Source organism: Rhineura floridana, chromosome 8 (assembly GCF_030035675.1).
Source record: "Rhineura floridana isolate rRhiFlo1 chromosome 8, rRhiFlo1.hap2, whole genome shotgun sequence".
NCBI classification, from domain to species: domain Eukaryota; kingdom Metazoa; phylum Chordata; class Lepidosauria; order Squamata; family Rhineuridae; genus Rhineura; species Rhineura floridana.
The window spans coordinates 89186483-89258571 of record NC_084487.1 but is presented as its reverse complement, the minus strand read 5'-3'; the positions used below and the strand labels follow the sequence as shown (position 1 = coordinate 89258571).

Here is a 72089-nt window from a genome sequence, read left to right as displayed (position 1 = left end):
TGGGACTGGCTTAGATAAATGGCCCTTAGCACTGCATCTTATTTGTAGTGATGTATTACTATAGAGACCCTGAATTAAAGCCAGGAGGCGTCTGTCCATGTCGAGGTAATTTAATTTTGACCAGAGACGGGGGCGAGATATGGAATCAAATGCAGCTTTTAGATCTATGAATGCTGCATAAAGGATTCCATTTTTTCTAGCTGCATATTTGTCGATTAGGTGATGCAATACCAAAATATGATCAAAAATTGATCGTTTGGTACGAAATCCTGCTTGTTCAATAGCTAATATCTTATTTTGTTTGAGCCATTCATTTAGTTTTATATGGAGATGAGCTGCGTACAGTTTACTGATTATATTTATCAGACTGATCGGTCTGTAGTTGGCCGGGTCATTGGCAGGTCCTTTTTTATAAATAGGAACGATTGTAGCAAGTCCCCAATCTTCTGGCACTTCCAATGTTGAGTCAATGTGTGTAAATAATGAGGCAAGTACAGGCGCCCACCAGTTTGCGTTGGATTTAAAAAGTTCAGGTGGAATGTTGTCTGGTCCGGGGGCTTTATTGGGTTTCAAATTTGAAATTAGGTACATAATTTCTTGGTTACTAACCGGAGGCCATTCCTGGATGTTCTCATTTAACAAATATATCATTGGACTTGGATCTATACGATCTAAGTATAGATTGTAGAAATTTTTTTCCCAGATATGAGCTGGTACACTTACAGTATTTTGAAATTGTGATTTTGGCCAGTATGATGTGACAAGGCTCCAAAATTTACTGGAATTTTTTAATTTGGCAGCTTCAAGTAGATTCCGCCATAAGGAGTCTATTTCTTGTTGTTTTTTATTCTTAATAAGAATTTTATAGTTTTTCTTTGTTTCACAATATTCTTGCAAATCCTCACGGGACCCTGTAGTAATAGCTCTCTGGTAGATGTTTGTCATTTGTTTTTTGATTAGAACACATTGGTCATCAAACCATGGTTTAGATTTTAATCGGCCAGGAGGTGCTCGGGAAGGCGAGTTTTTGTGAATAATTGTTTGAACATTTATCATGAGTTTTTGAAAAGTAGGAAAGAAGGTATTAGGAGAAGTGGATTCCAGGAGATCATTTTTTATTTTAAGAATGGGTAAGGAATTTAACATATTATATATCTCAATGCTAAGCTTAGGTAACCATTTAACCCTGATTGAACGAAATTCTATATCATTATTGGTGAATGTTTTATGAGATAAATGAAGATCTTTTAGGTCAAAATTAATTTCTGTTATCACAGGTAAATGGTCACTTTCTGGTCGGTGTTCGATATGAAATTTATTTATCAATGAAAAAAGATCTATTGAAACAAATACCAAATCAATGAGGGATGATCCGTTTGTCGCATGGTAAGTAAATCCCCCTGGGATGTCACCGGGGGTTCGCCCATTCAGCAAAATCAGATTTGCTTCGTTGCACATCTTTATCAATGAAAGTCCAGTATAGTTTATTCCACTGTCTGTTGAACAGCGAACAGGAATATTTAAAATCTCTGATGGCAATAAGGATAGTTGGTGATATTTTTGGTATAAAGTCTTATCTGAAGGGCCAATTTGGGCGTTGAAATCGCCTTGTAAAATCAAATATTTTTCTGGGTTCTCCATCATCAATTTCGAAATGAAAATCTCCAGCTGGGTAATTCTTTCGTTAGCTGTATTGTTATTTCGAGCAGGTGGTAAATATGTATTAATAAGTATCACTGAGAATTTTGTAAAATCCAGGGTAAGAGCGATAGCAAGATCTTGTAACTTCCCAGAGATTGTGGTCTTAACCTTCAAAGAATTAGATATAAATGTGCAGATCCCACCTTTGGGTCTGCCTCCCTTTTCACTAGGTGTTGCGTGTAAGAAGAAGGAGAGAAAGCCTTCCAATGTCGGTTCATTTGTAATCCAGGTTTCTTGCAAAGTTATTATATCATAGGAAGCCAGAAAAATTTTCGTGTCTTGATTGATGGAATTACTGTTCCAACCAGCAATATTCCATGATATTATTTTTAATGGCTTCAATTTGGGATTTGGTTTTAGTCAGTTCATAATGGGGCGTGTGGATTTCTGTTTCTGTGTCATTGTTTCAGTATGTTCAATCTGTCTAATTGTAAGAGGGTCTAATTCAATTTTATTATCCTTCGAGGATCGATAGGGTAAAGAAAGAGGGGTAAGCAGTGAAGAGGTATTTGAGAGGTTAGCATCTGATAATTGTACTATATTGTAATCCAGATAGGGATTTAATCTATCCCCTGAATTAAGTTTAGCTGGAGTTTCCTGGACGTCGAGTAGAGTAGATGGTTTTCTACTATTTTCTAAAGTCTGTATTAACCTTTTCAGTCTAGTAATGGTCTCCGTCTGTTGCTCCGAAGTGAAATCTGGATATAAATCTTGGAGAAGTTTCTCTTCCGAAAGAGTATTCGATGTGTTACCTGTACTAAATAAACGGCAATCAGCTGACTCTATACTGGGAGAATTTCCACTCTTTCTTCTCTCATTCACCAATGATGGATTCAATTGAGTTCGTAAGTTCAAGTGGGTGGATGAGGAATTCAAAAGACTTTGTGGCAAGGCATGATTTTCAAAATACCTTGAAAGTCCTACAAGATAGTATTCAAATTTCTCTTTGTTGTTATATAAGAGCTTTGTAATTCTAGAGTCCTGAAAAGTAACAATTGCTTTAGCCGAGGTATAATTATGGAAATAATAATGCACTGCTGTAATTGCATTTATATCAATGAGATTAGGAGCCATACTCTGAATTATTTCCCAAAGATGAATTCTACGTTGGGTTTGTGAAAGAAATCCTTTGGGTTTGGTATAGTTTATAAAAACTAATTTACTTGGATTTAAAACCAAATTCCAATGCCTTTGTTGTGACTGTGTCGATATCTTCCCCTTGTTATCACTATGGTATAAATGTTCTTGACTAGATGTATTATAGTTCAGTTTTCCTTCTTTTTGGATTAGAATCTCTTGAGATAGATTTTGCCTCAATGTGTCAATATTGGCATCATGAGGAGGTTCTATCGTCCGAAGGGTTGTAGGTTTCTTGTTCGGCTTTGATCTCTTTTTCTTCTTTGTCTTTTTTTTTAATCGTTGTGAGGAGTCCAGTATGTTATATAACTTCCTGAAATTCATATGTGATTTCCTAGGAATTTTGAGGTTTTTCATATTTTTGCTCTTTTTGATTTGCTGATCAGATCTTGCTTTCTTAGAGATCTTATTCTTGGCATTGATCCTCCTTTTCTTAACCTTGGTTTGTGAAGCTTGGGATCTATATATCTTATTAATTTTAGGATAGTTCATCTGTAGGTCTGTTTTGGTAGTGAGCTCTGTTAATGTTGTTATTAACGAACTTAGTTCAGCAACATATGTTACTATTTGAGATAAGTATTGAATCACCAATGCAGACCATTCTGTTGTTGGTGGATTATTCTTAAACTGGTGATAGTTTTCATGACCAGAAATGCTTTTAGCCAAATTGTGTGATTCGTCAACTTTTCCTTGGTCTTTGTATAAAGCATCTACATAGTCTATAAACTCACAAACACTAAGGTCCAGGTGTTCAAAGGAGTTCCTTATTAATAACGAAGGCACTGTTGGTAGTAATGTTTCTGTACTTCTAGGAGTCGAAGATTCTATTAGTGGTTCTCTGTAGGTAGATTCTAAGGAAGGCATTGAAGTTGCAGTAGATAGATTAACTGTCAAGTCTTTAAATTGTAAAGAAGGAGGGGTTGTAGTCCCGATGAGTAGCTCAGCACATTTTAGCTCTTCAGCTAAATTAGGGCAGGATAAATCTTCTTGTCTCCCGATCAATAACTTTGTGCTACAGAGAGACACATCAAGGTCATCTTCATCAACCCCTAAATTGAGGTCAGGTGCTGTTGGTGTTACTTTCCTTCCTCCACTTTTAAATTCATTGCTCTCCCTTTTATAGAACTGCGTAATTTCAGTTTGTTTGTAGCTAGAGAGAGTCCCACGCCCAGCAGAAAACGCCGGCAGCTCAGACATGAGGGAAGCACCCTGGGCTCTGCATGCACTTCTGGTAAGCACCATTATTTATCGGCTTAATGTTCTTAGAGATCTTGTAAAAGTGAGTTAAGTTGTTTTTGAAATTAAATAAGATAGTTCTCTGCAGATATCTTAGTGTCCTTGTACTTGTAATTATAGTTCAGCGTTCCTCTCTTTCAAGGTTAGTTAGACTTTAAATTTATTTAGCAAGATAAAAGAAGAAGACTTGCCTCGGCAGTAGAGAAGAATGTCAAGAATGTCAACAGCTGGACCCTTCTGCGTTATTCTTTAGTTGTATTTAGCTGTATTAACTATATTAGTTGTAGAGCCACAGATAACACGTCTACTGCTCAGGACGCCATCTTTTTTCCTCCCCTGCCCTTCAATTTTGCTATGCAGTGCTCAACTCAAAAACTGTGTTAAGGTGTTACTATTGGTATATAAAGCCTTTAACAGCTCGGAACCAGTTTTCTTGCAGGATCACCTTACCCCATTCGAGTACTTCAATCTGCAGAACAGGCACTGTTACAGATACCACATAATACTCATTCCGCAGTTGTAAGAAACAGATATTTTAGTGTGGCAGCACCTACACTGTGGAACTCTCTGCCTATTGATATCAGGCAGGGGGCTTCATTTATCTTGTTTCAGGGCCTGCTTAAAACATTTTGTTTAGGCAAACCTATCCAGACATGTAGAAGTTATATGTGTTTTAACCTGTTTTTAGCTTATTGTTTATTTTAATTAACTTTTAAATGTTTTTAAATACTTGATTTATCTGTCTTGTATTGAGAATTTTAATGTTTGTGTAAGCTTATTTGAGATTTTGTTACAATCAAATGGTATACACTTTTTAAAAAATAAAACAAACAAATCCTGATGATACATTTATAGAGATGAATAAGATTGTGCATGGTGTGGAGAAAGTGGATAGGGAGACGTTTTCCCCCCTCTCTCATAATTGCTAGAACTCGTGGACAACTACAAAAGCTGAATGTTGGAAGATTCAGTTCTTCACACAATGCAAGGTGAAACTATGGAATTTGCTCTTACAAGATGTAGCAATAACCTCCCATTTGGATGGCTTTAAAATAAGATGAGACAATTTTATGGAGGATAAAGCTATCAATGGTAGTCACAATGGCTATTATCTACCTCCATTGTTGGAGGCAGTATACTTCTGAATGTCAGTTGCTGAGAATCCCTAGTGGGGAGAGTGCTCTTGCACTCTGGTCCTTCTTGCGAGCTTCCAACAGGCATCTGGTTGGCCACTGTGAGAACAGGATGCTGGACTACATGGCCCTTTTTTGTATAGGGGGAGGTGGGTCACGTGCCAATGTGTGTGCTAGCTATGCCTCCTCCTGGCCGTGTATTCAGTGTGTGCATGTACATAGGACTCCTCCACATGTAAGAGAAACCTGATTGTCCCAGAATTCCCCTTTGCAAAGAAGACCTGCACATCTGTATGCATGAACAGCTTGTTGACACGGACATCAAGCACACAGTTAACATAGGGGGTGACATGAAGGGCTGAGGAGAAGGAGTAACAGAGCAGGGAGAGAATAATTGACAACATCTGCCTACCTGCTTGTAAAAGTTTGATGAATGTCCTCATGCAGAAAAGGAGGTGTGGGGAAACTTTGGCCCTCTAGATGTTGCGCAACTACAACTCCCATCAGCCCTATCAAACATGGTAAATGGCTAGTGATAATGGGAGTTGTAGTTCAGCAACATCTGGAGGGCCAAAGGTTCCCCACACCTACATTTATGCTGCTCTATAAATGATGTAATTAGAGCTGAAATGAACTTGCTCCTAAAACCTGTCTTGGCATTCTTTGGATGCTCAGGTGCTTGGGTATTATCTGACTATATCTGACACCCAATGACGTGATAATTTTCAGTATTTAATAGTTGACATGCAACAGGGTTTACTATTTTAGTTATGATAGTTAATACACAATTTTATACCACAATGATTTTCAAGCTTTTGACCTTCCTGGAGCACTTTCAATATCAACATCTGCCATTTATGTAACAGAGCATTCTGGGGCATATTCTGAATGCACACTCTATCTACAAAGGCCAGCGTTCGGCCTCACTGTCACCCATTGTGAACTGAGACTGTGCCCTAGAATGCATCCAACATTCCCCTAAGGCAGTAGATAGCACATCACAGGAAGTCTTTCAGCTGTTCTCAAATAAGCCTCCTAAGGTATCCTTGTTTACCCAGACCATAACTTGAAAACCATTGGTATGTCATATTTGACAGTAATTGATGGTTGATATGGAAACATCTTTATAATATCTATAGCTTGATATAATGATATTTTCTGACTTACAACATGGAATAATAATTAACATTTGATAGTTTATAGTTTATGGGATTTTATATTTGAAGCCTCCTAAAACTACAACAACCAAGAAGTCAAAAGCATTCAAATCTCAACATTTCAGTCATAATTGTGCTTCAAAATACATCCCTCAAAAATGTCTACGGCAAAATTGGAAACATCACCAAATTGCAAGTATTTGAGGACTTTTCAGTTTAGTCCTAATACACAGTGCCTAGGAATTTGTAGTCCCCAGCAACTGTAATTATATTGTTGTTGTTGTTGTTGTTGATGATGATGATCATCATCATCATCCATCCCTTTTAACCAATATATAGGAAACAAAGTACTGTTGTTAATACTCCTGAAAGCTAACTTGAGTAGCTCTGTATGGTTAATGGATTTGCGGACTTGGTTAGTTCTATATTTCCGTGAGAAAATGTTCCCTAGTCTGCAGCAGGTTGAAGATGCTGAAGAAGACACTGTTTCTTTCAGAAAGCAGTTAGATGAAACTCACCACACATTGAGGTCAAACTGAGAAAATGTTTACAAAGCCAGCAACCCTGCTCAAAAAAGAAATATATATCAAAGGATCTTCTTGAGAAATGTTGATAGCCAGAGAGAAAATGTGGCATGGCCTTATATTCCAGCATTCTCTGGAGGCTCTGCTGTTGTCATGCCAACAAACATGCCCCCAAAAAGGGAAATGTCCTAGTCTGCCACCAACTTTGCAGCAGTTAAAGCAAGAATAATAAATCACACCTAACATTCTGCCTTTCCCCACAAGAAACACAACAAATATTCATTCCCAAATTTGAGAGTACAGATAAAATTTATGTCAGGGAGAGGGAAACTGTGGCCCTCCAGATGTTGTTGGACTCCAACTCCCATCAGCCTCGGCCAGCATCGTCAATGGTCAAGGATGATGGGAGTTGCAGTGCAACAACATTTAGAGGGTCACAGCTTTCCCATCCCTGATTTATATGTTAAATATAGAACAATAGAAAGGTAGGTAGGTAGGGCAGGAGAGAAGGAAGGGAGCTGGGGAGAGCAAGAGAGAGAGAGAGAGAGAGAGAGAGAGAGAGAGAGCAGACAGCAAGATATATATATATATATATATATGTATATGTATGTATATGAACATAATTGTGATTAACCAAACAGAGGTTTTTATTATATTAACAAAACGTTTCAGCTTCCGCCTTCATCAGCTGCCAAATTACAAATGCTGTTGCCAAGGTGGCAGTTATAGAGCTTTGAGGATGGAATGCTCAGAGGGGCTTCATTTGCAGAAGCTAAGTAGTGGTGGTACTGTCCTCCAGGTTCAGGCCATGTGGTGCCAATGTGTCCAGGGAGTAAATCCAAAAGTTCTCCCTTTTGGACATGCTGCTGGATCTGCTGGCATCTCTATCGCTGTAATGGAAAAGTCCAACAGGCTGTGACCCTCAATGTTAAAATGCTTTGCAACTGGTTGCTCCACTTTTTTGGTCAAAATTGCCGACTTGTGGTTCCTGAAGCACGTGCGTAGGTCAGTTGTGGTCTTTCCTACGTATTGGATATGACATCCTGGTCTTTTGCACTCAATGATGTAAACTATATTGCAGGACCTGCAGGTGATGTTCTGTTTGATGTAATATGTCCTGCCTGTCCTATTATTAAATATAATAGACTAGTGTCCTCACAGATAGAAAGTCTTCCGAAATGCTTGTTTTTATGTATAATTGTGGCCCTTTTCAGATAATAATTCTAGGTAGGGTTGCCAGGTTTCTGGTTTTTGCCTGGAGATTCAGGATTTTTTGGGTTCTCTCTGGGTCTTCAGATGACTCACATTAATCTCCGGACTCTCAACTTACATTTAAAAAAAAATTAAGTTTCTAGGTGGTCTGGTTAATGAGATATGCACCAAAACGTCAGCCTCCTCCCTGCAACTTAAATGAGCTCACAGCTGTCTGCTCTAACCCCACCCTTTCAGGTTTGTAGCCAATGTGAAGTCACGGTTGTGATTGACAAGGGATTTGTTGACCTACAGGCAGAAGCTAGAACTTATTGCAAGACCAGAAAACTGTTGTTTTTTCCTGCTTATCTGATAATCTCATAAATTGAGTAAGTATATAGCTTTCAGCAGCAGCAAAAGTCTTTTTCTCTTGTGTGCAGGAGTCAAACAAGTTTAAATTTTCCTGGACTGTTGAAGAGGGCAGTATTTTGAAAACCTTCCCAATATGAAGCTTTAATCCAATACTCACTTTTCTGGAAGTAAAAGCTGCAATGCTAATCCCACATACCTGGAGTAAACCCCATTGAATTCAATAGGACTTACTTTTGAGTAGACATGGTTAGGATTGTGCTGTAAATTAATGGAACTTTTGAGTGAACATAGCAAAGAATTGTGTTGTAAATCTTTCTCTTCCTCTCCAATCCTATTTTTTAAAGCAATTAAGCAGGGCTTACTTAGGTATCACTGCTTTTATTATGTAGGAAACAAATACTGATTTTGTTTTTTTAAAAAGAATGTTCTGCAATGTCCAACTGGTTTTGACAATAAACTATTATATGGACTGCATGTATTTTTACATCTCCAGCGTGTGTGTGTGTATGGAGTCTTTCAAACAACCCTGTGAAGTAGGGTTGCTGATTGGAAACCAAGGCAGCTCACAACAAGAAATAAATCCCTTTAAAATCCAATAACCATAAAAAAATATAAACAATTGCAAAACAGCTTAAAATGGCATGATTCTGAATTTTGGCTTGGGTGAGTGAAGTTCCTTATCTCTTGAGGCTGCAGTTCTGTGCACACTTCTCTGTTTGAGTAAGCCCCATTGAATACATTGGGACTTGCTTCTGAGTAAACAAGCATAGGATTGCACTATAACTATTTTTACAGGTTGTGCAATAATAAACATCTTTGACAATATAAATATTTCTTCATACTATGTCCCAATAGGTATCTGATTTCACACTATGGTTGTACATGATTATTTCCTCTACAATTTAAGTATGCCCTTCTTCCTTGGGGTGGTCATGGTTCCCTTCTGTTGTTTTCATCCTGAGGGGCAGATTAGGCTGAGAGATGGTGAGTAGCCCATGTCACTCAGTACACTTTATAGCTCATTTCCAATTTAAAAAATTAATTAAAATGATTTGCATGCAGACAAAGTTTATGAAGTAGGTCCACACAATACATTTAAAGCACATCCAGCTCTCATATAAAGAACATGACTTCCCGTAAAGTTTTCTTCTCACCGTTATAGTTCCCATCACCCTTATCAAACTACAGTTCCCATGATTCTGTGGTGTAATTCATGTGTTTCAAATGTGTATTGAATGTGCTTTAAATGTATGGTGTGGATCTGCCCTAGGTATGCTGTGCATTCATTAGTGAATTGGAAAGAACAATTTTTAAAAGATACTTTTTTAAACAGGGGAAGGGCTGCAGCTCAGTGGTAGGGCACATGCTTTCAATGCAATGGTCCAAAATTCAGTTTCTGGAAAAGACTATTGCCTGGAATCTTGTTGACTCAATGCTAGTCCATGTTATCAGTACTGAGCTAGATGATACCAAATGGCCTGTGTTGATATAAGGTAGATTCCTTTGTTCCTAAAAGTGGAAAGAGACCCAAGGGCCACAGCGATTCCAAAATTTATTTATGTATTTTGTTTACAATATCTATATACCAATTTATTATAAAACAAATCTCAAAGCAGTTTACAGAAGGAATTAAAACAATAAAATTATTGGCAAAAACAGTTAAAGACAGGTATTTAAAAACATTCAAAATAATAAAACCAACAATAAGTTAAAACAGATAAAATATACAATGGCTTCTATATGCCTGGGTATGCTTGCCTAAACAAAAATGTTTTTAGCAGGTGCTGAAAAGAGTGCAATGAAGATGTCTGCCTAACATCAATAGGCAGAGAGTTCCAAAGTGTAGGTGCTGCTACACTAAAGGACTGATTTCTTACATGAGCAGAACAAATACTATGTGGCACCCATAGCATGGAAAGCATACCTTGAACATGGCCTGGTAGTAAATCAGCAACCAGTACAGATTTCAGAGCAGAGGTATTATGTGCTGGTAGGGTCTCACTCTTGTCAGTAATCATGCCACAGCATTCTGTAATAACTGCAGCCTCTGGGTCAAATTGTGCTGCATGGGATTTCTGTGACCATGGCTGATTGGCAGCCAGGATTTGTATTGTTTTGGTTTTTGGTTAGGAATTCTGACTGGTTGTGGGATGCTGAGTGTTCTGCCTTACTCATAGGAATCTTGTTGTGGTTGGTATGGTATTGCATTTAGGAAATAATCACTGTCTTTTCTTTTTCTTTTTCTATTTGCATTTCATTGACCTTCTACCTCAATTCCTTACTTCCGTAGAAGCAACAACAGTGGTTCCATGCGCTTAGCTCGACCCCTTTAAACCTACTGATAATGCACCTTGTTGTTTGCATGCTGGTTTGTTTCTTGCCCAATAGTGGTAAAAGAGAATACACATACTGGAAAGTGTGGCTGCATTCATTGTTCCCAAGCTGCTGCCTGTGAAGGTAGACCAAATCATGTGTGTGTTCTCTCTGTCAATTATTACTCACTGGAATTGAGTTGGCTGTCAAAGTGAGTTTATAGTAGCCCACAGGATGGACAGAAAAGGATAGAGACTCTTCTTACTCTCACTCATTTCTCAAACCTCTTTCTGAAGTGAAGGGTCAAATCTTTAAAGAAGTTTGGAGCAGCCATGTTAAAAGGTAGGGGTTGCTAACCCTGTTTGGATATGGATATCTTGCTCCCTAGTCAAGCTTTACCAACAGCACAAACCAAACCATATCTACTCCGAGGTAAGTCCTATTGAGTTCTATGGGGTCTAATACCTTAGTAAGTGTGTTTAGAATTGCAGCCTTCAGGGGCATCCATCTTTACTTCCGAGAGCTCCCATCTAACATCTCCACAACACTAGACTCCTTTCTTCATACAGTGGCCTTCTGGTGACTAGCCTGGCCTGAGGGCACTTAAACCCTTCTTTCCAGAAGCAAGTAGGCTCGATTAAATGTTTCCTACCCAGACTCTATCTTTTAGCTAAGATTTCTATCTTAATTTCCACTTTTGTTTGAATTGTATGCTCCGAGCAACTGTGGTTGATACTTAATGTATCATGCTTAATGACTTCACTCGAGCCCACCCCTTTGACATCACTAGGACCTGCCCCTGAAATCTCAGGGTTTGGGAAGCTTCTGACCTGGCAACCCTAATTCTAGGGCATGTGTACATGTGCATGGTGAGGAGCAGGGTTAAATGTGTTGAGTTGTCATCGTCCCCATGCTAGATAGCAGCTTGGACACCAACCTAGATGAGGAGAGGCCAGCCAGATTGGAAGGACCAGCAAAGGAGGTCATAGAAGAATTAGACTCAGACACAGGCCCTAACACTGGGGCTGAGGCAGAATCTGAGATACCCCTGAGCTGACACGACAAGTGTTGAGCTTCAGGTCTGTGAGGAACAGACCACCACCCCATCACCAGATTGCCAGCACAGGCAATAAGCCAGGAAGGAGGTGATGGAGAAAAGATAGACAGTGTGTGGATGCCAGGCCAGGAGATTGGCCACTTAAACTCACCATTCTCCAAGGAAGGGCCTGAGAGGGATAGTTTGTGCTGAAGCATAAAAGGGCAATCTTGGACTTCAACCTTGTTGGAGCAAATTGCTCATGTGGAACTTCCCTTGATTCTGAAACTCCAACCCTAGCTGCCTGCCAGTCTACAATGGATCAGGGAACCTGGTGGGTCCCATAAGCTCCTTCTCATAGTCAGGACAGAACATCTGTGAATTGTGACAACAGATTTGGTGTGCATACAAATTTGTATGCACCAGTGCTCTGTATGCCCGGTTGGGGATAGGAGGCAGAGGCAAACAGGCTTTGTTCCTATTTTCTCCTATACACACTTTCATAGAAACAAATGAAGAGGCCTGTTGGTTGAGACCAACCGTCCACATAGTCCAGCATCCAGTTTCCTACAATGGCCAATTAAACAGCTTGGGCAAAACCCATAAGCAGGGCCAGACAGAGCAAACTGCCCTCCTTCATTGTTACCAGTTTCATAGAATCATAGAATCATGGAATAGTAGAGTTGGAAGGGGCCTATAAGGCCATCAGGTCCAACCCCCTGTGCAATGCAGGAATCCAAATCAAAGCATTCCCAACAGATGGCTGTCCAGCTGCCTCTTGAATGCCTCCAGTGCTGGAGAGCCTGCTACCTCTCTAAGTAATTGATTCCATGGTTGTATGGCTCTAACAGTTAGGAAGTTTTTCCTGATGTCCAGTTGAAATCTGGCTTCCTGCAACTTGAGCCCATTATTCCGTGTCCTGCACTCTGGGATGACTGAGAAGAGATCCTGGCCCTCCTCTGTGTGACAAACTTTCATGTACTTGAAGAGTGCTAGCATATCTCCCCTCAGTCTTCTCTTCTCCAGGGTAAACATGCCCAGTTCTTTCAGTCTCTCCTCATAGGGCTTTGTTTCCAGTCCCCTGATCATCCTTGTTGCCTTCCTCTGAACCTGTTCCAGTTTGTCTGCATCCTTCTTGAAGTGCAGAGACCAGAACTGGACGCAGTATTCAAGATGAGGCCTAACCAGTGCTGCATAGAGGGGAACTAATACTTCACACGAGTTGGAAACTATACTTCTGTTAATGCAGCCTAATATAGCATTTGCCTTATTTGCAGCCACATCACACTGTTGGCTCATATTCAGCTTGTGATCAACGACAATTCCAAGATCCTTCTCACATGTCGTATTACTGAGCCAAGTATCCCCCATCTTATAACTGTGCATTTGGTTTCATTTTCCTAAGTGTAGAACTTTGCATTTATCCCTGCTGAATTCCATTCTGTTGTTTTCAGCCCAATGCTCCAGCCTATCAAGGTCCCTTTGAATTTTGGTTCTGTCTTCCACAGTATTAGCTATGCCCCCCAATTTTGTATCATCTGCAAATTTGATAAGCATGCTCTGTACCTCCTCATCCAAGTCGTTAATAAAAATGTTGAAGAGCACTGGGCCCAGGACCAAGCCCTGTGGTACCCCACTTGTTACCTCTGCCCAGTTTGGGAAGGAACTGTTGATAAGTACTCTTTTAGTATGATTCTGGAACCAACTGTGGATCCACCCGATAGTTGTTCCATCCATCCCACATTTAGCTAGCTTGCTAATCAAAATATCATGGGACACTTTTTCAAAAGCTTTGCTGAAGTCGAGGTATATTATGTCCACAGCATTCCCACAGTCTACAAGGGATGTTACCCAGTCAAAAAATAAGATTAGTCTGGCAGGATTTGTTCTTCATAAATCCATGTTGGCTCCTAGTAATCAATGCATTGTTTTCAAGGTGCTTACAGACTGACTACTTCATAATCTGCTCCAGGGATTTTCCAGGAATTGATGTTAGGCTGACTGGTCTGTAGTTCCCTGGTTCCTCCTTTTTGCCTTTTTTGAAGATAGGGACAACATTAGCTCTCCTCCAGTCATCTGGCACTTCACCAGTCCTCCATGATTTTGCAATGGTAATAGACAGCGGTTCTGAGAGTTCTTCAGCCAGTTCCTTCAATACTCTAGGATGCAGTTTATCAGGCCCTGCCGATTTGAACTCGTTCCAAGTGATTAGGTATTCAAGCTCCAGTCCTGCCCCTTCTACTTCATGTTTCCCGGGAGGGTCACAGATCCTTTTTTGGTAGAAGACTGAGCCAAAGTAGGAATTGAGCACTTCTGCCTTTTCTTTGTCACCTGTTATCATTTTGCCTTCCTCATTGAGTAGCTGTGCCATCATTTCTTTTCTCTGTCTTTTACTATGGACATATCTGAAGAAAGCTTTTTTGTTGCTTTTAGCATCCCTCGCTAACCTCAGCTCATTCTCAGCTTTAGCCTTCCTGATACCATCCCAGCTATTCCGTGATACCTGCCTGTACTCTTCCTTTGTGGCCTGGCCTTCTTTCCACTTCCTGTATGTGTCCTTTTTTGTTTTCAGGTCCTGTCTAAGCTTTTTGTGAAGGCACATTGGCTTCTTCTGTTGTTTCCCCCCTTTTTTCCTTGTTGGAATTGCTTGCCATTGTGCTTTTAGAATTTCCTTCTTTAGAAACTCCCACCCATCTTGGACTCCTTTTCTCGTTAGGGTGGCTTGCCATGGAACCGTACTTACAATTGTTCTGAGTTTATTAAAATCAGATTTCCTGATGTTCCTGATTGGGGCCTCCAAGAGGTCTTCTGTATCTTTATAAGTTGTGCAGGGGGAAGGGAGAATTCCACCTTGTAGTTTTTCCCATTACAGTGTTGCAAGAACACCTGCACTTGGCTGACTTTCTCTTCTCCTAAAGATACAGGATCAGTCTAGTCTCAGGCCCTGAACGTGGCAACCCTAGACACCAAGACAGCCGGAAGCCCTTTGGATTTGGGTACGGACAAAGGCCACAGCCACATAGTACATTTAAAGCAGTGTTATACCACTTCAACAGTCATGGATTCCCCCAAAGAATTCTGGGAACTATAGTTTGTTAACTGTTCTGAGAGACCCCTATTCCCCTCACAGAGCTACAGTTCTCAGAGTGGTTTAAGTATTAATCCCACTTCCCAGAGCATTCTGGGAACTGTAGCTCTGTGAAGGGAATAGAGGTCACTTAATAACCCTCAGCACCCTTAACAAATTACAGTTCCTAGAATTCTTTGGGGGAATCTGTGACTATTTCAGGGGTATTATAGTGCTTTAAATATCTGATGCAAAAATGGCCAGAGGCAGAAAGACTTGAGAGTTTTGAGCTAGAGTTAACTGGAACAGAAGCAGTCTGGAGGACTGTGAGAGGTCAGGCCCACACATTTGCTTTCTAGGTGTCAGAAACAGGATCAGTGACTTTGCTATCTGTGGAAGGAGTCTATTTGCTTCTGTTATGTGCTCTCCTTGTATATTTGTAAATAAACATATATTACAAAGACATTGTACATTTCCAGTGTTTTCTTACTAAAGGAAACAACATTAGTGTTGCTCTTGGATTTTTTTACCATTGGGGGGAGAAGGAAGCACTTAACAATACAAACAATGATTTCATGCAACCTAGAATAAGTGTTCATGAAAATATCAGAGAGATATTGGTGTAAACAAAATTATATATTATGTACTTATATATTTAAAATAAAGTGCTACGTGGTTTAGAGTATACAAGTGAGGCCTTGCAATAAATGTTGCAGCATGAAGTGTTCCTGTTCAGGTTCCACTCTGTTCTATCGCCTCCTCTCAGATTCCCCCACCCCCAAATGTCAGTCAGCATTCCATGTCCACTGGGCACATTCAGTCCTTATCAGGCTGTTTTGGGGTCCTCCCTCAAGTTTTTTTCTTTTACTGGGAAATGGAGACACATGCTTGTGCTCAGTTCCAACTAAATTTAATTCAGGGGTGGGAACCTCAGGTTCATGTGTCAAATGCCTCTCTATATGGCCTTAGGAATCCTCTCCAGTCCATAACTCTCCCTCCTCAGGCCATACCCAGCACTGGCTCTATGCCACACCCAAGGGTTTTGCCTGGCTTAAAATGTGTCCTTGAACACAGATAATGCCTCTTGCTTGTCTGGACAGAGGATGCAGAGGAGTGTGTGAGTGTATGTAGAAACTAGTCTACTATACAAAGGCCAATTTTACATTTGTTGTGCCCCTACTTTTGCTTTTGGCCCTGCCCCCCCCCCCCCCGGCATTGGAAGGTTGCCCAGAACAGAATGCAGCCCTCGGATTGAAAAAGATTCACCACCTCATTATCAGTTTTTCCCTCACTCACTCAACATTTCTGCCAATGACATTGAGGTATTATGGGGCTGTTTGTTAGGGGTCTTTGCTTTAGTTTTTTCCATTCAGATATATGTACCTTGAGGTAACCCGAAATCTCTTGATACTTCTCACTTGTGTGTCAGTGGTGCAAGCTCAGCTGCACAAACACAAGCATAGGAAAGCTCAAAACAATTTTAATATATAGTGGTAAAATCAACAACATTGTAGGAAACACTGGGATAGTGAAGATCAACTAAACAAGTTATATTAAGAATGAAAAAATTGGGGAAAATCAAATCAAGTTTAGTTCTTAAAGTACACAGAGAATTTATCACTAGGTTTTACAATACATTCTTCACCTCCTACATCTTTTCCTAGCATTTGAAATGATGGAATCATTTATTTGGGCATGGCAGTGATTAAGTGGCACCTTTAGCCTGTTTTCTTATACTCTACATTGGCATTTTAAGAACGTATTGTGTGGGAGGTCAAACCTTATCTGTATATAGAAGACTCTAGATTTCCATGCTTCTTAAATTAGGAGCACAGCCTTCTTGCCTTTGTTCCCATGTCAGTAAGTTCATATAATAAAATGATGAGAAATAAAGTTGCGTACATGCTGGTGTGAACTAGCCTGCAGAGCTCCATTGCTGACTCTCTGATCTACTGGAACACATTCTCTTAACATTGTTGGTCCCACAGTCCAGTACATTTGCCAGCCACAAAGTGTTGTTTTTGTATAGTAGTCTACATTCCAGCCACACAAAGGTCCAAGGTTTCTACATGTCCCTCCTCACTCCTTTCTCTCTTGAGGTAATCAAAGGTATTATCACAGTTCAAGGGCAAGTTCTAGTCAGGCAAAAGCACTCAAATAGGATGCAGAGTAGGTGAAAGGTGTGACTTGGAGGGAGAGGTGTGGCCTAGAGAGGAGACATGTCCTGGAGAAAGTCCCAAGGGTCAGAGAGAGTGTCCTGAATGGCCTCATATGAGCTCCCAACCAGAAGGTTCCTCACCCCCTGCCCTATGCAAAAAGTTTCCTGCATGGGTAAATTAGCATGGGAGAGTGAGTGAGCGAGGGCACTACACTAAGGGCTCATCCAAATGGAGCGGGATATTCCATGTTTTCCATATTCGGTTTGTCATCTGACAGTCCTCACTTTGCCTGTTATTCGCTCTTTCCTGATAAAAAACCCACGTTTTTTTTGTGCCCACACACGCAGCAGGAAGATCCGTATATTCTTTTCACTTTTTCCCAGCTCCTCCTGTAAGACCACCCCCTATCAGCCAATTGGCCCACAAAAAATGACATGCGCTCCTCTCCCCCTTTGCAACGAAGCACAAAATGTGAGCGTGAAAGTTTGAATTTCCTGTGGCTGTAATGGAGTTCTTTACTGCTCGCCACTCTGGAGCATTTGTATTTTTGTATTTCTGTTAGCTCATATTTGTGATATTTTGCAAAACCAACTGTATGCTTTTCTACCTTTACGCATGTTAACGTTTCTGGAGATACATTTAAAAAAAGAAAAAACCTGCATGCAATAAGAGCTTATATCCAGCTACTATTTGGGTTCCTATTGCATTGTACATAACTATATTTCCCTTTCATGAATTCAAGCTGCCATAAGAGTTAAACATCAAGCAGCGAAAGAGAACATTAGTTCTTGCATGAAGGGATGGGATCGTTATACTTTGCAACTGTTTACACTGCAATGTGAAATTGACAAGCAGTAGTAGCAGCAGCAGCAGCAGCAGCAGCAGCCCCTCTGCAGAATGCACGTAAAGGGATGGGATCATTATCCTTGGATACAATGTTTCTGCTCACTCCGAAATTAACAAGCAGTAGCAGCAGCAGCAGCTCTGCAGAACGCACATAAAGGGATCAGATCATTATCTTTCCACTTCAATGTGAAATTAACAAGCAGGCAGTAGCAGCAGCTCTGCAGAGAGAGAAAAAACTTCCTTCTTTCATCCTTAAAAGGGGCAAAATAATTTGAAAGGGAAGAAGGGGCGGGAGAGAGAAAAGGAAAAAAACAACCCTAAAAGATCTTAAAAGCCCAGTAGAACGTGGTGTTCAGGGCCAGATCTGTGCCGATCTCCTTCGCGCTGGAGCCAGCATGAAGCAAAGGAGGCTTTCTTGTGGCTACTGCCGCTTGCTGCGGGGCAGTGCAGCGAACAGATCAGCTGTGAGTCTGCCGGCGATCAGCGGTTGGGCTGCCTGGCGCCCCCCCCCAGCCTTTTGTCAAGGCTACTGCCCCTGGCTTCCATCAGCCTGGGCAGTGCAGTGACCTGAGCTGCGGCTGACAACCAGCTGGCCGGTGGTCCACTGTGACCTGCCACCCCTTGATAGCTTGTGCAGAAGTGGAAAGATGAATTAGGCTGGCAACCACCACTTCTTTCTCCCCTACCTACAACGTGGCTGCGTAAACTGCAGTACCTCCTTGTGTACAAATGCGGAAATGCACATTTCTGCATCAGAGAAGTACAACGTAACATCCTGTGGCTCTGATTGGTTCAGTTTCCCGGGCTTTTCCAAGCACATTCACGCACATGCGCACAAGTGAAAATCCATGATTGGATGGTAAAGATGGAAGGGGTACTGGGACACGCCCAAGGTCTGCCTATGGACCGCCTACATCTCTATAAACCGCGGGTTTGCATCCGAGCCCCTAATGTTGCAGCAGATGATTACCGGTTTAAAAAAGCAAATTGCATTTTTGCTGGTATTGAAAGGAGTGGATTTAACCTGTGAAAATGCGTAACAGCGCGCGACATCATTTGGACCACTGAAAAGTAATAAACACACATAGCACGCGTGTCACACATTTTGCAGTTGTCTGGATGAAGTCAGTATAAATCACAGTGGATTTTGAAGCAGTTGGAAAAACTATGGAAATTGGGAACAAACAAAGCAAAGAGTTCTTCTAGAGCAAATTATAAGTGACTGCATTCAAACATTCCCCCCCTCCCGAGAAGTCTCACCTCAAGGTAAGACATCCCTGTGAGTATTGTTTGCTGATTGCTTGTGAATGACATTGCATCACAATATATAAGGATGGGTTGCTGCTTTCCCATAATCCTTACCTTCACAGTTAAGTATTCAACCATCCAGCTCCCACACCAATAACTATATCATGAAAAAACAAACTGTGTGCAGTGTATTACAAGAGTGCAGTGTATTTTGTCTTCAGTTCTAACAATTAGCAGCTTCAGGCTGGCTTGGTGCATGAACACCTGTTAGACTGGGGAGTGGGGGCAGGATCTGTCATATATGCTGTTATTGTAGCCATATAAAGAAGCATTGTTTTATGAGGTACATTTTCGTTTTTGCCAGGCTTAGTCACAACGACAATGATTCATCTATCTGGTTAGAAAAGGGAAAGCCGATTCACCCTTTATCATTGAGCCTGACAGTTGGCAAATGATTGTTTCCCTCCTTTGAATCAGACTTTTCAAAATTTATTTAGTGTAATCAGAAAGGAACTGTCTGTGTTGTGACCTTTTCAGCTGGTGAAATTACTGTTGGCATCAGAATGAGGCAAAAATGTAGACAAGAGTCTATTCCACTTGGCAACATGGCCATGGCTGCAAGTGTAGAAGTCGACCCCATAATAATCATATCCTATCTGTGTTGACCACATCTAATTTCTCTCATGTGGATGATTCCTTTGCTGCAAGCATCTTGAATGGCATTCTTCCCATCAGTGGGACACCATAGTTCTTTCAAATGCCCACCATTTGAAGCTTTTGTTGCAGAGCCAGAAAGATTTAAACACCTCACATCCCTTGAGACAAAAACAATCCTGCCATGTTGCAATGCTCCTCCTGGAAACTGTGCCAGAAAAAAAATGTTTGGGGACAGGACAGGAATGCTGAAATCAGTCTCAAGGACAGCCATCTACTGAGGCCAAGAAGCAAATGTGAATGACAGAGTTAAGAGGGTGTCCGAGTACGTTCAGGGATTATAGACTGATTGCTTAATGAAAATGGAGCTACAAGAATTTAGCTGTGGCTAAGAATAAACTGCCTAGAAACCATTTAACTCCTCAGTACTTTTAAAAACAGAGGACACAAAAATGGTGGGTGAACCCAAATCTGTCTTTAATAAGCCCATGCAGATCTATATTGCATCCTTCCCATTTTTAATGTTTATGGGACAGTAAGATTGGGGTCATCCCAGGACATCAAGACTGCTGCTCTGATTGTTACTAAGGGTGGGGCAATTTGACTTGTGTAATAAAATCAGGTGAAATTTATTGCAAAATAATCTAGAGGTATTTTACTTCACCAGTACTAGGAAGTTATTGGTCCAGAGTCTCAAAATACTTATTTGTGCCAGAGGAAGAGAAGCTATCGTGGCAAGGATATGTTCCAAATAGGGTTGCCAGGTTCAAGGCCTGAGACTGATCCTGTATCTTTAGGAGAAGAGAAAGTCAGCCAAGTGCAGGTGTTCTTGCAACCCTGTAATGGCAAAAACCACAAAGTGGAATTCTCCCTCCACCCTGCACAATTTTTAAAGATACAAAGACCTCTTGGTTGCCAGGCCCAGCCTCTAAGAGGTCTTTTGTATCTTTAAAAGTTGTGCAGGGGGAAGGGAGAATTCCACCTTGTGATTTTTCCCATTACAGGGTTGCAAGAACACCTGCACTTGGCTGACTTTCTCTTCTCCTAAAGATACAGGATCAGTCTCAGGCCAGGAACCTGGCAACCCTAGTTCCAAAGACATTCCAGGGGGGGGGGATGTCCCAGTTAGCTGTTTGAGCTCCAAAGAGATTCCCAAAGATTCTCCCTTCACACTCGCTCACTGTTGCAAATTATGTGAGTTTTCTGCAATATCAGTCTGAGCTTCTCTGTGAATCACTTGGCTGGAATTTAGCATACGCAGGCAGGTAGTGTTGTCAGAGAGATGGGGCCAAATATTTTATTGATTATGTTGCACCATCCTGGGGTGGGGGAATCCTCCTCCTCCCTTTTGATAATACACTCTAAGAAACATATTCCTATAAACAAATAACATATTCATGTTACTGGTGTCCCTGTTTAGGGATGGTGAATGCAGAGACAGATATATATCTATTTGCAAATATTGAGATCCCAATTGTGCACAGAATGTCAGTAAAACCCTATATATCATGCAATCCTGTGGGATTTGGCTTCAGTATGCCATTCCACTCATGCCAGTCCCAACTAGAATTAGACTTCATTTTTTTTACATGAGAAAGGATTACTTGACTGGATTGTGAGTGTGTGTGATTTATTGAGCATTCTCACATATATACAAATCTAACTTGTCTCTATTTAATCTTACATGCTGTAGATAAAATGCCATGTTCCACTGGGTTTCCCCCATACTGTTGAGTTTCCATGTGTCATTTTCCCCACAGACCCCTCACATTTTGCATGCTAAAGTCTCATGGTTGAAACTTCCAGAACTGCACAGGCAGTTTCAGTGAGAAACCACAGCTCAGCAGAGAGCATGTGCTTTGCAAAGGTCCCAGGTTCAATCCCCAGCAGTTACAAGAGCAAAAGAAGCCAATTGGGGGGGGGAGGAATCCAAAATCCAGTCAGTATAACACAATGTGAAAGACCTATGCCTGAGACTTGTGAGAGTGGCTGCCAGTCAGAGTGGACAATACTGGGATAGTTTGACAGATTGTAGCATAGCCACTTATGCACAATCAATAAAGAGGACAAAAGAAGACACAGATTGGCATAAAATTTGCAGATGTTAACTTATAATTACTATAATTGAAAGAGACATGCATCTTGCCATAATGGAAAAGACTGACAGAAGACTTGTGTGCCTGTTTAGTCTGCTGTCCAGGTGTTATCTGTTGATGGGCAATATCAAGGCCCCTGCTGTCTCTTCTTATGGTTCTTTATCTTTAAAGTGGACTTGGATCAGACATCCCTTCAAATAAAGGATTGTCCTCTGACAGCCCTTCAAATGAAAGATACCAAACAAATTGGTAGAAAGCAATTTCCTACATTCTTCTCACAAATAGTTTGCCGTCTGGAGCATCCTCTATGGATTCTAAGTGACTGTCCACGCAGAGCTATCTGCACCCAGGTACTTGAGTCAGGCCTCTGTAGATTATGGCTGCAATTCTCTAGAGTTCAGAGGATTCAAAACCTAGCCTTTCCCACAGAGCTTGCATCAGTGCTTCCAGGATTAAGTTGTATGACTTAATCCTCAATATGGTTTTGCAAGGTAGAAGCCTAATAATTTAATCAAGGCATCTTCTAATGCAACTGCTTTGGAGGCTTGGAATGGGAAAGACTGTGGATCTGCTTTCATTTAAATTGTGGAAGATTTGCAATTACTTCACAGTAGAAAATTCACCCTAAGAAATTAAAATTGTGTGTTGCAATATTACTGTAATAGATCTTCCAATATGTCTGGAAAAAACAAACAAACAAATTCCTCCATCAAACAGGATACCCCCCTCCTGAGTTTTATAATATATCCAGGCTAATACCTAGAATATTATTTGTGGGATCATTAACATCCATATATAGAAGCTGGAAACCTGGCATGCCAACTGCCAATGTGTATTTTAAGTTGTTCTAAAGCTAAGACTCTGAACATTCAGCTTCTTTATTCTTGACTTTCCAAGGCAACATTTAATACCACAGTATTTAAAAGCTAATTGTGCCAGAGGTGCAGGGGGCCCAAGCTTACAGGAGCAGAAACCACACACACTGAGACAGAAATGGGTAAAACATGGACACAAATTTTTATTGATTATAATATTAGAAGCTGGCATGACATACGGCAAGGATCCTGTTACTGGGTAGCTCGGCTACTGGTCAATATCTCATTCCCCAGCAGCTAGGTACCAGTAGGGAGTTGCTGGCCATCAGTTCACAAGCAGGGTGTGTGTTGGCCAGCCTCACCCCCTGAGCTGGAGCTGGGGCTTTAGGGTCACCCTATTTGACTTTGGAACCTGCCTGATGCTCCTTCCGCACCAACGTCTAAAGTTGCAGTGAGCATAACATAGGTGCAATTTTACAGAAATTTAGTAACGGTTTAACAGAAACTGCGATATTGCTATGAGGAGGGTGCATATGCCAAGTTTTGCAGTGAGTAAAATTCCTTCCCAGCCCTGTTAACCAGGAATTGACCAATGTTCATAGCAAGGATGCATTTAAAAAAGGGAGGGAGAGTGGGGAACTGAACACTGTTGTGGTGCTCCTGCTGAAATTTATATCCATGGAGGGGGCCAGAGAAGGAGAGTTCCCACTCTGGTCCACTCTTGGGTCACATACCCTCCACTCTAGCTGGAGCCTGTGATTGGCTCCTGCTGGACAGCCAATCAAAGATGCCACAGAGAAGATCCAAGAGCCCTATTGGCTCCCTCCCATTTGCCGCTCCACTACTCAGGGCAGCAAACAGGGATTTCAAGAGATTATCTGCTGACTCAAGTATTTGGTTGCAGTTTTCATCATGAATTTATTTGTTGTTAGCACACCATCTTATACGATGAAGAAAACGTGTTCAGACCTTCCCCTTTCAATAAGCCTTTTAAGTAGATATCCCAATCTGCATCTGTGTTGGAATTGTATTGAAGAGTTTTGTTTTAAAGATAAATTTAATAATAAGAAAATCTGTTATAAATAAGATCCTATCAGTCTGCTATGCTGTGTAGATGGACAGAACAGGACAACTCCTTTTAGCACCATCTCTCAATACAGATCTACAACAGTGCAGCTAACTGGAAGATGCATAGCACCAGCACACAAAATATGGTATGATGTTGACACTATGCTTGCGCAACTACACCAACTCACAGTCAAATCAGGGGCGGAGTAATCCAGCGTTGTATTTCAGCATTTGCCTGATAGCCATAGGTGTCAGGAAATTGCACACAGGTGATTTGAATGGGCTGCTGAAAGAGAGGCGGAGTGCACCATCCCTCCTCTGTGCCCAGCATAGAACTCCTAGAGGAGAAGCACAGCTATTCATCACTCCTCTGCCACTTCCCCAGTGGGCTAGTAACATTTTTTTTTTGCAGGCTAGGAACTTTTCAAGGCTTATTTACAAGGTTGGAGTAACCACTTTTGTCAAATTTCAGGAGATTGCCCATGCCAATTTGCTGCAGTGAAAATGACAATGTTGTAGCATAAGCTTTTGTGGCTTCCATCAGATGGTGAGCTATGAGGATCCTATCAGCCATTTCAAGCAATGGAAAAAAGCCAAGTAACTGAGCACATGTAAACACTCACACCCATGCAACACTCAATGTTTAGCCCAAGGCATCACTTTCTCTTCTCCTCTGGTCAGATATGTTACAGGACAGGTTCCTGACTAGTCCAGTCATCAATCATTCCTCAGTACTAGAACTAAGGGCTCATCCAGATGACCACACAATGTGTGACACTCGTGCTATGTGTGTTTATTATTTTTCGGTCATCCAAATGACGTCGTGAGGGGTTACGCATTTTTGCGGGTTAAATCCGTTCCTTCCAATACCGGCAAAAATGCGATTTGCTGTTTGAAATCGGGAATCTCGCTGTGCCACAAAAAAGCGTTTTTTCCAATGGGAAACAGCGGGGGGGAAAGGCAAAGTGAGGACTATCAGCTGACAACCCGAATAGGAAACAGTGAATTATCCCGCTCTGTTTGGATAAGCCCTAAGTAAGCTTCAGCAAGAGATCATAGCTCACATATTGATATGTGCAGCATGAGGCTATGTTACCTTGCTCATACAACTCTTGGAACTGGCCTGCAATCCCTGTTATTGCACAGGAGAGAGAGATACAAGAAGTCAACCCTTCATCTCCACCTATATGAATCTTTGTTTGGGAGTGCCATTCTTCATTCTAAGAAAGATTTACTTTGTTAAAATGCTTACTCAGAATGAGACTGGCACAACATACTCAGATTTCTACGAATATGGGGAAGTAGCCTGGAGACTGCAGGTTTCAGATGAGTCATACCCATTATCAGGTGCCCAGACAAACACTAAAGGGAAGGGTGTGATCGGAACAGGTATCTATCAGGGGGAAGCAGGTTAGTTTGTTAAAAAAGGAACAACGGGGTTTGAGCATGGGAAAGATAAGATAGTGGCAAAGAAAATTTTAAACAATGCAGGCCAGTATTTTGAATGAACCTGGTGGTTCTCTATGGGAAATAATGGCCTGATTGCAAACGTGAGGCAAAAGTCTCTCCCTTGTTAGATCATGTTAGCCTGGAGCTTCACCAATTTTTCCATGGAAGCTGGTCCGTTGGGGGCAAATGGGACACTGTCTTGCTAACTTCAATCTGATTTCAACCAGCTGACACCTGCCTGCCTTTTTAGTTACAACCAGGACAGTGAGGTGGCACTGGCTGTCAGCCTCCTCTTAGTTTCAGTGTTGCCTTCGTAGGACTCAGCAGGAAGGAGGACTGGGACAAAACTAATTAGTTGGCCTGTCATTGGCTCTGGCTCCACCTATCCTTGGCCTTCCTACCTTTCCCCCCATCAACCCCAAAGGGCACCAGCCACCATTGCCAATTTTGCAGACACATAAAATGATATATTTAAATCTGAAAGAACCCAGATTTTCTTCATCTCTTCACTTGTATTTTGTATTTAGTTCTATTAACACAATAGAATCTTCTGTAGATATAAAAAGGTGTCCTCGTCCTTTTTTGGTTTTTCAAGGAAAAAATTGCTTGCAGAGTTATTAATTCAAGCTAAGGAAGCTGATGATACTGATAAGATTCCTTTTTATTATTGTGATACATTCAGTACATTTGAGAATAGCCAGATGCACTGTCCAGACTTAGAAATTTAGGAATAATTAATGAAGAGTCAAGCAATCAATCATCAACATAATGATCTGTATTACTATCATCTTATATTGTGATGGCGTTTTGCTGTTATAGTGCCTTCTTGCTGCAAATTGTTACAACCTTTTAGATGACTAAAAAAATACATTCTTACCACCAAATATAAATATGGAAATGTGCTAAGGGTTAAGAATCAGAGCCATAGCTGAAATGATATTGCAAATATATATTAGATTTCTAGTAATTAATTTACTATTATTTGCTGAGACATTATAATATGAGAGTTTTCAAAGTTACATTCCAATATTAATTATCACAGTTTTCAAAGTTACATTCCAATATTAATCATCATACTGAAACCACCTATGTCCAAGTACTATGCTGAGGACTCAACTGAAGATCTCTGTTTAGTAATTAATGCCATAGGTTGTAGTAGACTATCCACAACCTAATCTTAATTCACTAATATGCAAAAAACCTTGCAGTCTAAGAATGTACCTATAGCCCACATATATTTCTATCAAACTTGAAAAAGCAGGGAAATTGGGCAGCTATAGTGAATGCACCAGGAGAGGAGATGTGACCTCTTCTCTGAGATATTGTATTGCCCTACAAATTCGTCAAAATGCAAACACAATTTGGGTTGGTCTTTCACAGTCTTTCACATGTGCCTCTGAGCATATGGGGAGTGGTGGCAACACCTGCCATCTCCAAAGATGGAGAATTACATTTTTGTATGTTTGTTGGTGTTCTTCTTACTTTGCTTCTTTCCTGTGTTACTATTGTTTCTACAGAGAATCTAATCTAGAAACTTTTATTTCCCTCATTATTCACCCTAGAAAACTGTGTCAAATTTATTTTTATTAATTTCAAAGCCTTTTTATTGTATTAACAGTTGAATCTGAAACTGCAGTTTGATGTAAAATCAGACTGTATCTTAATAATGTTGCTTCCTCCCTGCTAAAACAAGATTAGCACAGCATATGTCTTGTTTCTATTATTTGGGCTGATTGCAGGTGTTGCCACCACTCACCATATACTCAGAGGCACATGTTACCACATTCTTCCAAGCTACACAGGAAGTGGATTGGACTGTGAAAGACCAACCCAAATTGTGTTTGCATTTTGACAAATTTGTAGGGCAATACAATATCTCAGAGGGGAGGTCAGGTCTCATGCTCCCCTGGTGCATTCACTATAGCTGCCCAATTTCCCTGCTATTTAAAGTTTAATAGAAATATCTGTGGCCTATAGGCAGTGGCGTACCAAGGGCGGGGCGGTGGAGGCGGACCGCCCCAGGTGCCAGCAATAAGGGGGTGCATCCGGGCATGATTTTCTTCATCGCCGTACACGTACACCAGCGGCTGCCGATCCTCAGACGGGGGAAAAATAGGCTTGCCATGGCGCTCCCTCCTTCGGCCTGCCTCCATCTGCAGCAGCGGCACCCCGCTTAACAGAACATGGGCCGCGGAGAATTCCACACACGCACATAATGGGTAATCCATTTGTGAGGAGGCTGGTTCTGGTTGGCTGGGATTCCGCGAGGTGGGGGGTGGGGGCCCACTCCCCACAAGATATTCTGGGTCCTCCCAAGCATTCGTTTGCCAATGACCTGCCCAGGTTTCTGGGCAGAGCTTAATCTGAACGAGGGCTCCGTGATCTACCCTTAATCCTAGACATGTGCAGCTGTGGTTGCTCACTGCAAAAGGACAAGCACTTTGTGTATGCTCAGAGGCCCTGTCTTCAATATTGCTAAACCCCTGGAGCTGAATCCTGACATTTTTGCCCTTCATGTGTCCGAAATAAACTAAGATGCTTTTATGCCGATCCTTTCCAAAGGGCTTCTGTGTGACTCCCTCATCCCCGCTAAAAATGATAATACTCTGCACACGCTCAGATCCACTCCTGTCTCTGTTCCTCATGTTCCAAGAGGGGGCAAGGAACAGAGAAAAGGTGGTTCTAGGGCAAAGGAAACATGTGCTACCAAGTTATCTGGAAGCCGCACTGGGAGACTTTTTTGGCTCAAAAGTGGGACAAAAAATATTTAAATAAAATCACTTCTATGCAAATGGTCTTTTTTCTTTAGCAATTAAGAAAAACTATCCTGCTTTGATCCCTGCTGTACAACCACTAGCAAATAAGAACCTTATCACAAAAACTTTCTTGGGTTGTAAAATAATATTAAAGGGGCAGGCCTCTCCCACAACCCACACCTCATTGTTTGCTTTTGTAGTTGCCATTCTCTCTCTCTCTCTCTCTCTCTCTCTCTCTCTCTCTCTGTGTGTGTGTGTGTGTGTTAAAAAATCCCCAAACAATTGTGCTGACAGGTAAGAAAAGTTTTGCAGGAGCCCAGTTGCAAAGCTTTGCAAGAGCTTAGCAGCTGAATAATGACAGAACTCTTTACAGTAGTGTTCCCAAACCTTTCCCCCCATGGACCACTTGAAAATTGCCACGGGGCATGGCAGACCACTTAATGGTTTTTCTGTCTGCTGCAGCATTTGCAATTCCAGAGAACTCAAATTGTAATACAATTAAAGAAAAGCAGCAATGAAGTACAATCCACAATTAATATGAAGGCAGGGGGTCAAAGGGGCCTCTGCTCTCTTTGATTCTCTCCCTCCAGCCCTTTGTGAGGAACTTTAATCACAAATCACTATCCCTTCTCATTTCCCTTGCTGCAAATTCCATTGGAAAAATCTATTCCTTCTCTCATAATGGTCCACTCTTTAGCAGAGCTTGGAAAAGTTACTTTTTTGAACTACAACTCCCATCAGCCCAATCCAGTGGCCATGCTGGCTGGGGCTGATGCGAGTTGTAGTTCAAAAAAGTAACTTTCCCAAGCTCTGCTCTTTAGAGAGCCTCTCTTCCTGTTAGGGTGGTGGGGAGAAACCATTTATATAGTGACCAAACATAGCAATGTGTATCTGTTGTATGATGAATCCCCCCTTCACTCTGAGCTCTTGATTGATTGATGGCAAGCTTTCTCTCTCTCTCTCTCTCTCTCTCTCTCTCTCTCTCATCTCTTTAAGTGGTAGTTGGTACTACATATTCCTGTGTTTAAACAGTAGATTCGAAATAAACAATGATAGCACATTGTAAAGACAAAGAAACAGAACTTGAGTTACTTCAATTCTGTCATTCTATATGACCGCTTGGAGTTTTTATTTTTGTTTAAAAAATAAAACAGTGCGAACTGCGAGGTGTAATATTTTTGTTTGGTAAGTGCAAATTTTAGTTCATACTTAAAATAGTTTACTTAATTTGAATAATATCTTTAAAACTGAAATTTATTCTTCTTTTTAAATTGTTAATTGTCTGTTTTAAAACTACAGAACAAATCAAGAAAATAAAACATTGCATCAGTGGTATGATTTAGTACTTAGCTAAATTGTACCTTTTGCAGATGTTTTGGTTTTATTAAAATTCATATATTAGTTACTCGACAATGATTTACATAAAATATTATTATATCAGACTGTAACCAAAGGATCAAAGTTCAAACTGTTAGGTAGATATAACAACTATTGAATAAATGGTTGTGCTTTTTTCTGCAGGAACTTGGAGGAAGTTTTTGTCATATAGAGGAGAGGGGTGTTAAAAAATTATCCATCCCCGTTGTCAAATACGCTAGATATGCCACTGCCTATAGGTATGTTCTTAAACCGCAAGGTTTTTTGCCTATTGGTGAATGTCTCTGCTTTTTAATCTGGGAGGTAAGAAATGGGATCCTGTCCAAGTTTGCTGAGAATGGATTGATTATTTGCATGCTTATTCAGTTCAGTGGGATTTATTCCCCTGTAATCATGCTTAGGATAGGTGAAACTGACCACAGGGGATGGAGAAGGGAGGAGGAAAAGGAGGGAGGGGAGGAAGGGCAGAGGGGAGGAGGGGGAGGGGAGAAGGGTAGGTTTGATCATTTGAATGTTTATTGAGTTCAGTGCGATTTACTCCCGTGCAATCATGTTTGGGATAGGTAAAACTGACCAGGGGGGAGGGAGGGAGGGCTGGAGTGGGCAGGGGAAGAGAAAGAAAGAAGAGGGGAGGGGAGGAGGAAGGGAGAGGAGAGAGGAAGGAGGGGAAAGGCAGGTCTGATCATTTGCATTGAGTTCAATGGGATTTACTCCCATGCAATCATGGTTAGGATAAAGGATAGATAGGATAGAAGGGGGAGGGGAGAAAGGAGCAGAAGTAGGGGGAGGGGAGAGGGGAGCAGAAGAAGGGAGAGGGGGAAGGAGGGGATTGGAAGGAGAGGGATAAAGGAAGAGGGAGGGAAGGGGCAAAAGGGAGGTGATGGGAGGAAGGAGGAGGGTAGGGTAGGTTTTATCATTTGCATGTTTATTGAGTTCAATGAGATTTACTCCCATGCAATCATGCTTAAGATAGGTAAAACTGACCATGGGGGGGAGGAGGGAAGAGGAGGTTGGAAGGGGTTGGGGAGGGGATGGGAGGGCAGGGCAAAGGAAGGGGTGGGAAGGGGCAAGAGGGAGGGGGAAGGAGGGAGGAGAAGGGAGGGTGGATTTGATTGTTTGCATACTTTTTGAGTTCAATGGGATTTATTTCTGTGCAATCATGTTTAGGATAGGTGAAACTGACCTGGGAGAGGGGCAGAAAGGGGGAGGAGAGGAGATTGGGTAGGTGGGCACAGGGCAGAGGAGAATCCCCTTTCCTTTCCAAAAGGAAAACACTGTGAACAGTATCATTGCTTTTCAGCATTTCCCCCACCTTTTTATTCCTTTAAAATGTAGTCTCCCATCCAAATTTAATCCAAAGCTTCCCTGGCCACATCCACACTAGACATTTATTCCACTTTAACAGTAATGGATTCCCCCAAAGAATCCTGGGAAGTGTAGTTAGCGAAGGGTGCTGAGAGTTGCTAAGAGATGCCCTGTTCCTCTCACAGAGCTTCAGTCAGAGCGGCTGACTGTTAAACACCCTGGCCACTGGAGCTCTGTCAGGTGAAAAGAGTCTCCTCTCAGCACCCTTCACAAACTACATTTCTCAGGATTCTTTGAGGGAAGGCATGACTCTAAAGTGAAATAAAGGTCTGGTGTGGGTGTGGCCCCCTGATTAGGCAAGCCCAGCAGCTGTGAGTGACAGTTAGTTCTTACTGAGCGTGCCCAACATTATCATTCAGTTCAGTGCAAAATTTATTAAATTAATTAAAAACTTTTAAACTGCAGAAGATGAAGGTCAGTGTATGGGGCAAGGTCATTAACAGGATTACAGGTACTCTGTGAACATGGCTGATTTTTAATTAATTTCAACAAATTAAGAGAACTGTGACAGAAAAAAGTCCAAAAGGGGTCTGGGTTTTTCTCTCTCTTTTTGCACTTTGAACTCTCGATTCTCTCTGACTGTTTTGCGTATCGCCATGAAAATTTAGACGGTTGTTAAGGACTATATGTTTTATAAGGTTTTGTTTTGAAATGAACTTTTGGGAAGCATCAGAATGGCATGGGCGGTATTTTCAATTTAACATTGCTTAATGCGAAAAGTCCATGCTGGCTATAGTATATAGCCACTCTCATGGCTATATAATTACAAAATTAGAAGGTAAATGCTTTGGCTTCCATTTTAATATTATTGATACATTTTAAAGCTCCAAATGGTAAACTTGAATAGACAGTTGCAGTGGCAGCTGGTGGCTCTAGGTTTTAGACTGAAGTTTCAAGGAGCTGTACAAGGTGTTCATGCACCGTAGATAGCTCCATGAAAGTTCAGACTAAAACCTAGAGTAGATTCCACTGCCCCGCTGACAGGGAGCCACCAGCCATCATTGGACAGTTTGTTTCAGTTTTGTAGCTGAGGAAAGGGTGGATATGTTTTCTGGTGCTGAAGTACTTTTTTCAGTCCTTAAAGTCCTCCGTGGCCCAGAGTGGTAAGCGGCAGTAACGCAGCTGAAGCTCTGCTCACAGCCGGAGTTCGATTCCAACAGAAGGAGGAAGTCAAATCTCCGGTTAAAGGGATCGAGGTCCACTCAGCCTTCCATCCATCCGTGGTCAGTAAAATGAGTACCCAGCATACGCTGGGGGGTAAAGAAAGACTGGGGAAGGAACTGGCAAACCCACCCCATATATACGGTCTGCCTAGTAAACGTCGCAAGACATCACCCTAAGAGTCAGAAACGACTCGCACTGTAAGTGCGGGGACACCTTTACTTTTTAAAGCATGTTACAGTTTCACTGGTGTAGAACTGGGAAACCTGTGTCTTCTGCCTTGCCTAATGTTGCCATGGTGAAATAACACATGAAAATATAGAGAGTTGTTGAGGAGCAAAAATGAGGGAGAGCTATTTCACACATATTCTGCTTGTGGACTTTCACGGCATCTGGGTGGCTACTGTGGAAACTAGATGGACCTCTGATCCAATGTAGGAGGGATCTAACGGTCTTCCAATAGCTGAGCAAACCTTTGGCAAACCTCTTTCTTACATGCAGGTGGCAATGATATTGGAGCAATGCAGCCCTAAGGATCTCACCCTTAAAAGGTAGGAGATACCTGTATAAATAAAGAAATAAATGGTACTTATAATGTGCACCTTTCCAAAAGGGATGCTAAGCTCAGCTAACAACAAAAAAAATGTTAAAAATAAAAGAATAAAACATTTTTTTAAAAAAAAGCAGCATACCAGTAGCAATCCAATACTAAAAAGCAGTCGGATTTAAACTGGAAAGAGCTTTCATAAAATGTGTGTCTTGCAACACAATCCTATAGATATCTGCTCAGAAGTAAGCCCACTGAGTTCTAAGTAAGTGGGTACAGGATTGCAGCCTAAACAGAGTAGTGTTGATTTGATGCCTGAACTCAGCCAAAGTAGTAATTAGCCAGATTTAGCAGGCCAAGGGACTCCATAGTTTGGGCCCGCCAATGAGAAGGTTTTGTCCTGCATTCCCATCCTTCACATTTCATGCTTTGGAGGAACACAAAGCAGGGCTTCCTGTGATGATGATTTATTACAGTTGTAAGTGGTTTAAAAATCAATCCCTCTTCCCAGGGAACTGTGAGAATTGTAGCTCTGTGAGGAGAACAGTGGTCTAACAATTTTCGGCACCCTTCACAAACTACAGTTCCTAGGATGGAAGCCATGACTATTTAAAGTAGCATAATACTGCTTTAAATGCATAGTGCAGACAGGTTATATTTGGAAGCAATTTGAGACTACATTAATTCAGGCTGGGGTTCTATGCAAATAATTCAACAAGCAGAAAAATCCTCTTTCACCTTGGCAGTTTTCTTCACGACTATTTAATACAATGGTTTTTCTTATTAAATGAATATTTATACTGTGGTGCCTTCTAAATGGTGAGAACTATACAACTGAGGCCCAACTCATGATATAAGAGACATCATGTATTCCTGAAATAAGTACTAGTGTACACTTTATTACCATACAAGGCCGCTCTGCATTCTTGCTGGTAACCTTTAATTACCTCCTCAGTTTTCCAGAGCTCTGCCAAATATCTTGAACTTCATGGAATGACTATAAAGCTATGTAAATATAAGCTTCAGATTCTGCTTTGCCATTCTGTCCTGAAATTGAGTCAAATATTTAAAGGAGAGGCAGGCATTCCCTTTAATTTGGTAGTCAGGAAATAGGGCAGTATGTTGATGAAGTTTATATTTTTTTCACAGTGGTTTTTTTTAAAAAAAATCATTGTTACCATCTCAGAGTTAAAAATACTTTAGCTACAAATTAAAGAAACAGCATTTGAATTCCTCTTCTGTGGAACTCCTAGCTTTCTAACATCGGCACCTCTGGCAGCAGGCCTTCTTCTCTGCCCATGGAGGAGGGGAGGCTGACCCATTTGAGCAAACGGGGCACTGCCCCCCAGCCAAGCCCCACCTGCCTGCTTCCTTACGTACAGCCAGTCCAGGGAGTGGCACTGCCTGTCAGCGTCCTCCTCCCCAGTCTCAGTGTTTCCCTTGTAGAACTCAGCAGGGAGGAAGATGGGGACAAAACTGCAATCCGTTGGTTCTGCCTGTCATTGGCTCTGTCCCTACTTACTGTTGGGAATTCCTGCATTCTGCCTGACTTCCAATGGATACCAGCCACCAAGGGACATGACTGCAATATCCTAAGGCACCCAAGAGTGCCCCCCCGCCCAGAGATGATAGGATTATTCCTGTAATTGCCTGAGGATTTGTATCTACACTGCTTTTTAATGTTAAAATTTCAGTGCTGTTTGTGTTTAATTTTAATATTACTTAATATTTATTCATTACTTATACTGCCTAGACCAGCCTTTCCCAACCAGTGTGCCTCCAGATGTTGTTGGACCACAACTCCCATCAGCCTCAGCCATTGGCAATGCTGGCTGATGGGAGTTGTAGTCCAACAACATCTGGAGGCACACTGGTTGGGAAAGGCTGGCCTAGACCGTTTCATTGAAGGGCATCCAAAATAAAATAAAAAAGTTAAAAAGTTAAAAAAAAAATCCCCCCAAAGCTATCAAACATCGTTCTTGCTCAAAAGCATTTACAACCAGGGTAGGGAATGTGCTGCCTAACATAAGAACATAAAAAGAGCTTGCTGGATCAGATCAGTGGCCAGTCTAATCCAGCATCTCACAGTGGCCAATCAGATGCCAATGGGAAGCCTGCAAGCAGGACCTGAGTGCCAGAGCACTCTCCCTCCTGCGGTTTCCAGCAACTGACATTTGGAAGCATACTGCCTCCGACTATGGGGGCAGGCCATATCCATTATGGCTTGTAGCTATTGTTAGCCTTATCCTCCATGAATCTGTCTAATGTTTTTAAAGCCATCCAAGTTGGTGGCCATCACTGCCTCTTGTGGGAGTGAATGCCATAGTTTATGCATTGCACGAAGAACTTTGTTTTGTCTGTTCTGAATCTTTGAACATTGCACTTCTTTGGATGTCCAAGAGTTCTAGTGTTACAAGAGAAGAAAAACTTTTCTCTATGCCATGCATAATTTTATACACTTCTGTCACTCTTACTAGACTTTTCTGTAAACAAAACCCCCCCAAATGCTGCAACCTTTCTTCATAGGGGAGTTGCTCTATCCCCTTGATCTTTCTGGTTGCTCTTATCTAAACCTTTTCCAACTCTACAATATTCTTTTTGAGATGAGGTGACCAGAACTGTATAGAGTAGTCCAAATGTAGCCACACCATAGATTTGTATAAAGGCATAATGATATCGGCAGTTTTATTTTCAATACCTGTCCTAATTATCCCGAGTATGGAATTTGCCTTTTTCACAACTGCTGCACACTGGATCGACATCTTCATCGAGCCGTTCACTATAGCCCCAACTAGGTCTCATTCCTGCTCAGGCACTGCCAGTTCAGATCCCATGAGCACATATGTGAGATTTTTGCTCCACTTGTTTACAATGAATTGTATTTGCCATTTTACAGCCCATTTGCTTAGTTTGGAGAGGTTCTTTTGGAGCTCTTCGCAATCTCATTTTGTTTTGGCCACCCTGAACCCAATTTAATATCATCCGCAAACTTGGCCACCTCACTGCTCACCCCTCACCCTGGATTGTTTATGAAAAAGCTCAAAAGCACAGGTCCTTTGGAGACTCTGCAGTTACAAGCCTCCACTGGGAGAACTGTCCATTTAGTCATACTCCCTGCTTCCTGTTCGTTGACCAGTTCCCGATCCATAAGAGGACCTCTACTCTTACTCCATGACTGTTAAGCTTACTCGAGAGACTCTGGTGTCAAATGCTTTTTCAAAGTCCAAGTACACAATATCAACTCGATCACTATATCTATATGCTTGTTGACATTCTCAAAGAACTCTAACAGGTTAGCGAGAGAGGAATTACCCTTGCAGAAGCCATGGTGACTCTGTTTCAGCCTGCAAAGCCTGTGCATCCAGCCGCCCCACTGCCACCAGTAGTCAAGGCTTAGAAATAAAATCCAATTTTTCCTAAGCCTGATTACTGTGTGGGGATTTTTTTTTTTTGGGGGGGGGTGGCAGCTGGAGCAGGAAGAGTCCACAACTCAGGCTGATCTGAAAGGTCCTGTTTGTACAATACAGAGAATAGGGCTGATAGAGTGTGGCGGTGTGTGAGAGAAGAGATCAGGGGTTGGGATATTTAAATGATATCGAACAGCATTCAATGCTAGCCCTACTCAGAGTAGACTCATTGAGGTTAATAGCTGTTAACTTAGGTTCTTTAATTTTAATGTGTCTACTCTGACTAGCATTGAGTACCACTGTGTGTATGAATGGTGCATGTGTGTGAGAGATAAAGAGAATGAATGAGGTGAATGTTGATTTTCCCTCACCCACTTTTCACTGGTATGTGACCCTCACAAGGTTACCCATGAGGGAATGGGGCCCTCAGGCTGAAAAAGATTCCCCACCTTGTTAAACATAAGACACACCTTTCCCTAGTTAAAACTGAGACACTTCTAAGCCCATCACCTTGTCTTAACTATAGAATGCATTCAGAGTGATCTGTTAAGTGTTTTATGGAAAAAATGGAACTTTTCAAGCCCTCTGTGAGAACTCTTGTACGGGGCCTTCAGATGCTAGCACTTAATTACAGAGCAATACATTATTTAAGGTACTGGGTTTGGAGCTTGCTCCTTAAATTGCTTTTCAAAGTGAAAATGCCAGAAAACGTCATTTTGCCTCACACTACAGAATGAAAGTCAAGGGAGCCTCCAGAGCAAGATTCAGCCTGGTGGAAGGGGGAACTGGTGAAAAGAAAAATGAACAATCCTCCATGACTGGATGTGCTTTCGGTTTATGTATACGCTATTTCAGCACTGGCCAAAACTCTTTCTACAAAATTGGTTTAAAATGTGTTCTTTAAAATGGCACAGGAGTGCTTCAGGATCTGTATCCTGCAACCTTCACCTCTGCCTCTTGTCCAGCATGCTTTTCTAGATGAAAAAGTTTTTATCAATCTTTTCTTAAGGGAAATAAACAGCTGTGAGACCTTCTTATCCTGGGAGAAATTACACCTAAATTCTTCGCTCCTTAGAATTATAATGCTACTTTAAACTTTTGCTTGGAAGAACTTCTTCACTTATTAGAACTACAATGCTAGTTTATCTTTTGTTCAGAAGAGCTTCAAAAAGAAGAGCCTAATCTTATTGTTAGCTTTTAAGTGCCTAGGTTTTCAGATGAATCTTCTGCAATTACAAAGGAATGCAAAATAATTCTTGCTTCATTAGGGATTCAGAAAAATAACCGCAACTTGCTTCTGCCTGCAACTAACAACGTCCATTGTAAAGATTCATTTTATTTTATTTTAAAATCAGAGGTGGATGGTTCAAGGCTCCAAAAGGCAGGATCATTTGGGAAAGCCTCTATTTTTGGCTTAGCAAAAGTGAAACTAAACATGACTGAGCGTGATAGATAGGAAAAAAGGGGGGGTTACATTCCACGTTGAAAGCTGCAGTAAATAATCCTTGAAGAGTGCCATGCTATATACATCAGGGATGGGGACGCTGTGGCCCTCTGGATGATGCTGGACTACAGTTCCCCTCATCCCTTACCATTGGTCATGCTGACCGGGGCTGATGGGAGTTGGAGTCCATCATAATCTGGAAGGCCACAGCCTTCCCATTCCTTCTCTCAGAGGCCGGGGGGGGGCTCTTTCAGCCCAAAGGCCACTTTCCCTTCTGGGTCACCGTCCCAGGGTCACCTGAGTGGTCGGCAGGGCCAAAAGTGGTCAGAGAAATGAATGCAAATTTTGATCTTTGTACACCAGGCCAGTTTTTATGCACATTTGCACATCCTTCTGTATTCTCCATCCAGGCAAGCAAGAGGCACTATGAGAGTTCAAGGACACATGCCAAAAAACACCATCTTAAGCAGGGTCAGTAGAAGGCATGGCTGGGGGGAGTTCCAAGGGCTAGATCTAGAGGCCCAGATGGTTGCATTTGGCCTCCAGGCCTAAGGCTCTCTGCCACTGTCTTATCTAGACTTATTACCGTAATATGTCCAGAAGACTATTTTATTTTTATTTATTTAACAAAATTTAAATATACCGCTTACTAGAACAAGACTTCTAAGTGGTTTACAGTAGACAGTTTAAATTTTTTATAAAAAACAAAAACATTAAAAACAAATTACACAAGAATGTTTAAAATATAAAATAAAACCAGTAATTTTAAAACACTTCTACTTACTAAAATCATGCATCAAAATTACATGCCTGGATAGGCTCGCTAGAGCAAAAACGTTTATAGCAGGTGCTGAAGACAATGCAGTAAAGGTACCTATCCATATCAATCGGCAGGGGAATCATAATAAAGGATTGATTTCTTCCAATGGAATGAACATTATATGGCACTTTGAAATGCGCATTAGGTAAGTATTACAGAATCAAGAATGCCTGCTGCAAGTCTTTGAGGTGTGTTTCCATGGCTGAGGGTTTGAGGCCAACATGACTATACCACAGAGCTCACTTGAGGCAATGGATCAGGTATAGACTCTGAGTGTTAACTTGGACATGGACATAAGAACAGCAATGAATGGATTTCCAGGATATGAGGCTGTATGTGACCATGGGATAGTAGCACTATAGTGTCCTGAAGATTAACTTTTTTGCATAGATTAGGCGAAGGATGGGGGAACCTGGCCTCCCCAAATGCCTTATTGGACTCCAACTATCTGTACAGCGATGGTATTTCCATTCTTCCCATGCAGGATAGAAGTATATGTGTGTACACACACACTCTTTCAGATTTCACAGAAGTCCTCTTAGATTGTCAAGGATCACAACTGAACTGCCTTGTGCACACAAGCTTCCCCTTCTCCAAGAAAACAAATTGACATGTACACAGGAACCTCCCTATGGGCAATCCTGGAAGAAAATGGGAACCCACCAGGTATGTTTCTCAGTATGTATTAGAGCCACTGAATCATAGGGTAGGAACACACTCACTGTTCTGCCGGTTCCAATGCGTCTCCACCTCTCTCTTCTGAAAATGGGAACACACAACGCTAGTCAAGCCTTGCCTCTTTTTACTGTAAACACGTGTGGCAGCTGCTTGAGTGGGTTTTTTAAATTCCGCTTCAAGAGATTTTGCAACTCACTGGCAGATCAACCCATTCCCCCTCCAGCTGTGGCTAATGGAAATACTTTGTTCTGGTGACTAGTGTGTTTACAGTCATAGCCATGGATTATATTGGTTAGCACCATGTACACCTGACAAATACCGAGTTTAATGCAAACCTTCAAGAACAAATTCACGGAGCTACCACTTTAATACCTAGTTTATCCAGACATACACCATTAAGTGCTTAAAACTCTGGAAGAGAAAGCACGGCTTTTCTTTACAACCACATGCCAAAAGCTTAAAATTATTCAGCCAGCTCTTTTTGTCTTTGTAGCTATCACCCCCTGCTGGAATATCATCATCATTACAGAGGCAAATGAATTAGATGTTTGATACTAGGAGACAGATTTTTTAAAAAAAGTTTTATTTGAGAGTATTAATATAGGTGTACACACTTCTTTAGTTTTAGAAGAGCTGAATAGAAAGCTTGCATAGGTAACAAAGCCAGCATCCCCCTGCTCCCAAATTCATTTGCTATGTACCCTCTTACATTTGTTATAGAGAAATACCAGGATGACACTATTCCACTTCCTAGGGAACACAGCAAGCTGGCTTATTCCTAGTCAGACCCATCAGTCCTGTAGCTGTACTGTCTATACCAGGGGTGGGAAACCCTTAGCGCTCCAAATGGTGCGGAACTACAACTCCATCATCTCTGACCATTGGCCATGCTGGCTGGAACTGATGGGAGATAGAGGCCAACAACATCTGGAGGGCCATCAGTTCCTCACCCTGGGATGCATGGACTGGTAGCTGCTGTCCAGGGTTTCAGACAAGGGCCTTACCCAGCCCTACCTGGAGATGTTAGGGATTGAATCTGGGACCTTCTGCGTGCAAAGCACTGAGCTACAGCCCTTCCCCAACACACGTCTAGTTATTTCTAGTTCTCCAATCCTCATTAAGTGTGCTGATTTGGGGCTCTGTTACACTATAACCAGGATTGTGCCACAATTTACAGCCTCCAGAACATACTGCTTTGATTTCTCATGGAATTATCCACTACATATTTGTCTTTTGACACAGTTTCACCAGAAGCAAATTTAAACCATTCCTATTGCCTATTATTGCAAACAAAACATTGGACAAAGACTGAACACGCACAATCGATAACAAGCCAGTTTGTCCTCATAGACCGGCTTCTTTCAAAAAGAGGCAACTACATTCTGACCAAAATTTCTGTTTAATAGGCAGCCATTCTAAGCACAAAAAGTCTCCCATTTTTTAAATAGTTTAAGCCTAATGAAGAATCAAGTGTTTTAATGCAAATATTAAAGGTTGAATTCCAGCCTTTAGGACTTTTGATTAAAACATGCAATGAAATCAGGAATGCTTTTTTTAAAATCAGCTTAATTATGCCTGAGTGCTGCTGTACACAGTCAGCAGGCCAATGTAAATGATCCATGGCTGGACTTTTGATACTTCAAACTGGAGGTAGGGATTCAAATGTTTAAATGCTACTTCATACTTTTAAAATTTCACCCAATATGAAGGTAGCATGTCAGGAAGGAGGTTCTAGCTTAGCATATTGGGTGTGTGTGTGTGTGCCATATTGGTATGTGGTATTTTTAAATACAAGGAAACACCAAATTGTACCGCCAGTGTAAAATGGTAGAGCCCAGTAGCAGAATTATAATGTGGGGCTGCTATTCAGTGTTTTGCCTTTCATTTAAAGGCAAGGATCAGGAACATGTGGCCCTCCAGATGCTGTTGAACTCTGATTCTCATCATTCCCAGCCAGTATGGCCAGTGGCTAGAAATGAAGGGAGTTATGGTCCACCTGCAGCTGGTGGGCCACAGGTTCCCCACCCTTGGTTTAAGGCATAACAATTACAACATGTCAAAGGCATTATTTTCTTTTTATAAAGTTAACTTGTTTAAAAATGTGCATAAAGAAGATGAAGAACATATAGTCTTTGACATATATCATGAATGCTAGGTGCCCTACATCTGAGAAAGGTTTTTTCAATACGTAATCAAAAAGCAGTAAGATTACAGAAGTACTGGAAGTACTTAATCACAAGCAATCAAGTTAAAAATGTAGAACAAAAATCTTTGGAATTTGCTATTTAATATGTTCAATTTTGTGAAAAATGCCCCAATACAGTAGAAATGCAGAGGACTTTGAAATGAAACAAATCTTGGCTTGATCCAGGCCCCCTTCCCATTAGGACATCATCTTTTTCTTACATTCCACCGAGCAGAAAACCATTCCTTCTACCGGCATAAACTTCTGGCCAATGAGACACTTGCTACAACAGGAGCACAGAAAGCACTCTGTAGTGGCATGCCAATTGAAGTTGTTGTAACTCACACGTTGCACTTCAGGGTCGATAGCATTGTGGCAACCTTGGCAGATCTAGTGAGTAAACAAGAAAAACAGGGAAACATGCTTTATTTTCAGTTTTAGAATACAATGATGCCCAACATGTTCAACAAAGGATGCTGTTATGGCTTCAGCCATATCATAATTTATCATAATGATCCCAACATTACTCAAAATTCTTGATTTCTCCTGTATATTTGCTACATTCACACTCCATTCCCTGAAGTTTCCTGTGAATGTACACAAGGACTGAATTTTCCCTTGTTGAAAGGGATCCTAGTCGGTGTGACACCACATACAGAATATTGTTTGCCCATCCGGTGGATTTTGCCTATTCTTCTTTGTGGCATGTGATGAGAGCCACTATGTTGAGTGCTTTCAAGAGGCCTCCAATTGGTGGCGATAGTGTGTAAACTGGGACCCCCACACTGCAGTTCGGGCTGAACAGCCTCACTATCTTACAGGCAAAGATGGACCCATGAGACTATATGTAATTCCTACAATGCTAAAATAAGCACATTAGAAAGCCGCAGTACATAAGATGTGACAAGAAAAAGTAGGAGGATTATGAAACTGAAAAAACCACACCATCCATAGTAAGCAGATAGATTAAACTGGACCACCCATACATCTCTGATAATAGGCAAGTCTGTGCTAATGTACTGGGTGATATCCAGTATTAGTCATACTCAGAGTAGACCCATTAAAGCAGTGGACTTGAGTAACAAGCCCATTAAATTTCAGTGGTTCTGTTCTAAATATGGCTAACAATGGATATCACCAACAAGGGCTACTCCAATCCTCAACAACCCTGCTCTTATTTTCCTTGCACTTGTTAATCACATGGAGCGATTGTGCCTGGAGAGGGCTCCCATCTCTCAAACATGCTAAGTTTCTATAAGCAGAGGGTGTTTTTTTTAGTTTTGTATGGAGGATAACTCAATTATGTTAACTCCCATCTGCAGTGGTGCAGTCATTGTTTCATCTACTGAGATAACTGGGCCACCAACATGCCTCTTGCAACTGCTTAAATTCTGTGCTGCTTCTCTTTTAATCTCTGAGTCAGTCAGGGTAATGCATCAGTAAGCACTTGAGAAAAAGATCTACTGAAGAAATACAAGGAAGTGTTTTCCAGTCAGTTCATTTCAGATAATGGTCAGAACAAGACAAGAGCTGACAGAGCGTTCCAATAAACAGCAGTGGGAAAGCTGAATGTAAGAACTACACATTAACACACACACAAAAAGCTAAACACAGACAGAAAACACTAATTAAGAGGAGAAAAACCAATCAATAATAAGGTGAAGCTCGTTAATGAACATTCAGCTTTTTTAAAATTAAAACTACTAAAAACAATTGAGTAAGGAGAACAAAGAAAATTCAGGAACCTGACTGTGAAAGTAATTAACTTTGGACTAATTGGTGTAGATTCTAAACAACATTTTAAAAAAGGCATCTCACTCTTTTCTTTTGCATTTTTAATAACAGTATTTATAGAGTGAACATGTGCACACACAGATAGTCCAAGGTGGTAATGCTAAGGGGACTTTGCAAGAAATACAACAGGTGAGCAAGTTGCTGGACACTATAGTGAAATGCCACAAACACAGACAAAAACATCTGTCTGCAAGACAACATAAGAGGTGCCACTCCATGAAAACATTAGACAAGGAGAGTTGCCCATGGGGCTTTACATCCAAGATGCATTAGGACCATTTTAATATAATTATCTCCTAGTACCTCCTGTTCGTTGTCTGCATTTATTCAGGCACCAGAGCAAGATCTGACATGTGGATTTCTAGTACAGCCGGAGCACTGAAAGTCAAGAATGATTCCCTTGAATTCATTCCACCATTCCAGAGGTAGGGCAAACAGGTGTAATGAAAAGGTGAGCATGATGTCCTCCTAGCTGCCTAAACCAGCAATGGTGCTACCGCATTTTGCACAAATTGCAAGCGAAGGAGAAGCACCTCTGAAAACACTTAAAAGAGAACATTTTTTAAAAACCTCCTGTCTTTATGACCTGGGAATGAGTCACTGTGGCAAAGTCAAAAAGTACAGCATACACAAACTGCTTAACAGATGAAACCCATCTTAAAACCTCACATGATAGCCAAGTAGTAATGGAGATGACACGGTCAAGGATGAGGCTCAATATTCCTATTTGAACTTGGTCCTTCTTCCACAGGCAAGAGGGTGACAAGAGGATGGGGCACCTTCATAAAAGCTTCCCTTCCTTACTAGCACGACCCCAGACTTCCTACTCACATTCTGGAACAAAATGTGAGCAGTTGTGGGACAACACAATCGATGTATTGCTGATATTACTAAACCTCCTGCCTCAGCAGGCCATTCCTGAGAGTCTGCACACAGATGTTGAACAATATAGGCAACAGGGAACTTTATGGTCACCGCATTTCAGGAATGCTTGGGGATTATTCACAGCCATCACCACTGAATAAATAATAGAAATAGAGTTGGAAGGGGCATATAAGGCCATCGAGTCCAACCATCTGCTCAATATAGGAATCTAAATTCAAGCATACCCAACCGGTGGCTGTCTACTGCCTCTTGAATGCCTCCAGTGTTAGAGAGCCCACCACCTCCCTAGGTTGTTGGTTCCATTATTTTTCCTCTCTAACAGCTAGGAAGTTTTTTCTGATGTTAAGTCGGAATCTGACTTCCTGTAACTTGAGCCCATTATTCTGTGCCCTGTATTCTGGGACGACTGAGAAGAGATCCTGGCCCTCCTCTGTATGGCTACCTTTCAAGTACTTGAAGAGTGCTATCATATCTCCTCTCAGTCTTCTCTTCTCAAGGCTAAACATGCCCAGTTCTTTCAGTCTCTCCTCATAGGGCTTTGTTTCCAGTCCCCTGATCATCCTCGTTGCCCTCCTCTGAACCCATTCCAGTTTGTCTGCATCCTTATTGAAGTACAGTGTCCAGCACTGGATGCAGTACTTAAGATTAAGCCTACCTAGTGCCGAATGGAGGGGAACTAGGACTTAACGCAATTTGGAAACTATACTTCTGTTAATGCAGCCTAAAATAGCATTTGCCTTTTTTGCAGCCACATTGCGCTGTTGGCTCATATTCAGCTGGTGATCAGCAACGATTCCAAGATCCTTTTTGCATGTCGTACTGCTGAGCCAAGTATCCCCCATCTTATAACTTTGCATTTGGTTTCTTTTTCCTAGGAGTAGAACTTTGCACTTATCCCTGTTGAATTTCATTCTGTTGTTTTCAGCCCAGTGCTCCAGCCTATGAAAATCCCTTTGAATTTTGTTTCAGTATTCCAGGGTATTAACTATCGTTCCCAATTTTATATTATCTGCAAATGTGATAAGCATTCCCTGCACCTCCTCATCCAACTCATTAATAAAAATGGTGAAGAGCGCTGGGCCCAGGACTGAGCCCTATGGTACCTTGTTTGTTACCTCTCACCATTTTGAGAAGGAACCATTGATAAGCACTCTCTGAGTACGATTCTGTAGCCAACCGTGGATCCACCTGATAAATGTTCCATCTATCCCACGGTTAGCTAGCTTGCTAATCAGAGTATCATGGGGCACTTTGTCAAAAGCTTTTTGACAAAAGTCAAGATACATTATGCCCACAACGTTCTCACAGTCTACCAGAGAGGTAGATAAAAACATCCTTGACCATGTCATATGAATGCACAAGAACATTCTCTTGTTGCGCATTTGGCAACCAACAGAAAAAATCAAACACACACACACCTTCTTAACACTATGAGCACCTTGGTGGTGATAACTTGTGTTGCTTTTGCACCCTCCATCATTAACAATTTGCAGAGGGAATTCATTAACTATACATATGTAGGTACGATTAGTAAAGGCATTAGTGGATCCATAGGTTCAACAGTGTATCTTAATTTTTTAAAAAAATGACTGACAGTTAACTGGAAACTACTACTACTTCATGAACAGTTTTGATAATATTAGCCTATAAAGCGACTCCTGTGTCACCCTCCCATGCTGAGGGCCAACGCCCAGAGGCACCACCCAACTCCATTATTGTAAACAATGAACTGCAGGAGTTTACAAGATGCTATTTATTAAACATCTTTGAAACCTTGTTGTCTCTCCCCACCTCCTCGTTTTTGGTTAGTAAAACTTATTTGGATGCCATCTTTCCACAGTGAGCTGTGCCCAAAGCAACTTATTACAAATATCAATTATCATCATAATACTACACATCTTGGGGGGGGGGGGAGATACATAGAAGCCAGTATTTTTGTTGTGGATAATGACCCTTCAGGTAACCGCTATTCTAGGCAACGTATGGGAAACTACATTTAAGCACATAACTTGTATACCAGGCAAATTTTGACTCTCTTACCACAGCATGATTCTTCACATAGCACGGTTTGCAGACAGGCTTTTCGTTTACCATGACATAGATCTCTCCAGCCAAGACACAGTCGCAATCAAAGCAGCAGAAGTGTTTCAGATGCCAGCTTTGACCTTCTGCTTGGGTGTACTCGTTGCTGAATATAAGCTACAAGATGACAAAGTTAACAGACATACATTAAGTCTATCTGCATGGTTGTGCATATTTCCAGTTTTATGAAATCGTTTTATTCTGCCATGGGATTGTTCCACTTAACGTTCATTGTTCCATCCCCACTCCCCTCCATCAGAACTGCCTAGAGGCCTCTGTCAAAAGCAGTGAATGTGAATGGCACGGCTTTGCCCTTCCCAGAGAAAACGAACCCCATGGGTATCTGGTTGGTTACTATGAGAAGATGCTGGACTAGATGGGCCTTTGGCCTGATCCAGCAGGCTCTTCTTTATTATTACTACTACTCACATTTATACCCCACCTTTCTTTCATCATAGAACCCAAGGCGACACACATATGGTTCACAGGCGGGTCTCCCATGCAGGCACTGATGAGACGCAGACCTGCTGAGCAAGGTGGTGGCCTCACAAGCCTTCAGACCATAGCCTTATGAATGTATTTTATATATTGAGAAATAACAGCACGTGTAGCAAATGTGATACAAATAATAGGCAGCACAGCTGGTAGCCCACCTAGATGGGTATTCACAAGCCTAGCTACAGGCATAGGGAGCCACACTTGCACTGCGGCCTCCAGAGCTCAGGGCTAGAGACACTGGTTAAGTTTTCCTGAGCAAGGTTCAGACAAGAATTTCAGGGGCTCATTCAAGCCCCTCTCAAAAGGAGAGGTGAACTTTGTAAGCTTCCAAATTTATCCTTCTCTTCTATTAAAATCTAAGCAGGAAAAGAATTGCTGGCTTTCAGGTCCTCTCTGTTTTCTCCTATTGAGTTTAATGGTGCGGCGTCCCTGCTGTATACCTTTTAGCTCCAGGTGATGGGGCAAACAGGGATGGCTCCATCCCCATTATGTCCTGCTTGGGCTAGATGGACAGAAACAGAGGAAGCTGTTTTATACCGAGTCAGACCATTGGTCCATGTAGCTCAGTACTGTCTACACTTACTGGCAGCAGCTCTCTAGGATTTCAGACAGGGATCTCTCCCAACCCTACCTGGAGATGCCAGGGATTGAACCCAGAACCTTGTACAGGCAAAGCAAAATGTTCTACCACTGAGCTATGGCCCTTCCCCTGGTCGCATCAAAGCAAGGCAATCCTTATAAGCAAGTCTTTTTCCTGAGGTTTCTTCTATGACAAGAAAAGAGAAAGGAACCCTGCTTACCTCATCACAGCCAGCACAGCGTGGTTTCTCACTGTCACAGTAATGTCTGCCACAGTAGAGTTTCCCATTCTTCCAGAAGTAGATCATATCCACGAGGAGCTCGCTACAGGTACAGCAAACAAAACAAGCTGGATGCCAGAGTTTGTCATAGCCAGCCCGCTCAGCATAGACAGCCGGGTCCCCTTCTTTCATGCTCAGTTTGCAGCAGAAACAGAACTGCAAAAAAACCACAGATTTTTTAAACTTTTGTTTATTTATACGCCACCTTTCCCTAGTAAAAACTGCCCAGAGAGGCTCACAAAAACAACAACTAACTTTTAAAAAATATTTAACGTTTGGAACAAAACCCAAAGATCAATTTGTGGTTTCACATTGTTGTGTTTTGCACATCAATACATTCAAACAAGATACAACAAACATAAGATAAAATTGATGGTGCAATAAAATAATCTAGACTTAATGGATAATAAATACAGAGGTAAATCAAAATTAATACCCCCCACATACACACACATAAAAATCGTGGTAGATGTACTAGTGATAGCCTTGCTGCACTCAAGGCCACAGCAGCTTGGCTTAAATACAGTCCAGAGATGGTGGAGTCTTCTCACCAGGCTAGATGGTTCTCAGCCAGCTCCCTCTAGAGGAGGCTGGTGGTGACAAAGACGAAAGGGCAATGATTCCCCAGCCTTCCAAGATGCCCCAGCTGCTAATGCTTCAGGCGCCTAGGGGCTTAGTAAACCTTTCCTCATTAAATTGAGCTCAGAATGTCATTTTGCTTCCCTGGCTTCCACTTAGCAGTTCCCCCCTCTTCATCTAGGGAGGTTTGTTTTCCTACATAGTTTATCAGTTTTCACATTGAAAAGAAAAACCACAACACGCTGGAGAGCTAATGGCTGTCATGTAAATATAGCATACTCACCAACCATCTCAAGAGACAAAACTATCGATCTCTATGCGGGTACTGAAATTTGGCATATTACAGTAAGATCTTGGCAGAAGTTGTACGCCTGCCATCTAGAAGCTGTTGCTCCAGATTGAAGTAGAAAAACCAAGGGGTACAAATTTTCAAGGAAGAAGATTTTGCCTAAACATTAAGGTGAAACTTCCTAATGATAAGGGTTGTTTGACAGTGGAACTAGCTGCCTCAGGAAGCAGTGGGCCCTTCTGCACAGGAGGAATTCAGGTAGAGGTTGGAGGCGACCTGTCAGGGATGCTGTAGTTCCCACTGAACTGCCACATATATAGGTTTAAACTGGTTTGCTTACCCCAACACCATGTCTACTTTTCCATCTACTTGCAACCGCTGCCAAAATCATTGGGGAGGGGAGAAAAATTTGCCTGGGGGGCCAGGTTAGGCCCCAGGACTGAGGTTAGCAAGATGATGTCTGAATCCCCTTCCATCCAGGGATTTTTATGTTTCGAAGTATAATTAAATGACAGCTTTCATGCTTCCTTTTCCCAGGAGTTACCTCCAAGCCCCAGAATTGTCACATTTTAGAACACATTCAGTCATCATTAGTGGAGACCCTAGGAGCATTTTACTTTTGTCCTGTTAATTTTAGCCTGCAAACCAACAACGCTGTAACAGTCAATAGCTAAAAACTAACAATGCTGAATTAAAAGAAGCATGTAGAAAGGATGCTAAGATGAAATGCCAAGTTAAAAGAATAAAAAAATCATATGCTTTACTATCATTTATCAGCAGTTCTTCTCCTATTTGCAGCATGCACGCACACATACACATATATATATGCACACTTACATACTGGGATCCCTTCTGACCAGCCAGCTTGTCTTCCATAGCTCCTACCGTGGCCGAGGTGCCTCGCTCCCCATTAGCCGGGACATTCTTTTCACCAGCTTTCCCTTCCACTTCGCTTGGGAGCTTGACATCTCCTACTCCCAGTGCCTCGTTCTTGTATTTCTTCACAAACTGCTCCATCTGCTTCACCTCATTGGGAGTCAGCTCGTGGCATTTGGAAGGATCCTGATCGTGAGCAGGCAGCTGCTTTGCCAATTGCTTCTTTCTGTACTGAGCCCCTTCCGAACCAGCCACGGGCTGTTTTTCCTTTGGAAGCATCTGCATATAGTGTCTTGCCTAAAGAGCCAGGATTGCTAGAATTAGTTTATCAGATGCCCCTGGGATTCCAGCTTTCTAAACAAAAGGGACGGCAACCAAGGGGAGATTAGCAGCACTTAACAGGAGTTGTTACTCTTCAGCGGGAATGGATACCAAGATGTGGAGGGTGAAATTGGAAGGATGTAACTGGGACCAAGTCAGAGTGGGACAGAAGCTAATTACAGGCACGGATGCATTTAGATGTTTTACAACATAAAAACATGTCCATTGCAGTAACAGCTCTCACAATGTTTACCTAAAACTGAGTATTTTCAGATTCTTATAGTGTAAGAGGATTCAGGTTGACTAATTGCAACCTTTACTTTTTTACATAGAAAAAGCAGTGTGTGTGTGTGTGTGTGTGTGAGAGAGAGAGAGAGAGAGAGACAGAGAGAGAGAGAGAGAGAGAGAGAGAGAGATCTAAGGCTTTAGCCTGTTTAAATAATTTAAAACAAAATTAAAGATGGAAAGGTATACAATAATAAAAACTAAAAAAAATCTGCACACTGAAGTTTTTCTTGAAATCTATAAAAATCCTCTTATGATTACAAAGCTGCTCACAGATCTCCAGCCTCCTGCTTTAAATCACACAGTAAGACACTACATAAACTTGACTCAGGATTGAAACATTTTTAAAAAAATCCCAAAAAGGCTATCCAACTATCTCATCTAGATGAACCGTTAATAAACTGAAGGGAGCTTTTCTTTTGGATCACAACCCTACATTCGTTCTGACCATATACAGTAACAGAAATGTGCAAGCATGAGTGTTTTTCTTAAGCTTTTAAACAATGACATAAATTGTGCAGGTTCTCCAACGCTATGTCCCGTTTCTGGAAGTATTTTTAAAAGGGCTCAAATGGGAAGTCATAAATCATCATAAGTGGCAGTGAACGTCTCTAATGCAAAGTTTAATCCTAGCCATTAACACTACCTCTCCCCCGCCACCTATCTTGCTTCCGCAACCACCATTTGGCCTCTGTCCCCTAGTTTGGGTCATTTAGTACTTGGCTATTTTACAGCAATCAGAGACTTACAAGAGGAATTAGCCGCCAGACCCAATTCCTTCACATTTAATTTTTTTTCTGGAAATCATGGCTTATTGCAGGGAAGATGTATCTCTACTGCAGCCTTTCCCAACCAGTGTGCCTCCAGATGTTGTTGGACCACAACTGCCATTTTTCCTGACCATTGGCAATGCTGGCTGAGGCTGATGGGAGTTGTGGTCCAACAACATCTGAAGGCACACTGGTTGGGAAAGGCTGCTCTACTGGGTATCTGGACATAGCTGGACTACATCCCTGATCATTGGCCATGCTGCCTGGGGCTTGATGGGAGTTGGCATCCAACATCCTCTGGAGGACCACAAGTTTCCCACCCCGCTTTATAGCTACTGAGATCATAATTCTGTTTTCATTTTAAAGTTATTCTGTATCAAAATATGATCCCGATCTTTATGCTACACCCCATCCCACCTTCAATTTAAAGGATGCTTTCTTCTAGTTTTCATAAAGGCTCCAAGACCATATCAGGACAACTCACCAGGGTTTGATTCTGAACAGGAGGTGCCCACTCATACGTTACAGTATTGATGGACACATTCTTCTTGGCTGCCACAGGATTAGTTAATATCATTACATTGCGCTTGTACATAGGGATCCCATCTGATTTCAGCTTCGCAATAAGAGTTGTATATTTTGTATCCTCAAAGAGCTTCCCCACTTTACGGTCATCCTCATTACTAGTGGGAACATCATGCTCCTCCTGCCCACACTTGCAGTTTCGACAGATTTTCCTAGTGATTTAAGAGAGAAGCATCATTAGGTTGTATTTATACAAGTAAAGGAAAATATTCTTGTGGGCATCATTCAGGAGGGCATAACCATAGTTCTGTAATTGTAACACAAACAGAATGAATGTGTAGGCTCCCAGAGAGGAGATCACAGTTGCTTTGCTCCTCCTCTGGACATACCATGAGCTGTAAATCAAGAATAAACCTTGGTTACAGCTTGCAATTTACCTGGAACGAGACCAATCATGAGCCCAGTTTAGACGACATGCTAATCCAAACCATGGCTAATCTCTCACAAGCAGCAAGACCAAAGGAGGAGCAAAGAGGCCGCAATCTCTTCTCTGGGAACCCGACATGCTAATCCAAACCATGGCTAATCTCTCACAAGCAGCAAGACCAAAGGAGGAGCAAAGAGGCCGCAATCTCTTCTCTGGGAACCCATGTGTTCACGGTAAGTCAGGGTTTGCTTTAGTGTCACATGAGAACTGGCTCATTGCTTGTGCTTAGAAGTATATACCTCAACTCTCCTCTCCCTGCTGAAAATGGTAGTTAGCGAAGTCATACGATACATACTGCAGTGTCATTCTTTGCGTTTTTGTCCCAGAAAATGCTCCTTTTTCTCTATGGCAAAGGAGGGCAGCAGAGTCACTCTGTTGACATTTATACGAACAAGCAGTTTGACAGCATTTGGTTCTTCTCTGGCATGAATATATTCTCCTGTTGTCCCCTTACAAAAAGTCTTTCAGGGGTGAGCTTGGAGGTGAGGACAAGGACAAATTACATTAATATGCCACCTTCAGTGGCAGTTATATAATTTTTAGACTCTGAACTTATGTTCCCGTCCCATCCCACCTGCTGCTGCCTTTTACATGGCAATGTGCATTATTTCATTCACTGATGTATTTGGTAAGTCAGCTCTGCTGTGTTTAGGGACACTCCTGCTTATTTTTTGGGCCCCTGAAAATCTTCCTCAAACATCTGCCCTGTTGGCACCACTGCCTGTCTTTCCACCAACTTCCTCAAGGTGGCGCATGTAGCTCTCTTGCCCTCTCATATCAAGAAGGTCATATGCAAGAAGACTAGTTTTTATGTAGAAAAAATATGAATTCTTCAACTGGTATGTCAAATATGCTCAGTATAGCTTAAGAGACTTTCAAAAGCTGGCTTGATATTGTCACAGATGTTACACTCCCATCTAGTGGAAAAGAACATAATTGTACTGTAGACCCTTAAGGCTTAAAAGCCAGCATATTTATTTTGCAGACAAACTTTGCAGAGACTTTCATGCACATATATTCATTGGGTCATGTATATATATCAAAAATATTGCAGGGGGAAGAATTCTGGGCTAGGTCATCTCAAAGTTCCTGAAAAACTATCTTCAAACTTAGAAGCTAACAGAAAACTTCTAAAAACTTATATGCCACTTATTAAGATATTTACAGATTCATCTTGAATTAAAACAGTTGAGGTCAACCTGAGACTATCCCAACATCATCACCTTTTGGAGCTGGTGGTTCTAATAATCTGAAGGAGACTTTGTCTGCTGTTTTAAGGTGAAATATTGTTATGGGTGTTGATTAGTATACTCTAAAAAATTGTAGCTTGAAGTGCTATATGCTCTGTTTTAATTATAAGCCAGATAGGGGCATCTTGCATTAGGTGACACGTGCATTAAATAAATTATAACAATCCCCAGCCAGCATAGTCAATGGTCAGAGGTAACAGGGGGCATCCAGGTTGAAGTAAGCTAAATTATGTGATTCCTTTGAAACCAAAAGTATACCTTGATTTTTTTTAAAGATCTTAAAACTAGTTACATGAGAACAGTATCACATTCTTAGGTACAGCATACCAAGGGCCTGATTAGACATCTCTCTCACAGACTTTGCTGGAGAGAAAGTCTCAGGATCTTGGATCTCTTCCTTCCACTTGCAGAAGTTAAATATTGTAACTATTGGGTGAAACCACTCCATTGGGTGCATCTATACATAACACTCCCTAGACTTCCCAATGCTGTGTTTGAACTGAGAACGGTTGGTGGTATGTCAGAGCTAGGAGAGATCCCACAGTACATAGCTGGCACAATAACCCTGTTGTGTGCAGTGCCCTGAACCGAGGTAGTGCCAATTTGGTTACATACCATGCCCTTATTTTATTTTTAAGACATAGTATTAAAGGTGGGGCTGCCAAACAATTAAAGAAACCTAAGCAGATCATATGGGTTTTAGTCCATCAATTAATTGTTTACATTTGTATAAATAAAAAACGATAGCTGTGAAACAAAAAGTGTATTTTGACAATGATGGTGTGTGTGTGCATGTACACATGTGAGAGATAGCAGGCATCACTGCATGAGAGCACTTGCTCCCAAGAGAGAGAAAAGGAGGTATGATTCTGAAGATTGTGTTTACCATCTCCATTTTTTATAAAAATATAATGCACTTCCATTAAAAATCATTCTTATTTGGAGACAAACTGGTTGGTTGCCTGAGTTGGATGCAATGGCAAACTGGTTTGCCAAACCAGGAAGTGAGAGAAGGAACCAAAGCATGTAAGGTGAGGAGGGTGAGGGAAGAGGGAGCATGCGAGCCAGAGATTAACCCTGATAGGTAAAGCATGTGTGGAGAAAAAGCATGTGCCAGTCCCTCTCCCTCTCTTGCCCAATACCGAGAGTCCCTATTACAGAACACCCTTCCTGGAATGCAGCTCACGCACCTCACAGAGAAGAATTCTGTCTCTGCTTCACACTTCTTACCCAATCTACTTGGGTTGTTGGAAGTTGCAGAAATGTCATGTTTTCAACCTAGTGCCCTCCAGATGTTTTAAACTCCCATCAGCCCCAGACCGCTTAGCCAATGGTCAGGGATGCCAGGAGTTGTGGTCCAAAACATCTGGAGAGCATTAGGTTGGGGAAGCCTGTTTTCGCAGATACTTAAAAGTCCCTCTAGAACGCCATGGCCACATCTGACCAGTGATTCTCTGCCTTCCACTTCCTTGGGTCCAGAGGAATAGAAGATGGGGCTTCTCCTCTATGTTCTTTGTCACTTGTTTGTTGTTCTCCTTTCTGCCTTCTCAAAAAGCCATGGGTGAATACCTTTTCCTTTTCCGGAATGGCCAGGTGCTAATAAGTATTGGAGTCTCTTTAAGGATCTTCTAGTGCACGTTATTTAGAAAGTAAACAATTTTATTCCCTGTTTATGATTCTCCCTCACCCCCTTATCCTTAATCTTAATAAAGCTGATTAATTCATTGGAAGTTGGGATGCAACACCACAAGATCGTTGTTCTACGCTACACTCTTTGGAAAGGGAGACAAGGGGAGACCAGCTGCGATGCTTTGCATGTCAAAGGTCCCAGGTTCAATCCCCACCATCTCCAGGGAGGGCTTAGAGACTCTCCCTGTCTGAAATCCTGCAAAGCCGCCACTAGTCCATGTAGACAATACCAAGCTAGAATGACCAGTGTAAGGCAGCTTCCTATGTTCTGCAGGGCAGGTGTGTGTTTTTCTTTGCACTGTGGCTTAGCTGTTATGTTCCAGCATGGCCAGTATGTAAACTTCAAAATTATCTTGCAGAAACAGAAGACGAGGGGAAAGCTCAGAAAATAAAACATCCCTATAAAAAGTAACTATGGAGTACCAAGACATTTGGCTCTACTTAATTTCTATAGCAGTACTAAATACTAGTAACATTTCTACATCATATAGTCAAGGCTGAAATGTTATGTACTCTCATTTGCGAGTAAATCCAATGGAACTCAGTTAACTTCTAAGCAAGCGTACATAACTTATGTTGCTTAAACTCATAGTTTGTAAACTCATTAGGGAAACCTGTGGCATGAGACCAAAGGCCCATCTAGTCCAGTATTCTGTTCTCATGGTAGCCTATGAAAACCCACAAGCAGGACATGAGCACAATGGAAAAAATGGACTGCCTTCAAGTCGATCCCGATGTATGGCGACCCTATGAACAGGGTTTTCATGGTAAGTGGTATTCAGAGGGAGTTTACCATTGCCTCCCTCTGAGGCTGAGAGGCAGCGACTGGTCCAAGGTCACGAGCACAATAGCAGTGAATTATATAGTGCATGAATGAATGAATGAATGGTTTATTGCAGTCATAGACCAGCATCAATATAAACATCATTAACATCATTAAAAAGAGCAAAATTTTCAATAAAACAGCACGGGATACTTAAAATCTCATTAAAATCAGATCTACATCATCAAATTATCAATTAACTTAAGAGAGTTCTTCTGCAATGGATTGCGGCAGAGCAGAAGCTAGCTATCTTGGTCGAAATCTGGGGGGATTGATCAGATAAAAGAAAATCAACATAGAAAGCCTCATTTCTGCCAGGAATGTTTTGTAGTATTGGGGTAATTAGGTGGGATCTAAAGTCACGACAGAATAGGCACTGCAATAGCACATGTTCGACTGATTCTACTGCCCCGTCACCACAGGGACAGACCAACTCATCGTAGGGGATTTTTTAAAATCTGCCCTCTGAAAGAGCTGAGGGTAGGATGTTAAACCTGGCCAGTGTGAAAGCTTTTCTGAATTTAGGGATAGTCAAAGTTGCTAGATAATTAGCGGGTACAAATGGCCTTGCATTAATCCTGAATTTTGTAGCCAGGGTCAAATGGGCTTGAAAGTCAATATCAAGGATTCGTTAGAGAATATGTTCTTTTGCTTTTACATAACCCAGATGACGGATCATGGGAGTGGAGAATCCTAAATTTAGTAGTTTGGCATTAATCGACTTTTTCCATTTAGACTGGAAAAGTATATAGTGCATAACTCATGTTTGTTTTTCTGATCAGAATCAGTGCCTGCAAGAGTTGTACCTTCTGACTTGAACTTCCATTTTAACTTCATGAACATCAGGAAGGTATGCATGAACTGAAGGGGCCTTCTCAACCTTCTCACATTATTAGGTTGTTCCTAATTTTGTCTGGATGTGTGCTGTAGTTTAGTGTTATGGCTGAACGTGACCCACGTTATGCTGTTATGCTTAATGTTTGTATGCAATATAAACACTTCATTAAATCAGGAAACAGCTCTTCTTACCTCCAGAAATGTAGCTCAAATCCTTCACATTTGTCTTTGCATTTCAAGCATGGGGCTCCAGATCCTTCTTCATGTCCTAAGCCCATCTAAAAACAACAACAAAGAATAGAGTTCTGAAAATATTTTCCAAAGCGCATAGTAATTTTTTTATAGTAGTAAAAAGTGGCAAACTTCCAAAATCTATGTAAATTATAAAGATCACTTTAAATCACTTCACCAAGATAAATCACACTAAGTTGCTGTATGCAAGCTTTACACCTTTTCCTGACTCTGTACTTTCTGAATAATAGCTGGCCCTTTAACACATTCAACATCTTAGTACTGATAGCGATGTTAGGAGACTGCAATAAGAAATATACGATTGGACTGTACCATGTCATACTGGCAATCAAGTGTAGCGCTGTAAGTATAGCTTCCACTCTGTAATGAGAACACATGCAGCCACTTCAGAGATAGGCTGCGTTTTTGATTCAAAATAACAGCAGCAGTGATGGGGGGGAAGCAGGAGCCACGATTCAAAGATGTGAGTTACACACAGGTAAAGCTCCTCATGTGCAGAAAAACTCTGGTAGCCATTCACATTCCCAAGTAGGGAACTTGCCATTTTCTTTGAAAGCTACTTGTGTATTTAAAGTGAGATTACAATTGCAGAAATTGGCCCCATTCATAGTATATTGGTGGTGGTGAGAGAATCTAGCTTTTGCTCCATTTAAATTCAGATGGACTGCCTTCACCTCCTTCTCACTCTTGTTGCGGATGAGAGTCGATGGTACTATACGGCTACCTTCCCCTACCTGGTGTGCTCCAGATTTTGCTGGACTACAATTTACATCATCCCTGAGGTTAGTTACAATGCTAATTTAGGCATAATTGTGTTCAATGGCCTATGGGTCTTATTTCCCAGTAAGTATTTAGGATTACAAATGCATTGTTAAAAAAAATCTGAAAAGAGAGTTTCTGTCTTCACAATGGCCTCCACACAATCAGTGTGAAGAAGGTCTGAGAAAGGGTACCTGTGAGCACCACTGCTATTTTCTGTAGAATCTGCTTACAGCCTACAGTTGGGGAAAAAACAAGCCACCCTCATTTTACCTCTATCATTGCTGAGAGAAAACTGGAAATGTGATGGGGAAAATACCAAGAAATCCAAATTTGTTTCCCCAGCAGTAGTATAGTGGCAAATTCAGAAGTGCAGGGTCCCTTCATGATAGTCATGCCACACCCCATCACAGCCATGCCCCCTTTTCCTCTTCCCCCTTGCTCTCCCTGTTGTCTCGCAAGTCCACACTCCATTACAACAGAAGTGAAAGGAGGCTGCGTGTTACCTACTGAGAAGAGTCTTCTCAGCAGCTGACTCACCTCTGTTCACTCTGTTTGGCTCCAGTCAGCTTGAAAGGACAAGGACTCCTCTCAGTGCTTAACACACTTCCTTTTCATGCTGATTGGCTCACATATAGGGACCTCGCGAGACCCTGCTCCCAAAAAAGTAACAGGTCTACGACCACAGACAACTGCACCCCTGTCCCCAGTGCTCATGACTGAGATCATATGGAAAGATATTACAAATTTGCTCACATCTGCAGGTAACAATTTCTGAAGGAAATCATAGACAACCTATCTTTAAGTGACAACGTAGCCACTGTTTCATAATTTATTCACCAGGCAATATCCAACATCTCACCCAAGCAGACTTCCACTATCACAATGGGATTTCACTGTCCTCTCCTCCTCCCTGCATCCCCCTAAATCTGCCCCACAGCACCCCCCCTCCCCATGCACACAAAGGACTACAGGAAGGGGAAGTCCTGTCGAGCCAGCTAAAGTCTGTTCTGCAAGTGGGCTGCCACTGCTGAATGTCACTGAAGACTTTTAGAATTTCTTTTTGTAATGACTGAAGCCTTCCAGAATCCAGATAATATTGCCTTGTTGGGGAGATGGGGGAGGAGGAAAGGAATGATTAGCTCCTGTAGTAAGTATCATTTATATATGTTTCCTTACAAAACTAGATAACTGCCAATTATGCTACATACAATTTTAAATGATAAACACAAAATGCAGTATATACCTAAACCCTAAAGGTTTTATGCCACAGCCAACAGTATTGCTTTGCCTGAATGTTTTAGGTTACCATACTGATTTCATTATTTTATAACTGGCCAGAAGTATAGAACTAGAAAAGGTCAGGGAAAAGCAGACCCCAGACAACATAGTTAGTTTAATACCATGGTGTTTCAGCATGGCAACAATTCTTTTGAATCTATGTAAGAGAGCCCAAACGTCATATATAAATTCTACTTTTATATATTAAGCTTCTACAGATTTTTGAAAAGAAATTAGTTATTTCTAACACTCTACAATATTGAAGGGGCATCTGTGACCCTCTAGTTCAGATGTGGGGAACCTTTCGAGCCTCCAGATGTTGCTGAACTCCCATCATCCCTGGCCAATGGCCAGGCTTGCAGAGGCTGATGGGAGTTGTAGTTCAGCAACATCTGGAGGGCAAAGGTTCCCAACACCTGCTCCAGTTGTTACTGGACTCTTAACTTCCATATGCTCCAGCCAGCACGGCCAATACTCAGGGTAGATGGGAACTGTACTCCAAAAACAAAAGTTCACTGAGTTTCTATGGAGTCCACAAAATATGCCTCAGGGGAATTCCTGATTTTCATTTATGCAGCCAGCTCCACATTGTGGGACCAGTAGCACTGTTGTTCCTTTTCCAAAAAGTTTTTTTGGATTTTGTTTTCAGGATTGAATGCGAGCACATGCTTGAGTGTCTTGTTCTCATACACAAACTTAATAATTTTAAACGTCCACAAGAAGCTTATGCTCTACAAAAGTGCTTCAGTGGGCAGATTTGTTGAACAGAAAAGAAATGGCCAGTTTTTGCGGAAAGGAGCAACAGGCTACATACCTGTGCTAGCTGTTCATGAGCAAGTCCCACTGAAGTCAGTCAGTGGATTTTACTCCTGGCTAACTAATGATAGCACTGTACTCTTCGTGCCTTTAAACAGGCATCAAGATAAATAGATTACAGACATCAGAGCACTATTTTATCCGTAATCATCATTACCGGTTACCCAAAAGCATGTGTTGCAATTGCTAAAATTCTTTACACTAGACCTGTGTGGAATTCTGACTGAAAGCCAAGCTCGCCTTCCAATATACCCAAAACTGCAAGAGATAGGATTACGTCTTTCTTTTCTTTTTTTGTTAAAGAGGATGGAATCAATTTCTCCATAAATGGAATCATGGAAGAAAGTAAGATACATAGGTCATTTGAAATATTGCCAGAAGAGGTTTCTGGATGTCAGTTGCTAAAAATTCTTTAAAAACATCTGGCATTTCAAATACGCCCAGTTTGATTTCAAGGCAGTCTGCGAATGAAAAGCATTACAAGTATACTGATTGAAGTCATCTGTTTCATGACTAAAATATTACTTCAGAGCAAAGTGTTATAAATGGTTGCAGGCCAGCCTAATGTTTGAAAAAGAAATCTTGCTTTAATCAACTTGGAATGTGTCTGGGGACTCAGAGCTGGCTTTCTTTTATATTAAAGTGCATTGACCAAAGCTCAGCTTCCTTGCTGCTGCCACTCAAATGTCTGGGGAATTACAAGTGATGAATGTCATCTCTTTCTCTCTCAATATACCAGATCTATAATATAATGAAGATCTGCAATATCATAGAATTTATTCATAAGTTGCATATTCTTACTGGAGGCTAGAATTTGCAGAGTGGAGGAGGGACACATAATTATCTTCTCTCACCTAGTATAATTGCGGCCAACATACTGAACGTAGCCACAAAGACAAAAATAGTCATGTGTCCCACTGCAAAACAATGTGACAGCACCATAATATGGCTTTGCATTCCGAGTAAGCTTCTGAGCACATTTAAGTGTAGCCAGAATGGTACCTGCAATGCAAATATGCTTCAAGACCCTCTCAGACACAAAAGTAGAAATAGACAATAATAATAATAATAATAATAATAATAATAATAATAATTTAATTTGTGGGTCGCCTATCTGGCCAATGGCCACTCTAGGCGACATACAATTTAACAACAATACATTACATCATAATAAAATACATCATAAAATACAATATAACAATAAAACAATAAAACAGTTCCAGTACAGAGTAGTAGGCTATTGGTCGTAAAAATTTAACCCTCCCCGTAAGTCCCAAAGGCCTGTCTGAAGAGCCAGGTCTTCAAAGCTTGGCGGAATACATTCAGGGAAGGGGCATGTCGAAGGTCATACGGGAGGGAGTTCCAGAGAGTGGGGGCCGCCACTGAAAATGCCCTCTCTCTTGTCCCCGCCAACCTAGCTGTTTTAGTTGGCGGGATTGAGAGAAGGTCCTGCGTGGCTGATCTTGTTGGGCGGCATGGTTGGTGGCGCTGGAGGTGCTCCATAAGATAAACTGGGCCGAGACCGTATAGGGATTTAAAGGTTAATACCAACACCTTGAATTGGGCCCGGAAAATAACTGGGAGCCAGTGTAGGTCGAACAACACTGGGGTGATGTGTTCCCGGCGGCGACAGTTTGTAAGTAGTCGAGCCGCAGCATTTTGTATAAGTTGTAATTTCCGGACCGTTTTCAAGGGTAACCCCACGTACAGCACATTACAGTAATCCAACCGAGAGGTGACCAGGGCATGTACCACCAGTGGGAGCTGATGAGCAGGAAGGTAGGGCTGCAGTCTACGAATGAGGTGTAATTGATACCAAGCTGCCCGGCTCACTGCCGAAATCTGAGCCTCCATGGACAGCTTGGAATCAAGAACAACCCCAAGGCTGCGGACCTGGTCATTCAGGGGCAATTTCACCCCGTCGAACACCAGGTCAACATCTCCCAGCCTTCCCTTGTCTCCCACGAGTAGCACCTCAGTCTTATCAGGATTCAACTTCAGCCTGTTCCTTCCCATCCATCCACTCACGGATTCCAGGCACTTGGACATGGTCTCCACAGCAGACTCTGGTGAAGATTTAAACGAGAGATAGAGCTGAGTGTCATTCGCATATTGGTGACACTGCAGCCCAAATCTCCTGATGATTGTCCCCAGCGGCTTCATATAGATATTAAATAGCATGGGAGAGAGGATAGAGCCCTGTGGCACACCACAATTGAGAGGCCAAGGGTCTGAAACCTCCTCCCCCAATGCTACCTGTTGATGCCTGTCGGAAAGAAAGGAATGGAACCACCGTAGTACAGTGCCTCCTATTCCCGATTCCTCCAGGCGATGTAAAAGGATACTGTGGTCGACAAGCAGCTGCCCACAATTCCACTCATCAGGTCACCAGAGGCAAGTGTCACCGACCCGCAGAGAACTTCCAGTAGAATCTGGGGCCGTATCTTGAGCATTTGGGATGGAGAAAAATCAAGGCAAAGTCCTACAATGACACAGCTCACTCAAAGGCTTCCAAATAGAAGCAGTTGGTTAAGTCTTTGTTCTTTTCAGATTATATACACATATAAACTTCTCTTTTCAATGTCATGCCAAATGTGAAGACGTTGGAAGGCAGCAGAGTTGATGGGATGCGAGGGACACAGCAGGCATGGTCCCCCTCCATTTAGTTTTTAACGGAAGTGACTTTCTGAAAATAATTTAGATATTCTGACATTTAAGTCGATAACAGAATCGGTGGCTATTACGCTCAGATTTGTGTGTAAGTGAGCCTCAATGTGAACAGCAATTTGTCTTAACCATATCCTTCTAACATTTATCACTTGACCATACGCTAATCTGGATGTGTTAACATGAGCAACGTAGCCTAGGTGAGGGGAACAGAGGTTGACATGGCAACAATCTTTTGTTAAGCACAGCTGCTCTGATCCAATGCTTTGCGAGTGCTCAGATGTGCACATGAAGCTCTTGCGCTAGTGGGGCTTCCCATTGACTTTAGTTGCAGAACCAGGTCTGCACATGCAATAGTGATACATGCAAGGATTCCATGTGCAGATCTGACCTCTCATATGAACTGGTACACTATATGGTTACGAGTAGGAGCTATGAACTGGGAAAGCCCTGGTTCAGATTTGAACTGAGCAGTGGGTCTCAGGCAAACCACCACCTCTAAGCTTCAGCACTCATCTGTAAAATGAGGATTACAGTACGGATCTGTTTTACAGTGTTCTACGGATTAATGAGAGAATGTATATAAAACCTTGATAGCTGTGTTACATTATATATTGCAATGAAGCATGGTACTGATATAAGTATAGCAACCAAAGGCTTCTGAGGAAGCTTAGCAGTCATGGAATAAGAGGAGAGGTCCTCTTGTGGATAAGGAATTGGTTAAGAAGCAGAAAGCAGAGAGTAGGAATAAACGGACAGTTCTCCCAATGGAGGGCTGTAGAAAGTGGAGTCCCTCAAGGATCGGTATTGGGACCTGTACTTTTCAACTTGTTCATTAATGACCTTGAATTAGGAGTGAGCAGTGAAGTGGCCAAGTTTGCTGACGACACTAAATTGTTCAGGGTTGTTAAAACAAAAAGGGATTGCGAAGAGCTCCAAAAAGACCTCTCCAAACTGAGTGAATGGGCGGAAAAATGGCAAATGCAATTCAATATAAACAAGTGTAAAATTATGCATATTGGAGCAAAAAATCTTAATTTCACATATACGCTCATGGGGTCTGAACTGGCGGTGACCGACCAGGAGAGAGACCTCGGGGTTGTAGTGGACAGCACGATGAAAATGTCGACCCAGTGTGCGGCAGCTGTGAAAAAGGCAAATTCCATGCTAGCGATAATTAGGAAAGGTATTGAAAATAAAACAGTCGATATCATAATGCCGTTGTATAAATCTATGGTGCGGCCGCATTTGGAATACTGTGTACAGTTCTGGTCGCCTCATCTCAAAAAGGATATTATAGAGTTGGAAAAGGTTGAGAAGAGGGCAACCAGAATGATCAAGGGGATGGAGCGACTCCCTTACGAGGAAAGGTTGCAGCATTTGGGGCTTTTTAGTTTAGAGAAAAGGCGGGTCAGAGGAGACATGATAGAAGTGTATAAAATTATGCATGGCATTGAGAAAGTGGATAGAGAAAAGTTCTTCTCCCTCTCTCATAATACTAGAACTCGTGGACATTCAAAGAAGCTGAATGTTGGAAGATTCAGGACAGACAAAAGGAAGTACTTCTTTACTCAGCACATAGTTAAACTATGGAATTTGCTCCCACAAGATGCAGTAATGGCCACCAGCTTGGATGGCTTTAAAAGAAGATTAGACAAATTCATGGAGGACAGGGCTATCAATGGCTACTAGCCGTGATGGCTGTGCTGTGCCACCCTAGTCAGAGGCAGCATGCTTCTGAAAACCAGTTGCTGGAAGCCTCAGGAGGGGAGAGTGTTCTTGCACTCGGGTCCTGCTTGCGGACTTCCCCCAGGCACCTGGTTGGCCACTGTGAGAACAGGATGCTGGACTAGATGGGCCACAGGCCTGATCCAGCAGGCTCTTCTTATGTTCTTAACATTTCTAATGGACAAAGATCATGGTTTGTATGCTGAAGGTATAGTTTCTCTCAAACTTTTTATTTAATGTTATTGCTTTACATCTTGATGGTGTCACTTTATTGTCAGAAAGACTCTTCTCCCACAACTGCCATCATACAGAGAGCTCACATAGTTGGCTAGGCCTGCTTCAAGAGAATTCCTAAGAATACAAAGAAACTCCAGTCTATCTTGCCAACTGGCAATTTTGGCAATTACAAAGTATAATTAATTTTACCAGTATAAAATTACCTGAACAGTACAGAATTTTGAAAATGGTTATAAAGAACAGAAGTTTTCTATTTGGTCCCATTTTTAATCTATCTGTTGAATTGGGAAGCTGAATACAACATTGGATTTACTGAAACAGTGACTGGACTTCAATTTTCACTCTGAGCTGGTTTCCAAGGCAGCAGCCACAAAACCAACAAGAATTAATAAATGCACTGCAAGAAATGCCAAGTGGCACTTTTCAGTAAACAGATAGAGTACAAACTTTTACTTCTGCATGTTAAGTATTACTTGCACCACAGAGGTTTTAATAGGTTGCTTCTTTAGCCTTCCTTTTTTCATTTTATAGTTCAGACCCCACCCCCCTGAATTTACCTACACTCAAAAATCCCTTTTATAAAAGGCAGACACCTACCACTCCTATTTAAAGAGTAGCCATCTGGATGGGAATGTTCCCTGTTATTTTCCAAAAAGACACAAATTTTGTGGAATAAGTGCCTATGCTTCAGTGCCAGCCTCTCCTTTCCTGTGGCAAACTATGAGATCAGAGCATACAAATGCGATGCAAGGTGGTGACCTACTGACACATTTTATGGAGTTCACCAATGTCACAGACAGGGCAAAAGTGAATTCTAACTTAGAACAAAGGTTTAACTAATAGAGGTTCAATAAAGCACCAACTGTATAGCTCTTTGCATCTCCATGGTGAAGTTAATGGGAAACACAGACACCGGGAAAAATTACAACCTCTGTCAAATACATATATAGTCCATTATACTCAGAGTATTGTTTCAGCACATCAGCTTTTAAAATATAAAAAACAGATAAACTCAAGTAGCGGATATAAAGTTTTCTATGTGGGAGAGATATACTGGGCAGAAGGTTGCCTGCTGCCACAGAGATTATTTTCATATTTGGTCACCCCATTGCTGGCTCTTCTCTTTTAATGTTCATCATAATCGTTGCTATAAAGTAGCACACTATTATTGGAGACAAACACATCAGAATAATTCAGAGAGAAACTAATTTTCTTTCTCTTGAAAGAGTATTAAAGACATCCCTAGCACATTAATGCACTCAGTGAGTTAGATGGAAAGGCTGTATTTGTAATTACTCAAACTCTAACGTTTGAGACACTGAGCTTTGGGTAATAGAATTATAAACAATTTATTCTGGGTAGACTCAAGCTTATTGTTGAAAATCAATAACTCTTCTTTTCAGGTCACGAAATCTCACACATGGATAGCTTTCTACTTCATCCCATTTTTCCACATAGCCAAAATAAATATCTTGGCATTTGTCTTCACTGTATTATGCATGTATAAATAAAAAGACAACTCAAGAGATCCATATTATCTAGGGGCTCTTTTCCAGCCTTTCTGATTCGGATTAACCCTTAAACATACGGAGTCATTCAAGTAAATTAGGCTGTCGTCCTGGAAGTAGCCATGTTGCTGGACTCCCAAAACTCATCAGCCACAGCCAGCAAGGCCAATGGTCTATAACTCCCATCATCCCTGACCAACGACATCTGGAGGGCACCAGGTTGGCTACCCATCTTCTTAACCATTCAATTTTAATATTAATATGCAGGTTTTCCAGAGGCACTTAACAACATTGGCACGTAAGATCTGAGTCGTTTCTCCCAACAGAGTAGTACTCTTTCAAGAGAAAGATTCTCTCTGAATTAATCTGATGTGTTTGTACCCGATTAATAAAGTGTGCCACTTTATAGCAAAGATCATGATGAATATTAAAAGAGAAGAGCCAGTAAGGGGGTGACCAAACATGAAAATAACTAATAACTTTTATTATTAATTTGTATATTTCAGGCAGTTCAGAAAAATTAATCTAGGAAACACATGAAGGGAGATAATTAAAGTTGATTGACTATATATACCAATTGGTCACCCTACCATTGATCCTTCTCAATTCCAATTCAACACCACAATCTCCAACAAATGTTTGAAAAACAATAGGGAATTATATTCTCCCACATACATACAATGTCACATTTGAAAATGCACATGATCTATAAGGCAATTGTGAACTGCAGTTTTAAAAAGAAGAAAACGTACATTCTCAACAAGTTTATAGAATTAATTGGTCGGAATTAAGGTAAAGTTTGTCCCAGCCAAAATCAAGTTATGAAATTTATGAACAGAGCCACACAAATGGTTTTCAAAGCTGATACAGGAAATGGGGGGGTAGGCAGAAACAGATGCATGCTTTTCAGATGTACTTTTCCACAGGTCTTCTGATTTCACACAAGATCAGGTGACAAGAACAAGGCCTCAAGCCTGAGATTTATGTACACCATTGCATCAGGAAGCCCGAAATCACAGAGCATCAAAGCTCTCTGTTGGGCTACAGTTAATGGAGTCAGTTTTCACTAGGACAGAACTACCAAAGCGTATCACTGAGATCAAAGGAGATGCACAGATTTGCCTTTTAGGATGTGCTCGCATACTAAGACAGGAGTAGATTCTTCTATCTTATATTAAATTTCTTGAAATTTAGAAAGGAAAAAGAAGGTTGGTTCTAATTAATGAAGAAGAGTTTTCTGCCTATACCTACACACACTGTTCTGTTTTTTGGCCTTGCAGATTCTTAGATTTTAATGTAATTTTTACTTCTACCACATTGTTTATGCCCATCACTGGCATATATTTATCCTTTCTGGATTTTATGTTCTTCTGAAACACAATCTCTCAAATCTTTCATAAACATTTATTTCCACTTTTTTTCTAAACAAAGAGATTGTAGATGGCTGCATAAGAGAGTAAAGGCATCATTCACAAGTTTCTATTCATGGCCAAGGCCTCCCCCACAACCTGTTTTTCATCGTAACAGGTATTCTTGCATATAACATACTCCAATAGGCAAGTCTGACGATATCCACTTGAGACCATTTTTAAGGATCTCAACAGATTTGTTTAAAACTTTAAATGATAGATGTGTGGTCTTTTATAATTTTCTATTATCCTGAGATCTAACTGAAATGAAAGAAACAGCTGCATTTCCTAGAAGACTTTAAAAAATCAGCATTAACTTAAACTGGATAATACATTAACTTCTTCTGCCTAATGTTTGCTAGTTGCAACTTCACAAAAGAGCAAGCATACATCTTCATCAACAGACCCAACTTTCCGTGCAAAACATCCTGAGGAAATATAAGATGATGGAAATAACTATGTTGCTAAACCATCACTTTCAGCAGACACTTTACATTGTCCTTAACAGTGGCCTTTTTGATAACAATTTTATATTCCCTTACGAAGTATGAAATGGAAATAGCCTGCCTTCAAGTAGATCCCAACTTATGGCTACCCTATGAATAGGGTTTTCATGGTAAGCGGTATTCAGAGGGGGTTTACCATTGCCTCCCTCAGAGGATAGTCCTCCCCAGATGGCTAGGGCCTGCTCAGCTTGCCACAGCTGCACAAGCCAGCCCCTTCTTTGTCTGCAACTGCCAGCTGGGGGGCAACTGGGCTCCTTGGGACTATGCAGCTTGCCCACGGCTGCACAGGTGGCAGGGCACGTAACCCCTGAGCCACTCACTGTGGGGGTGATCTTTAGCTGGCCCTTTACACCCAGGAGACACAAACGGGGATTTGAACTCACAGACTCTGGACTCCCAGTCAGGCTCTCCTCCCCACTGTGCTATACCAGCTCTACCTTGTTTGTTGCTTACGAAGTATAACATCAACAAAAAAGCAATATATAATAGAAGCTGAACTTAATATAAGCTTCAGCAAGTTTCCTGGGACTCACTTTCACTTGTGTGCCACTGTCATTTTAGACATCTTACACATACTAAAGGAAAAGCTGTACCATCTGAAAAACTAACAAGGAGAAGTTTTTCTGTCTTCTTGAAGACAGACATGGGCATAAAGTTGAAGCCATTAACTATACACCTTCTCTGATGCTGTTTCCAGTGAATATACTCCCCTCTTCACTAAAAAGCACAATTTGAGATAAGGTCTGCGTATTTCCTTTTTGTGCAAAATTACCATCAGAAGCAGATCCATACAAGAAATTCTGGCCAACCAGAATATTAAGCAATCTCCTCTTTCTTTCGCTTACCAAGATTGCTTCTGCAGCTTCAACTATTTATACTGAAGGTTCAGGAATGCATTGATTGGTGCATATGGGTTGGAAAGGTATGTGATAGAAGCATTGCATTTGTACACCAGTAACACAAGTTCAAGATCCCACTGGGCCTGCAACTCATTTGATAAGTCTTGGACAAGCTGGCATGTCATAATCTGGCCTTCTTTGGTGCTACCAGATCCAGACCTTGGGGCCTCTGGGTCAGCCTTCCCTAGTCTGGTGCCTTCCAGACGCTCTGGAATGCAACTCTCATCAGCCCCAGACAGCATGGCCAATGGGATGATGGGAGTTGTGGTCCAAAACATCTGGAGGGCAAAGGATGCTCTAGGACAACAGAAGGGACCTTTTGCTAAAAGCTGTTCACTCAGGTCCCCTTCTTTCTCATCTGCTTACCCTTTCCAAAGAAACAGGAGAGAAAGATGTGCAAATAGACTATTAGTGTGCAGTAATGCACACTAGTGTTCACTCTATTCATCTGCTTTCAGTGGTGTGAGCTACAACTTAGTTTAGCTACAACAGGTGAATGGAAGAACTGTTTGAGCACCAGGCCATGAACCAATGCTGTTGCACTGCCCTGGAGTAATTTAAGGCTCATAGGATTGTGGTATATTTGAGCAGTAGGCAGACTTCACCATATAGTCTACTTTCTTTTTTTAATAAAATGATAATCTGTATAGTTTATCAGTAGGTTTTTAAACTTATATACCAGAGAGTGTATGCTCAGGGTGCATAACAGTTAAGGTAGAACTAAGCAGTCAAGCAATCCAGAGTATGCTCCTTTGCAGAAAAAAGTTTGTTGCTGGATTAGATCATATTGCCACTTATTGTATTTATTATTATTACATTTACATCTTACCTTTCCTCCAAGCAGCTCAAGGTAGCATACAAACGCTATCCTCCTCCCTCCCAATTTTATCATCACAACAACCCTGTGAAGTAGGTTAGGCTAAGAGACAGTGACTGGCTTCATGGCTGAGCAGGGATTTGAACCCTGGTCTCCCAAGTCTCAGTCCAACATCCTAACCACTACACCACACTGGCTCTCCTTGGTGGTCCTCTAAATGCTGGTTAGTGGTGTACCAGTCTGGACTGTGTAGCTCAGTGAGATCAGTGTTCAGCCAATAGAATAAAACAATAACAATGATGTAAGAAGTCAAAAAGCTGAGGAGTTGCACTGCTTTTAAATAAGCAGCATCACAGAACTGGATTGTTCATATGTGCTGCCCCTCCCAAGGTAGAACCCACCCCAGCAAGCAATCATAGATAAATTCCTGTCATTAAGACTTTGTGCATAACTAGAGCAGAAACGTGTCCATTTCCCCACCTTGTACCTTATTTTGGCACCAATGCAGATCAAATATAAGAACTTGTAATTAGCTTGCTTCAGTTCAGCACACCATGTTCAAGCTTTAGAGAAGGCCAGCTCAACAGCAAGCAAGTTTTTTAACCCTTCCCCCCCCAAATCTGAGTGACAGAAACAAAACATTTCATTCCAAACAGCTCAGATGCTGTACACCTTCAGGCTGCAATCCTGACCTTACAAAATAAAAAGAATAATGGTGTAGAAGTAAAAAATCTTAATAATTGCACTGGGTTTAATGCAGTATTATTTATTTATTATTTGATTTATATTCCGCCCTTCCTCCCAGCAGGAGCCCAGGGTGGCAATAGCACCACAGAACTAGAATAAATCTAGAAGAGGTCAACCAGTTGGCATGTATGGTTCTGCACACATCAATGCAGAATCCATCACAACAAGCACAGGTTAATTCTAGTCAGTAATACTTTGTACATGCCTAGAGGGAAAAAAATCTCTGTTTTTGGAGTTTGGGATTAGGAAGACTAATGGAGAAATTAGGGTGTGTTGAAGTGGGGTAGAATCACTTGGGAGGTTCTGCTGAGGACATTTTATTTCGTTGTTCTGACTTAACTGGGCTCCTGCTGGTAGGAAGGGTGGGATATAAACCAAATAATAAATAAATAACTGATTATATCTTTGGTTTCATTTTCTGCATATGTATTTTAATTCTTGTATACAACTTTGGAGGTATTCAGGCAAAAAAAAGTCCTATCTATATATGAAAACGTTTACATACTTACATGGGAGTTATGCCCCATTAAACACAGGCTTACTTACCAAGTAAACATACATAGGGCTGCAATGTCAAAATATAACCACAGCCTCAACTCACTGGGGACCGATGCCTCTAAAAACCAAGTCATTACCAAATAGGTACTCCAATAATACTAATGACTCTGCAATAGCGTCCTGCTCCCCTTCAGTATTAAGAAGGGCCATCCTATTATCTAACGATGAACTTGTAACGGAGAGAATGTGTGTGGAAAAAACAGGCTTGGGATCTGCCAAAACGAGGAGGAGAACAATGGCAGCAACTAGAGTGGCAGGGGCGTTGGTCACCGCAGACAGGTAACTTTCTGACCAATCCCCTCCCCACCCACAGTTAAGGTACTCGCTCTTTCCTTACCTTCTTGATTTTGCTTTCCAAATCCATACTGGATCCCCACCATGCACACGCACACGCGATCCGGGGAGGAACGTAAAACCAGAGAACAATTTTCTTTCTTTTTCTCTTCCTCCTTCTCCTCCACCCCTACTGACAGTCGGGTGTGGTTAGAAAGGAAATGAGCATAGGGAGGTTTACTTTGCTTGCTTGCTAGCTGAGCGATCACCCCCTCGCATCTCCAGCTGCAACAGAGTCGAGTCAAACTTCCGCTCTCCTGCGGCAGCGGGGAAAGAAACAAAGGAAGTCCTGCAGCCAATCGGGGCTCCGCAGCTTGCGGGTCTGAGAGCCAATCGCAACGCTCTCCGAATATCTTTGCTCAGCGAGCTCGCGCCGCGGGCAGCAGTTAAGCGGTGGTGGCGGGCGACCTTCTGCCCAGTAAATAAGGGCCGGCTACCACGCTGACTCGCAGTCATCCAGCGCAACTTGCCCATGTGCAGAGCTAAGGCGGCGCCTCGACGTAAAGCGGGACTTTTGGGCAGGGCTTCTGAGTCATTCAATGAATGAAGCGTCTGATAAGGTCATGGCAAAAGTATTTGCTGACGTAGCCGCCCAGCACGGGCAATTGATTCTGGCGCAAGCCTTTCTTTATCTCCTGGGGTCGCAAAAAAGAGCAGTTTATTACAATGATGAGCTGGTGGCTGATAAGATAATCCCCTTTTCAAAAAATGCTCCTGCACTTTTAGTGATTTACAGCCTCTGGGAAATGAGTTTTTTGCACACTTTTTAAAAAAATCTTCATTCTGTTATATATTCGGTTTACTTTACTTCTTGCTTCAAGCGAGCCCCATGAGTTTTATGCCCGCCCGCCCGAAACTCAGTGGTGGAGCACAGAGTATAATAAGTAAATGTAAATTAAACATTAACTGAGTCTTTTTGTTAGCAACATCCTAGATTACATCTTCAAATTTCATTTTCTCCCTCAGCTCATTCTCAACTGAGAGTAGTGGAAGTGAAGATAGTCATTTCTGTCCGGTGATTGACCCGAGACAGTTCTTTATACATTTCAACTTTGAAGAAGAGTGCTTCCCTTCACTGCATGTTCCAAAAGTGACAAGATATATTTGGAAAGCTGGTTACCCGCTTGTTCCTTATTTGTGCAATGATCATTTTGACCACAGGTTCCTACCTGCATACATACTTGAAAACAAAAGAAATCCATCTGTGAACATGTTCAAGATCAGATGGATAGGTGTCTATAAATGCTGTTGCTCTAGAAACCACTTCATTGGACATAGACCTATCCACAAGAAAACTTACCATTTCATTCTGTGTGGTGTATGCTGCTAGCCATCTGCCCATCTCAATGGTAAGTTTATCCATTATAGGATAGGACTGTGTGCAGAGTTTGTCACTGGCACTCAACCCCGAGTCAATATTATCCATGCCAACTTCATTAAAAAAGTTTTTCAGTGATTTGTGTTGTGTAGTCTCCTTGTAGTTGGGTTGTGTGAGTTCTTTTGCCATGGCTTCAAACACAAGTGTATCGCAGGTATAACCAAAGTGTGATAAAAGGCCATCGTACAAATTCATTCGAGTGCACAACTCACTGCTAGCCTCTGTAGAGCTTTATTTACAATATTAGCCTTTTGGAGAATGTCATTCCAAATGACACACATTCGCACTGTCTCAGACTGATGAAGCTTCTGTTTTCTTTTTAATGCATACTTTTTATAAAGTTTTTTTCCCTTAACAATACAAACAGTAAGAACATTAAAAGGACAAAAAAATCAGCAAAGG

The 72089-nt window shown here is 41.6% G+C and overlaps 1 protein-coding gene across 1 annotated transcript; it reads right to left on the bottom strand.

Annotated features, from left to right (window-relative positions):
* Positions 1-39323: 39323 nt before the first annotated feature.
* On the bottom strand, positions 39324-70782 carry TES (testin LIM domain protein). The gene is made up of 7 exons (XM_061640047.1): positions 70314-70782; positions 55985-56070; positions 50666-50918; positions 48767-49102; positions 47002-47217; positions 45662-45820; positions 39324-41332 (listed from the first exon to the last, which is right to left on the bottom strand). Exons 1-7 carry the CDS (start codon positions 70338-70340, stop codon positions 41141-41143), a joined length of 1269 nt encoding a protein of 422 aa, XP_061496031.1. The 5' UTR covers positions 70341-70782; the 3' UTR covers positions 39324-41140.
* Positions 70783-72089: the final 1307 nt, after the last annotated feature.

What these genes read in the sequence shown, in the direction of transcription:
- TES (XM_061640047.1), bottom strand. Translation starts at nt 70,340, where the DNA reads ATGGATTTGGAAAGCAAAATCAAGAAG. An exon ending in TGGAAAGCAAAATCAAGAAG is followed by an intron (nt 56,071 to 70,313) that starts GTAAGGAAAGAG and finishes TGTTGTTTTTAG; the next exon opens with ATGGGCTTAGGACATGAAGA. An exon ending in CTGTTCAGAATCAAACCCTG is followed by an intron (nt 49,103 to 50,665) that starts GTGAGTTGTCCT and finishes CTGGCTCTTTAG; the next exon opens with GCAAGACACTATATGCAGAT.